The 58,568-nt window shown below is 49.0% G+C and overlaps 4 protein-coding genes across 8 annotated transcripts in view; 1 reads left to right on the top strand and 3 right to left on the bottom strand.

Moving 5' to 3' along the window:
• The window catches only part of aste1a (asteroid structure-specific endonuclease 1a), a 7,524-nt gene extending 938 nt beyond the window's left edge, over positions 1-6,586 (bottom strand). Inside the window, exons 1-5 of one of the 2 annotated variants that reach the window (XM_026186011.2) lie at positions 6,390-6,586; positions 3,194-4,005; positions 1,498-1,806; positions 1,173-1,377; positions 519-654 (exon numbers count right to left, since the gene is read on the bottom strand). In XM_026186011.2, coding sequence (XP_026041796.2) covers positions 519-654; positions 1,173-1,377; positions 1,498-1,806; positions 3,194-4,005; positions 6,390-6,516 — 1,589 coding nt within the window. In that variant the 5' untranslated portion in view covers positions 6,517-6,586. Of the gene's footprint in view, positions 1-518; positions 655-1,172; positions 1,378-1,497; positions 1,807-3,193; positions 4,151-6,389 lie in introns of those variants that run through there. The other variant, XM_080308617.1, reaches the window with a different exon arrangement.
• A 4,198-nt stretch (positions 6,587-10,784) lies between these two features.
• Positions 10,785-16,437, top strand: aldh5a1 (aldehyde dehydrogenase 5 family, member A1 (succinate-semialdehyde dehydrogenase)). Its single transcript, XM_026186030.2, has 10 exons — positions 10,785-11,246; positions 12,935-13,018; positions 13,356-13,526; positions 13,658-13,774; positions 13,880-14,023; positions 14,124-14,267; positions 14,344-14,502; positions 14,992-15,155; positions 15,272-15,330; positions 15,524-16,437. The coding sequence occupies exons 1-10, from the start codon at positions 10,956-10,958 to the stop codon at positions 15,733-15,735; spliced, it is 1,545 nt and encodes a 514-aa protein (XP_026041815.2). The 5' UTR covers positions 10,785-10,955; the 3' UTR covers positions 15,736-16,437.
• Positions 15,776-23,788, bottom strand: kiaa0319 (KIAA0319 ortholog). 3 transcript variants are annotated; one of them, XM_026186029.2, is made up of 16 exons: positions 23,323-23,788; positions 22,408-22,465; positions 21,374-22,020; positions 21,208-21,295; positions 20,943-21,044; positions 20,450-20,581; positions 20,226-20,379; positions 20,002-20,150; positions 19,746-19,897; positions 19,448-19,586; positions 19,204-19,363; positions 18,992-19,128; positions 18,780-18,902; positions 17,675-17,765; positions 17,508-17,599; positions 15,776-17,037 (listed from the first exon to the last, which is right to left on the bottom strand). In XM_026186029.2, the coding sequence occupies exons 2-16, from the start codon at positions 22,448-22,450 to the stop codon at positions 16,880-16,882; spliced, it is 2,367 nt and encodes a 788-aa protein (XP_026041814.1). In that variant the 5' UTR covers positions 22,451-22,465; positions 23,323-23,788; the 3' UTR covers positions 15,776-16,879. The 3 variants fall into 3 exon arrangements, with proteins under 3 accessions (XP_026041814.1, XP_080164744.1, XP_080164745.1); XM_080308619.1 differs by lacking the exons at positions 22,408-22,465; positions 23,323-23,788 and adding an exon at positions 17,236-17,314 and having other exon boundaries at positions 16,900-17,037; positions 21,374-22,360; XM_080308618.1 differs by lacking the exons at positions 22,408-22,465; positions 23,323-23,788 and having other exon boundaries at positions 21,374-22,355.
• Positions 23,789-24,171: 383 nt separating this feature from the next.
• Positions 24,172-48,888, bottom strand: dennd4b (DENN/MADD domain containing 4B). Of its 2 annotated transcripts, XM_026186028.2 has the most exons (30): positions 48,740-48,888; positions 38,924-39,277; positions 37,969-38,224; positions 37,810-37,879; positions 37,391-37,560; positions 37,063-37,188; positions 36,719-36,785; positions 36,279-36,313; positions 35,920-35,978; positions 35,689-35,833; positions 35,260-35,435; positions 34,866-34,966; positions 34,565-34,780; positions 34,313-34,458; positions 34,101-34,234; positions 33,690-33,804; positions 31,132-31,338; positions 30,760-30,888; positions 30,493-30,637; positions 30,222-30,377; positions 29,907-30,135; positions 29,523-29,823; positions 29,209-29,313; positions 28,951-29,126; positions 28,638-28,794; positions 28,319-28,558; positions 27,893-27,989; positions 27,642-27,807; positions 27,458-27,516; positions 24,172-26,641 (listed from the first exon to the last, which is right to left on the bottom strand). In XM_026186028.2, exons 2-30 carry the CDS (start codon positions 39,256-39,258, stop codon positions 26,496-26,498), a joined length of 4,464 nt encoding a protein of 1,487 aa, XP_026041813.1. In that variant the 5' UTR covers positions 39,259-39,277; positions 48,740-48,888; the 3' UTR covers positions 24,172-26,495. The 2 variants fall into 2 exon arrangements, with proteins under 2 accessions (XP_026041813.1, XP_026041812.1); XM_026186027.2 differs by lacking the exon at positions 36,279-36,313 and having other exon boundaries at positions 36,947-37,188.
• Between the last annotated feature and the right edge of the window lie 9,680 nt (positions 48,889-58,568).

A 58,568-nucleotide genomic window follows, 5' to 3' on the forward strand; every position in this document is an offset into this window, starting at 1 on the left:
AGATCATAAAGAGAAGATGGAGAATGTTCGCTCTGCTGGATCATTTGTCCAAACCAGCCTTTAACTAAGCTCTGCTCTCTTTCTCCTTCCAGACAAACATGTTGGTTTAAGCAGGCGAGTCCAGAGCGCTCTGAGCTCATGTGAGAACCTCCTGAAACTCTACAACACAGTCCCCGCTCTTTGCTGCCACTTTTTCATCAAACTGTGAGGGAGGGGCTCCATCCATCCATGGATCAGGAGCCAATTGAGGCTTTTCCATGCAAACACACAGCTGTGTGAGTCTGCCTGCATATGCACATTTATACTGTGAAACAGCTGCGAGTCACTGATCTTGCAGAGCGATTGTACAGAACTGTACTGATTAAAGCCTCCGCAAACACAAACGTCACATAGAAGAAGTCATGTAACGGTTTCTACAGCACGCCATAATAAAAACACGCCTATGCACGTTTGGCACACTGATCTGCCCCATGCCTACAAACGACCTCGTGAACAAGCGCTTTGAGAGAACGCCTCACCGTGCGACGTCTGGTTCAGGCAGAGGAAGGCCCAGCAGCTGGTTCAGGTGCATGCTGTCCTTCATGCACACCTGCCACTGGCTGAAGGAGTGAGCCACGCCCACATCAGGCTTCTGATGACAGCAAGCCTGGACAACTGCAAAGCACACACACACACACACACACACACACACAGAGGGACTTATTTAGAAACATTTTTAAACCAACAAGATTTCTGCAGCACCGAAAGAAGAAAAACCTTCAACTAAACATAATAATAAAAACTAAGATCAGAAGAATCAAAGTTTTAAAAGCTGATTTTATCTTCAGAATCGTAGATTTGAACCTTTCTTTGTCGTGTAATGTAAAACAGACTAACACGGTTGTTATTTCTGGACTGAACTGAGCCTGGAGATTATTTCACAGGTAATAATATCCATGATACAGTCCACACACACGTCTCTGCTGCTAATAAACCTTTAGCCTTAATCCAGTTTAAACAGGTGAGCACTGTCCAGAGAATGTCCGAGAACAGAACAGTATCAGGCTGTAAACATGTTTATTTCTGCTGTAGTTTTAACATGGGACTCTATGGGGACTGACTCACTGCTGCCTCTGCTGGACACCAGAGGAACTGCAGGCTTTGGTAACGTCTCCTCTGGTTGTGTTTCCTACCTGCGCTGAGTCGCGATGTGTCTTTGAGGTTCATTCCCAGCAGCAACGACTTCAGCAGCTTCAGGTCCGGACGAGGCCGAGCTCTGTTCCACCAGTAACAGGTCACAGCCACTAGGAGGCGCAGCTGAGGCGGCAGCTCGTTCAGAAGTTCCTCTTTCACCCCGAGAGCCTCGAGTAAGACCTCCAGACGTTCAGAGAGCTGCGCCTGGGGCCACGAGACAGCCGGACAAAGAGTCGAAACGACATTGTGACAGACATTAAAGTTAGCTTGCTGCACTGAGGATTAAAAACACAAACCGCAGTTCATTTCCACTAAAACTGTCACCTCATGCAGTGAGTTCAGCTGGAGCCGCTGAGCCACTCGACTGAAGGTTGGTTTGATTCGGATGAATTTCAGCTGGAGGTCCTCCCTGTCTCTCTCCTCCACCTTATATGACGTCTCTTTGCCCAGCAGCAGCCCATACATCACCTGGCGGAGAGGTCTGGAGGTCAAGTTAGCACTGGGCAGGTCTTTGTGGTCCACGGGGGTGCCGAGGCTCAGCCTGTGCAGCAGCAGTACGTCCAGGGTGTCCCCGGGTAGCCGGGCCTGCATCACACACAGCTGCATCCAAGCTGGGATGCGACCAATGAGCTCCTGGAGACCAGGACACGAAGGTTTTACCAGACATTTACCTCAAGTAACATTTACATTTACAAACCCTCTGAGGTGTAAATGTCCCAACTCCCTAACCCTTTGTTCAGGAGAGTAAAACTGTCATTTTGGTGGGAAAAAAGACATTTTGATGTTTTTTAAGTGTTTTTTTTCTAGTGTAATTGCCAGTAGCTAGGAGAATCCTCCAGTCCACCCATGTTCTGCAGCACATCCACATCCAGCTCACAGGCACAGCAGGCAGGACACATCCTAACCAGACGTCCTTTAGATGTAAAGGACCAGCAGCTCTATTTTCCTCCTGAGTGCCTGAACTGCTCATCCTGTCTCTGAGCCTGGACACCCTTCAGAGGAACATCCTTTCTGCTGCTCGTATCTGAAATCTTCGTAGCAATTGGTGAAAGTAGCTGTCTGTAAATTTACAGCTCTGGTTATAAAGCATCAAGATCAGAGCAGATGCTGGTAGAACAAAAACCATTCTGATATTTATGGCGTTTGAGTTTAGGATATGTCAGAAAACATATGTACTGATCGTCACGAACTAATCTGAAGGCTCGTTTGCCCGATCCCTACAGAAGCTTGCCTTAGTTCCATCAGTAACACTAACTTCTTGGACCTGACGATGGTCAGATGGACATTTAGACTGTTTCCAGTCTTGAACTTGTAGCCATGGTCCTGAGTTCTGCTCCCATTTCCAGACTCTTCCACCTGCATCTGCAGCACTGAACCCTTCCAGCACGTTATACTTAAAGACCGTCTGAGGACCTCTGTCTCTGAGAAGAAGAAATCACCCAAAGTCCTTTTTTCTAGACTTTGGGTCCGGGGAGAAAAGCCGTCCACAACTTGAACCATCCCTGAGTTCACATGTGATCTAGGTCCTCAACATATAAACCTAAAAACTTCTTAAAACAGTGTTTGACTTCAAAGGGTCAAAGACTCAGATGGTACAGAGTCTTGTTCTTCATCAGGGAACAGCCACAGGCATCAGGAAAGATGGACACAGTTTCCAGGTCTGAAAAGTGAGGCCAGTGAGGAGCTCCGTCATGTCTGCATTCTTGTCAGTAGCCAGCAGGTGGCGATAGCTGTAGGGGGAAGCGGCTTCCTGTCTTTACCTCTGTAAACACTTTCTAGATGAGTTTATGTGATCAGTAACTCGTTTTAGGTTTTTACTAAATTAAACATTATTGCACTGTGTAAATGCATTCTTGAGGCTTCAAAGCAAGACTTCAAAAACCAATGACTGCTGTCACAGCTTTGCCTCTATGAGAAAACAGAACTGACCTTCTGCACTCCAGGTTGGAAGACATTTGGTCTCCACAGTGGAACGACAGACCTCAATAAAGGACATTTTTCCTTGAATGAGAATCATTACCTCATCTAGGAACGGAGGAACAACCCCACGGACGAAGAACTCCACCAGCGAGCTGCGAGGTAGTTTGTATTCCTCCATCCCCACAGACAAACTCTGCAGCATCTTCTCCTTGTTCTGGCTCTTTCCTCCCATCAGCTCCACTGCTGCCTTCAAGGTGTCCTCTGGCTGCTCAAAGTCCTTCATCCAGCACAGCAGGCCCTCCAGGCGGCTCTGAGGCCTACTGGCGTCTGGGGCAAACCGACTCCAGATAAACTTCGGCAGCTTCACGTAGTCGTTCCCAGCCAGGGCAGCGAAGGTGGGCAGGAGCTGGGGCTGGATTTCGAAGTAGATGCAGAAGCTGGAGGTATAGTACCTCTTACAAGGGATGTAGCTCTTTGAGCCATTCCCCTTTACATCCTGCCACTGGAAGTAAGAGATGGGCAACAATCCTGCTGAGAGGTTGAAGATGTAGAAGTCGCTGTCGTTGGAAAGCACTGGGCACTGCCACTTATCAGCTAGGGCGGCTATCTCCCGGTCGGCCTCGCCAAAGCACTGGGCGACCGGGACCTTCAGCCGGGTCAGCGTCTGTCTGAACACCCACTTGGTCATAATTGGCCGGATGTCTTCCTTACCCCCGTCCTTTGCTGCTCGATGGGCTCTTTCGATCCGCTGCTCTGCCCTTTTTGTCACAGTTTCGAGCTTCTTGTTGGTGTGGTCCGAGCCTCCGTCCAGCACCATGTAAGGATCGACCTCGCAGGTTCTGAGGGCTGTGATGAACCTCTCAATCAGGCTTTCATAGGCAGCATACTCCCCGCCGTGATTCTGGTCCAGACCTGAAGAATCAGCCAAAACAAACACAACAAAGAGACTCCAAGAGTCAGTTTTGCACGTGGCGACAAACCATGCTGAACTGACATCAAGCAGAAACTGTCTGAAACAAATGCTGTCACCATGCTGTGACATCAGGAAGCTCGAGAAGATGTCAGGAAGGTCAAAGAATACTGAGGCGAGTAGTTTTACATATCCAGGACATGCGTAATGTTCAGCACGTCTGAGTGATGAAAGTGTGCATGAACTCAAACCAGTACTTCAGATACTGATCCTGTGATGTTCCCTCAGCACCTTAAAGGCTTCCATACTACACATATTTAAATGTAATGTGGTTTTTATAGATTCTGGTTCTGAACAGTGAAGCTGTAGGGACTTAGGCCTCCAGCAGGGGGCGACTCCTCAGGTTGGGAAAATGATCTCTGAGCTTAGTAATCTCCCCTGATGAGCTCAGTCTGTGGGTTCAGATCTGACTGAATCAAACGTGACTGTCTACAGTCTGAAGGTTTTTGAGTTTAGTGCACCATCAGCTGATTCTGGGTCAGTAACTCACTAAACTCTGAACTCTGTGACTTTGTGGTTGGTTAGGAGCAGTGTTGGTCAAGTTACTTGAAAAAAGTAATCAGTAACTAATTACTGATTACTTCCCCAAAAACGTAGTCAGTAAAGTAATCCTGTTACTTTACTGATTACTTATTTTCAAAAGTAATTAATTACTTAGTTACTTAGTTACTTTTTAAAAACACGATTTACACCCTGAAGAGGTGATAAAGTGATAGATCTTTCAGCCCAATTCTACTTTCTACATAATCCATCATACAAAATGTAATCAAATGGAAAAGTCTCCTTTTAAAACTTGTTTTGTTAGTTTTAATCTTTTAACTTTATGCATCAAGCAAACATTTAATTATCTGCAACATTCTCTGAGTTGAATAAATTAGTTTAACATTTAAACCTATTTTCTGCACATTCCAGCACATAAAATAAAATATTTTTGTGTGTTTACACTCAGTCTTTCAAATAGATGCAAGTAAAACACAGCAGAAAATAAATAAAGTCAAAGACTCAGCGGTCCTGTTGCTCTATTTTCACCTGTAAAGCAGGAGTGGGGCAGGCGGAGGTTTACCCTGGTGCAGGTGTGCCGCGGTCAGTGGAAGAATCCGCGAGTTTCTCTGTGAGTTTCCCATTACGTCGTAGCTACTCGGTGCTTGTTTGGAAGTTTAGGGGTTTTTTCGCTGTAAAAAGAAGTTTTCTTCCCACGCACAGCGGACACTAATGTTTTTGTCACTTTTTATGGAATCAAACTCAAAGTAAGGTCAGTACTTCCACGCTTTAAACGCTGCACGCTCATACTCTCTCTGCACTCCATATGTGATCCATTGTTGATCTGCACACAGCTGTTGTCACGAACGTTGCACTCGCTTACGTCACTGTCGTGAGACATTCTCGCAAAAAAAATCACGGTTTTAGTAACGCAGTAACGCAGCGTTCCTACGGGAAAGTAACGGTAATCTAATTACCGTTTTTGCAATAGTAATCCCTTACTTTATTACAGTAACGCATTAGTGTAAAACAGCTGAAAGCCAAACATCCAGATCACACACCAGAGCAACATCTGCAGAGCTCAACAGCAGCGGTCAGGTTTCATAATTCTGCGGTTTAATGACTCAGACACGTTTAAAATCTTATCTGTTTTAACATTCATCACACGTGCGCGCATGGGAAGACGTGCGCGCGTGCACTATGTAAGTAAAGTTTATTAAGCGCTTTTCACAGACAGGCAGTCACAAAGTGCTGTACACAAAGATTATAATAAACAGTACACTCAACAGACATTATACACAAGGTAAAAGGTTTAAATGCAAATTAAAAATGTGAAGAATATAAAACACGTAGATCAACAAAAGGCTTGTTTGAACAGAAAAGTTTTTAACTGCTTTTAAAAAGAATCCACAGAATCAACTGGTCCACAGCCGTGGTGCCACAGACTTGGAGGCTCCGCCCCCTGTTGTCTTCAGACGGGTTCGAGGAACAACCGACAGAGTCTGTGCGCGGAGACACGAGCCGCAGAGTGTTTTAGAAGAAGCTTGGATAAATAATCTGCGGCCGTTTAATGCTCTGTATGTTAGAACAAGAATTTTAAAACGAATTCTTGCTTCTATAACACAAACACACGCGCACACACACCATACACACACACATTTTTTGCCGGTCACACCTCCGTTTGTCCGGTGGTCGTCCGTTTGTATTAACAGCAGTATTAAGTAATAGTACTAATACTTCTTATCAGCAGAATCAGTGACCTTAATGACGTCAGTAAAGAGGGTGCGCATAAACCTGCAGCTCACAAACTGAACAGACTCCTGGAGTTCAGACCGGAGCTGCTCACCTGACTCAAAGTACAGCCGGTGGTACAGGTTGGATCCATCGATCACCAGCCGGCTCCTGCCGAACTGGACGTCCCGGTAAATCTTCTGGTGGTTGTCTAAGAAGGTGGTCAGACCCTGAACCCCCATCCTGGGTGTGAGTGCGCCGCGGATCTCTAACTGCGCCTCCTCCGCTCTGTGTTTCCTTAAGTTTCATTTCTTCACATCAGCTGATTATAGCTGATAGCAGCGTGCACGCGCTGAGAGGGGCTGGGTGATATTTGGGTGATCCACCAAAGTCAGCCTGCAACAGCGGAAATATCATATGCAGAGATGGGCAGTAACGCGTTACTTGTAACGCGTTGTAACGCGTCAGTGATTAGTTACTGATTACTTTTTTCGTGATTACTCTTTTTGGCCAGAGGGGCCGATGGCGCGATATGGCAGCCTGGCCTCTGTCAGTCTGCCCCAGGGCAGCTGTGGCTGCAGCTGTAGCTGCCTCCACCAGTGTGTGAATGTGAGAGTGAATGAATAGTGGCATTGTAAAGCGCTCTATAAATGCAATCCATTATTATTATTATCATTATTATTATTTTTCAAGTAACTTGACCAACACTGATCATATGTGTTCACGTGCCTGTGTCCCCCCAAATGTGTGGCCATGGAAACAACGTCCTCCTGCCCTTCGACAGAAATATAGAAAAACATTCATTACAGAGATGTACAGTAATGTCAGTGATTACATGAAATAAAGTTACACGGGACCTCGTGTTTATCAGGGCAGGCACGTGCAGAGGGGGGGGGGGGGGGGGGGCTGGAGGGGCTTGAGCACCCGCCCCTTTCCTGATGGGTGCCCAAGGTGCCCTTTTGTTGAGGCAACTTTTAAAAAAAAAAATTATTTATTTATTTTTTTTTATGTGTGTGTGCGTGCGGAGTCCTGTCTGTGCCCCTCAACAATAATATTTAACTATTAATCACAGTTTTGCTAAATAAAAGGATCTGGCTTGCATCAGTCACATGACCACATTTAACCAATGATCGCCCTTGACGGCAGAACGCGCTGGTTACGAGCCGGGAACGAGCTCACAAAGAGCACGCGCATTTTTAGCGGTCCGGAGCTGCAGGAGAAACTGAAACTGAAACAAACGAGCGTGCTGTGTGTGCAACAGCGCGACAAACATTACCTGTCCTTTTATTAACTGCACAGGTAGTGCTGGTCACAGCTGCTGGCTACCTGTGTAAGGCTGTCATGGGTCTGTAGCTCTGTCACCGTTTTAGGGAACATATTTAGTTTGAAAGTAAGTTTCCGGGCTTTTCCTGCCTTTCTGGAGGGATTATATTTCACTAAAAAACGATCTAATATGCATGTCCACATAATAATTATTATAATTATAATATATTAAAAAACACAAGCTGTATTTTAAAGAACATACATTAAGAAGCAGATTATATTAGATTTATATTTTAAATAAGACAAAATGTGGATGTTACAGCAGTAAAATGATTGTATCTCTACAGTTTAAAGATGTAATAAGCTTTGCCCTGCACAGAGTGGATAGTGAAACAAATGGAATCATCATAAATACATTATTACTTCCCCCTCCTTATTGCGTTATTATTGTAGCTCTAGTAATAAATATGTAAGGATTCTGGATCAGCACCATGATGCCCATAGTATATACAGTATTCTGAAGAAGGTCTAACATGTCACTGTGTGTGCGTGCATGTGTGTGTTTTATGTATATGGATTTAAAAAAATATATTACTCATGATATAACATTGTCCAGACATGGCTGGTAAGGACATGAGGAGGAAACAGCAGGAGCTGTGTGAGGCTACTAAAGGCAGGGCTATAACATTTTTCTGTCATCATTTTATTATAGATTAAGTGCAAGAGTTGTTAGGTGTGGATAATTAGATTATAGTTTATTGCAATAACAAGTTGTGCCTTGTTCTCAGATAGACAGCAAGTGGAGAGTGATATATGAAATGATGGGATGGAAGGAAGAAGAGAAGCAAAGAGTGATTCACAGGCAGAGCCTAAGCGCTGTCACCAATCTTTGCACTTAGTTATTATCTCATGACACTTGTTTAATCAGCTACCATCTCTCCTGTGGACTTTTTAATGTCTACAGTCTCAGTTCAACACAGCCCTGCCCTCCCATATTAGATTTTTGATGAATGTGTGTTGTTGTTATTCAGCCTGGTTCAACGTGCCCCTTTTTAACTTTGAGCACCCGCCCCTTTAAACCTCTCTGCACGGCCCTGTATCAGGGTGTTACATGGATTTTAAGAATCGCACGCTACGTGTCAGACACTGTCTCAGCTGTAAGAAGAAAAATGATGTGATGGTTTCTGATGAATCTGGATGAGGTGGCTGCAGATGCTGCAGTGTGCACTGAGCGGTAAGAAGGTGCAACACTGAGCCCAGAGTGCTTGTGTTGTTCCTACATCACCATAACCATGCAAGGGATCAATCGCATTGTTATGATGTCATACCTTTGCAATGTGGGGGGCGGGACCTTTGTTTATATCAAACACTTTTCAGGAACCAATGGGAAGTGTTATCTTTTTAACATACCTAATATCAATCTAGGTTTGCTGTCAGGCAAATTTAAGCAAGTCATGTTGGTTTAGTGGTGATGCTAATGCTAAACAAACCTGCAATGTTTGTGTATCTGGACTAAGGTTGTCATGGTGATGATCCCACCACTGAACCCACAGACATGATCACACTGGAGGGTTCCAGTACCTGTGTCTGGCAGCTTAAACGTGTTGGGTTAGGGCCCGAGCCGCTGAGGGAGGGGCAGTCATACCCCGACTGGGTGACAGCAGGCTGCTGTTACTGGGAGGCGGAGGGGGGAGGAAAGAAAGGGCCGGGACCTACAACATCACATGATCAAAAGCATCAGCATCCCAGTTCCTACATCGGGATGCTGCAGGGCGCAGGTGTATCTGGACTGGGAGGAGACCATCCTGTCCTCCTACAGAAAGGTCCCTGACACACCTGCACACCTTCTTCACCGTGGGTTCGGAGTGTGGATGAGACTCCTCTCTCAGACTGTGCCAGCTGCACTAGGCCTTGGCTCGGCTTCATAGACCACTGTGGGAGATGCTGATGGAGGCTGAAGAGAGAATATCATCAGCATAACCTCAGACCTGCTGGTAACCATCACTGAGCTTCACTCTTTTTCACCTTTATTCTGTTCCTCTGATCATGTTACGACAACGACGATGATGATGGTGATGATGGTACTGGTGTGGGTATGTGTGTTTCTACCGCCTCCAAAAACAAACTTGTCCCCGGCAGAGACAGGGAGCTCCGGCCAGTGTTGCCAACTCCTCAGTAAGGAAAATCGCTATTGGCTGTCCTAAAAGTCGCCAAATGACGTCATCGCCTAATTTGCATAATTGGTCATGCTAATGTAATTGTAACCTACGCTGTTGGAGAGAGAAACAACATCGTGGAAGAGACAAAGTGAGTAAAAAACGTCCTAAATGCATTTATAGTTTATTTAGAACTACGAATTAAATTTCTTTTAGCAATTATTGTTTTTTAATGTCACAATTCCAACCCTGCTCCTTTATGCCACTGCTCCACTTTTGCCTGGACCGGCAAAAGTGACCCGAGATAGGCGCTCTGGTGGAGTTACTGTGTGTGTTTATAAGTACTTTTAAACCTTGTGATCCCCAAAACAGCATAACAGTAAAAGAACTGACTGCGTTACAGTCAGTGCGGAGCAGCGGCTTCACTCATGCGCGATTCATTTGCCGTTTGGACGCACAGGTGTGAACATCTCCTGCCCTGGTAGCAGCGGGGGGAGGACTGTCCTCCGCCCGTGAGCGCTTTGGCACGGGTGAGGTGCCCACGGCAGCACCGCTGCTTGGTGAGAGTAAGAGCAACGCTGTTGTTGTGTATATATTTATTTATATTTAGATTTCTTCATACATTCTTATATAGTTCTATATTGTGTATTTTGTTGTACAGTTATTTTATTTTCAACTTTAATTTATATATTTTATCTTATTCTTCCCAGTTAAATTTACCCTTCATTCTAATTTGTGTTGTACAGTTATTTCATTTTTAACCTTAATTTATATTTTATTCCTTCCTAGTTAAATTTACCCTTTTTAATTTTTCATATTTATTTCCTATCTTATTCATAGCCTTTTCCTTTTTTGTTCTCTTTAGGTCAGGCATATCGTACTGTGTATGACTGTGTACGTGACAAATAAAAATTTGAATTTGAATTTGAATTTTGAATTTGAAACACGCTCTTTCACGTCAAAAAGTCGTCATAAATAAGTCTCCAATAACACCAGAAAAAGTCGCCAGATTTGTCGCTAGTCGCTTTTTAGAAAAAAAGTCGCTAAGGGGCCTGAAGACTCGCTAAATACAGCGACAAGGTCGCTAAGTTGGCAACACTGGCTCCGGACGGAAGGCTCACTGCGTTTGAACGGAGTCACGTGACTGTCGCACCGGTTGAAACCGACGGAAACCCGCGAGAGGCTCCAGCTGCAGACCTGCGCGAACGAACGGATCAAACATCCAGCATAGAGTCCGGCTCCCCGGCTGCACACCCCCCGGTATGTCCGCTGCTGTCTGCGTGCTGAAGACCCGCTGCTTCCTCCGGCAGCTCCTCCCCGGCCTGCCCGCCGCCATGCACAGAAGCTACAGCCTGGATGTCTCCGCTCCGCTCCTCCGGACGCAGGGCTACGTGGACGGCCGCTGGATCTCCGCTGCCTCGGTGTTCCCCGTCCTAGATCCGGCCACCGGGCAGGAGATAGCCCGGGTGTCGGACTGCGGCCCCGCGGAGGCCAAGCAGGCGGTGGACGCTGCGTACAAAGCGTTTCACTCCTGGAAGCAGTACACGGCCAAGGTAGGCTGCGCTCTCACAGAACTCCACTTTAAAAACCGACTATTTAAAATTAATGTCCCATTTCCGCCCTGAAAATTAAACGAAACACCCCAACGCTGGCATCTTCCCGACTGACAGAAGCCAGACATTTATTCGGATGTCATAAAATTCACCGGATACTACGATATGTGCAGGTTTCACTGTTTAAATTGGACTTTCTGCCCTCCGTAGTCACCTCAAAGCCTGGAACTCTTACGCAAATGATTGACATTGACTGACGGAGTTTATCTCAAAGATGTTATACACACACGTCAGACTTTAATACGGCTAACACAGAAACCACCTGATTTACGGATTTTCACACAAATCCAAAACTTTCTTTCATGGTCTTCTCCGCCCTCCCTACTCCACTAAAAAACTAAATTTACCTTAAATTATAAGTATTGACTGAGTATGGCGTCAAACAGCTTTCGTAACCGTTAAATGTTTGGAAATGTTTATTCGGTTAACTCATAATTCACAGAAATCCGTTTTTAGACTAAACCCAAACTTTAACAAGTGTCTTCCTGCTGCCGCGCCACTCGGAGCGGATGCGCACAAATCAAAGGTGAAGAATGACTCGCAGACAGGAGACAGACACGTGAGCCGAGATGAGCACCGCCCCTTAAACAGTCACAAAACAAAGCTGCAGTAAGGAGACGCGGTTTCCCCGCTGACAGCACAATTACGCCGTATTTGAACGGAGTTTGGTGGACAGCAGGTGTTTAATGCAGGTATCTGCCAGTGTTGGTCAAGTTACTTGAAAAAAGTAATCAGTAACTAATTACTGATTACTTCCTCCAAAAAGTAATCCCGTTACTTTACTGATTACTTATTTTCAGAAGTAATTCATTACTTAGTTAGTTACTTGGGGTGACTGTGGCTCAGGGGGTGGGAAGCACATCTGTAACTGGAAGGTTGCCGGTTTGATCCCCCGGGCTCCCTGTCCTGGTCATTGTGTCCTTGAGCAAGACACTTTACCCTACTGGTGTTGGCCAGAGGGGCCGATGGTGCGATATGGCAGCCTCGCCTCTGTCAGTCTGCCCCAGGGCAGCTGTGGCTACAACTGTAGCTGCCTCCACCAGTGTGTGAATGTGAGAGTGAATGAATAGTGGCATTGTAAAAGTGTTTTGAGGGTCTCGAAAGTGCTATATAAATGCAATCCATTATTATTGTTATTATTATTATTACTTAGTTGCTTTTTAAAAACACGATTTACAACCTGAGTAGGTGATAAAGTGATAGATCTTTCAGCCCAATTCTACTTTTTCTGCATAATCCATCATATAAAATGTAATCAGATGGAAAAGTCTCTTTTTAAAACTTGTTTTATTAGTTTTAATCTTTTAACTTTATGCATCAAGCAAACATTTAATTATCTGCAACATTCTCTGACTGGAAGAAATTAGTTTAACATTTAAACCTATTTTCTGCACATTCCAGCACATAAACTCAGGACGGGATGTTTCCTCACTCTGGTCCTTCACTCAAGTTTATATAGATTTTTTGTAAATAAGAGAATTGTTTGTGTATTGTTGATGAAACTAAAGTTCTCTCTCCGAGTCTCCATCAATGTGAAGCATGTTGGCGGGGGACAGGGGCGAACGGTTAAATGTGACGATGAAGGCGTGCAGGTGACCCGTGCTCTGCTCTGATTGGTCGTCCTGCAGGAGAGGAGCGTCCTGCTAAGGAAATGGTTTGAGCTGATGACGCTGCACAAAGATGAGCTCGCCCAGCTGATCACGTTTGAATGTGTGAGTATGACACATGAACTCACCTGTAGGACACCTGAACATGCAGTACATGTCAGCAACGAGTGAGTACTTGTACTGTAGTACTTTTCAAATAAATACTACTTTAAAATGTTTGTTTGACGAAATAAGAAAACCTCAAGAAGTTTTTGTAAAAGTGTTTATTGTAACAAACACTCATCTTTATCCTGCTGCGTGTGTGTCTGCGTCTGCGTGTCTCTGCGTCTGCGTGTGTCTGCGTCTGCGTGTGTCTGCGTCTGCGTGTGTCTGCGTCTGCGTGTCTCTGCGTCTGCGTGTCTCTGCGTCTGCGTGTCTCTGCGTCTGCGTGCGTGTGTTGCAGGGTAAACCGATGTGCGAGTCTCTCGGGGAGATCTCGTACTCCGCCTCCTTCCTCGAGTGGTTTTCTGAGGAGGCGCGGCGAGTCTACGGTGACATTGTGCCATCTCCAGCCAAAGACAGAAAGCTCCTCCTCCTGAAGCAGCCGGTGGGCGTGGCCTCCATCATCACACCGGTGAGCAGCTCGTTAATGAATTGATATCACGTTATCCAAGCTAGAATCGATTTTAATCGATAATCAAAACCCACCCCTAATGAATCCATCACATGACGTCCCGCAAAGAATTTGCTTTTGGTTGTTTCCAGTGGAACTTCCCCAGCGCCATGATCACCAGGAAGGTCGGCGCCGCGCTGGCTGCCGGCTGCACGGTGGTGGTTAAACCAGCTGAGGACACGCCACTTTCGGCTCTCGCTCTGGCAGAGGTGAGTACGTCAAACATCTGGATAGGGGCCGGCACTTTGTTTCTTCGTGGGACACACATTGTTGAGTCACTTCCTGTGTTTTGGCGTGTTTTTTTTCCCCCTCAGCTGGCGGAGCAGGCGGGGATCCCGGCAGGGGTGGTCAATGTGGTTCCATGCTCCAGAGAGTCGACGCCCTCGGTCGGGCAGGTCCTCTGCACAGACCCTCTGGTGGCTAAAATCTCCTTCACTGGATCCACGGCGACCGGGAAGGTCAGAGTGCAGCGCCGCCCGCAGCACCGCCCGCAGCGCCGCCGCCCGCAGATCCACATAAAAAGCAGAAACTCTTCTTTAAATAAAACTTCGGTTTCAGGTGTTGCTGAAAATGGCCGCTGACACCGTGAAGAAGGTATCCATGGAACTGGGTGGCCACGCCCCCTTCATTGTGTTTGACAGCGCAGACCTTGACAAAGCGGTGGGCGGAGCCATGGCATCCAAGTTCAGGAACTCAGGCCAGGTGAGGGTGTCTCCTGCTGACCTGTTCCACAGGTGAACGCCACCATTGTGCACACTAACGCTTCTTCTTCCTGCAGACATGCGTGTGCTCGAACCGGTTTCTGGTCCAGAGCGCCGTCTACGACCGCTTCGTGGAAAAGTTGGGGCGAGCTATGGATGCCGAGCTGCGTCTGGGTCACGGCTCGGAGCCCAACACCACGCAGGGGCCGCTCATCAACACCCGCGCCGCAGAGAAGGTAAACGCCGTTTCCACTATTAACCCGGATTGTTTCGTCCCCGTGACAGAGCAGAGAAAACCGACTCAGCGTTAGAACATTTATTTCTTTTATTCAATCATCTTCTGAAGAGACCCCTGCACAGCCCAGACGCCAGTTGCAGCATCTCTAACATTAGAATCATAACCTGTGCCTCATATTGGTGTTATTTTGGTACTTTACACGTCACAGTTTCAATACAAACATTGTTATATGGCAAACTTCCTCTTTTCTGTCTGGCTTCCTGTATTTATTAACATGCTGTACAGCTCTACACTTCCTGTTTTCAGCCTGGCTGAGTGCTTAGTTTGTGAGTCTACAAACCTTCATTATTAAAATACATAAAGCAATAAAATAAGGATACTAAGGATATATTAATTACATGACACCACATTACTGCCGACGATAAATGACTGAAGTTTGTTTAAAGACCGCACCAGCACGCCGCTGAACGCCGTCTCTGCCTCCCAGGTGCTACATCAGATTTCGGACGCCGTGTCCCGCGGGGCGAAGGTGGTAAAAGGCGGGAAGCGCCTCGATGGCTCCTTCATGGAGCCGACTCTGCTGTCCGACGTCACCGCCGACATGCTGTGCACGAAGGAGGAAACCTTCGGGCCGCTCGTGCCCGTCATCAGGTGAGTCCAGACAGATGATCGAGACGGGATTTGTTGATCTGCGGGTTTAATCCTGGCTAGACGCAGATTCTTGTTCATCGTGAAGCCGTCTGAGCTCGCCTGTGTCTGATCTGCAGGTTTAACACGGAGGAGGAGGCTCTGGCTATTGCTAACGCGACCAGCGTCGGGCTGGCAGGTGAGTCCACCTGCGTGCATGCAGCCGATTGGTTCCTAGACTGCAGATCGCGGGCTGTTCATGCGTCGTCGCAGACGTGTCGGTTTCCGAGAGCAGGACTCAGAGCTGTAAATTAGACTTTAACGTCTGACCCAGTAGAAGAAAGGTTCACGTGGCGGCGCCTCATAGTTCTAACCTCCTCCTTTGTTCTCAGGTTACTTTTACTCACAGGATGTGAGTCAGATCTGGCGGGTGGCGGAGGCGTTGGAGGTGGGGATGGTCAGCGTCAATGAGGGGCTGCTGTCCACGCCAGAGGCCACGTTTGGTGGGGTGAAGGAATCCGGCATGGGCCGCGAGGGCTCCAAGTACGGCGTCGACGAGTACCTGGAAGTGAAGTACATGTGCTTTGGAGGCCTCAAACCGTGAGGAGGAAGAGGAGGCGGTACAAAAGCTGTGACTCGGTGGAGGTGGTCGGATTCTTTTATTAACACGTGATAACTCCTTCAATAAAGTTTGAATTCATGCAGGATCAAAAACGTCCAACATCGGACTTTGTAAATCACATTTTGAATCAGCTGTCGCTTCTACGCTCACACACTCGGCACCAGCACGAAGCTTAAACTTATCTGAACCCGTCTCAGACTGGTTGAACTGCCCAAACTCACACCAGTAGGAGGCGCTACTCAGTCCGTTTATCTGCCCTGTCTGCTGTGATTGGCTATCAGTGTTAAGGGATTGTAAACTGAAGGGGAGGGGCTAACAAACCGCCACATTGTGATGAAACTTGTTTTTAAAAATTATTTTCTGCTTCACCCGTGGCGCAGCGAGTGTCCATAAAGCTTCCAACTCGCATGAATCCTCCTGAATCGTGAAACTTGATTCATTCCTAAAGAAATTGTGCGTGATGAGCGACGCGCCTTTGGAAACGAAGCCGACAGAGCGACAGCCGGCGCCGCATCGAGCCATGAAAACACGAACGGGTGCAAACCTGTCGACTCGGCTCGTCTACGTGTGAAATGCTCTCGTAGCAGTTTAATACCTGGATGTTTGTCTGTGACTTTAGCTGATGGGGTCAAAGTTCATGTGTGCGTTTTGTATTCTGACCACATTAAAGACGAGTTTGTGTTACTTCTGTGTTGGTGTGTTTATGTCGGAGGTGTCGGCTCACATCCTTCGTCTCTGATTCACACGCTGCTTCTCGTTAGCCAACAAACGTTGATGAAGTTTAACCCGGCGGACGGCGTCTGTGACCCGGGCTCAAACGAACCACGACCGTGTGATCGGACGCCGTCGTCAGCTGACTATGCCGTGTTTCCTGGTGAGCGCTCTGTTAGCTAACGAGCTCACAGCTGTGAATCGGGCACGTGGCGGTGGTGCGATGCCTGATGTGTCCCGCCCTCTTGCTCTTCCTCTTATGTCCGAGCAGACGCGCGTCCGTCCTCCAGGTCTCGAGTTCCTTGCGTCCTTTGAAATGGGACATGTTAGCATTCTCTTGAAAACTGGGTAATGTGGTCCCTCATACACGTCCCAGAATGCACCATTCTGCGTCTGCGAGAGGTCAGCCGCCCCGTCATCCGAAGGCGTCGCCGTTGCGGGCAGCCATGGTGCTGATGCGGTTCCTGCTGCGGACCGGCCGGTCGCGGCTGAAGATGGTGTCCTGGTCGCTGTCCAGCTCCGACTCGGACATCATGAGGCTGGAGTTGTGCTCCGTGCTGCGGTGCTTGATACCTGCACAGGGGAAAGGTCAGCGGGGGTCATGGTTTAAGTCTCAGTCATTGAATAAAGATGGAGGACGACCTCCCGCCGCTCCGGGGAAACGTCTGCTCTAAAGAACAGCGGGACATTCCCAGGAACGTGGGAACAGTCAGGTGCTTTAAAAGAAGGAAGCGGCTTCGCTTTGGTTCATGAAGACGACTCTGCTCTTACCTGAGGTCCCGAAGGTCGCTGAGCTGAGCTCAGTCACATGACCCAAGGTGGGAGTCCTTTAGGAGAACGCATGGATCACCTGGGAAAGGACAAGAGCGATGAACCACACCCTGGTCACGTGATAGCTGCAGAGTGAATCAGCGACCCCGCAGGACCGCCTCCAAGGTGACGACTAACTGAGCCGCAGTGAAACGACTTCATGAACCAACGAGAACGCCGCCGCAGACCGACCCCGACAGCCTCCGCAGGCGGACTATGGCAATGTGACTCACTGAATTTGGGGCGGAGCTCCACCCTCTCCTGCTCGTCCATGTTGTCCAAGATGGTGTATTTGGTTTTCTTCCTCGCTTTGGTCTGTCGTCTCCTGAAAGCAGCAGAGACCAGTTCACGCACGGAAGCACACCTGGGATCAGTCTATCACCTGCAGCGGCGTCCTCACCTCTTACAGCAGCAGATGAACGTCCAGCCGAGTGACAGGATGAGGACGACGAGCACGAAGCTGGTCAGGATGACGTACAGGACCCTCCACTCTGTCAGAGGAGCACAGCCGACAGGTCAGCGGCTCGTGCGGAGCTTCACCTGAATGTGTGCTGTGTGATGCGTACAGGTACATTTACAGGTGTGTGCACAGGCTTCACTGCTCGTTTGGAGGCCAGTTTGAATAAAGAGCTCTTTCTCCCTCCGTGCACTCGGAGACCAGCTTACCATCAAATCTGGTTCCTGCATTAGTCTCTGCTGCTGTCGGCCTCGTTTACTTTCTTTTATTTGGCTTTTATTGATATCTAATTTTATTCTATAGTTCCAATGTACAGCACTCAGCTGGGGTTGTTTTAAAGGGTTTTATAAATAAAGGTGATGATGGATCAGTGACGACACTAACACGCACAGTTACCAGGCAGAAAAGTCCCGCGGCGCTCATGTTTAACATCAGCATCGCTTTCACAGCGGAACAAAGAAATTCGCTGCAGTTACATTAATAATATGCGCATCTGCTGCAAAGCTGCAGCTGCGCGTGTAAGTCGACAGCCGCAATAAAGAAGTGTCGTGAAAAGTGCGAACATGTGGGCGGGTCTGTCACGCCCCAGTCCCGGGTTGCAGCACCGTGTGCGGCTGTCGCCTTACACGCGCAGCTGCAGCGTTTCGGCTACAACAACAGGACCCAGTTCTTTCTGTCTTAAGCCAGCGAGGCGTGATTGGGGACGCTGCTCACAGGCCCCGCCCCAGCTCTGCAGTCAGAAACGGGCTGACTGCAGCCAGTAAGACAGAAAAGTATGAAACTCACTACATGATGTTTCATCTCCGTTCACAAGTTTCTGGACTTTGAGACTGAACTTTGTTTCACATCCTGTTCAACTTGCTGCTGCAGACGAACGAAGCAGTCGAGGGACAAACGTCACAAGTTTGTGTGAAAGTTGTTTAAACAGAAACGACTGAAGGATTCGTTGTGAACGAGTTTGTAATGTAAATGAAGTTTTCTGTCGTTTCTCGCCGTCACGTGAGGAATGACCCGCTGCCGTGACCGAAGACTACAAATCATACTTTACCGCAGTTGCTCTCTCCATCGCCAAGGTAACGACGAATCAGGTTCTCGGTCCAGAAGGGGTCGCAGGCACACTGCTTGGTGATTGGATCGCACTGACCACGCCCCGAACAGCTGAGCAGACACACTGAGGGAAAAACGAGCGCGTTAAACACAGACAAATGCCCCGCCCCTTTCTGAGATGTCACAGGTGAGCCGTGCCCCGGCTGGACTCACAGACGGTGTCCACCCTCAGGACTCTGAACAACAGGTAGTCGCTTTTCTCGAAGAGCAGCTGGCTGCGCAGCACGCCGACCAATCGGGAGGCAGAGAGGGGCCCCGAGGTGCCGTGCACGGAGAACCGCAACACGGTGCTGCAAGCAGAGAAAACATCACAGGTTATGGCGAGCCGGCACGTGGAGGGGCAAGTCCGCGGTGCGTGCAGGTACCTAATGTGGGAGTGTCCCTGCAGTGCTCGCACGTGGAGGTCGCTGTCAAGGACGTGGATCAGAGCGGCGAGCTGTCGGACCACCGTGTCTCTCTGAGCCACGCTCACCTGAGACACCGACACCAGCATCTCCAGCTCCACCTGCTCGCCGCCGCCGGGCTCTGCAGACACGTGGGACAACACATCTATGTCGGCGCATGCCTGCGTAACACAAAACGGGACGAACGGCGAGCTTCCAGCCTCACCTGGTCGCACCTCCACAGTGGCCGTGGCGGAGCCGGAGCGCCCCTGCGCGTTGGTCACCTTCAGCTGGAACAGGTAGGTGCCTTCGACCAGGTTGGCGAGGTAGAGCGAGGGCTGAGTATCCGAGCCGTACAGTACGTCCTGGAACCAGCAAAGGTCAAAGGTCACTCCGTCACACACACACACAGTGTGAGGTCGATGAGCCGCCACTGATTTAAACTGAAGTTTAGTTTCCCGCGGGTCACCTGCGCTCGTTAATAAAGTTTGATTTGAAGCGTCACAGCGCCGGTCGGAACTCACCCCGGCAGCAGGACTCTGGCTGTCCCGGGTCCACAGGAAGTGCACCGCGGTCTGATCGGCGTTGGTCACCGAACCTCTGAGAACCAGAGAGTTGTTGGGCAGAGTGAGCGAGTGGCTGCCGCTGGCGTGGGCGACCGGAAGAAAACTACCGGCTGGAGTTTGGAGGAAGCAGACGACCTTAGATTAGCGTGTTTGTGATTTAAACGAGTCTGACAGGAAGAGCTCCGCCTTCCACAAATAACACCGAGTCGCTCACCTTCTGGGACTTTGACGGTCAGCGAGGCGCTGTCTGTCGCCCCCTCCTGGTCAGATACGGTCAGTCTGAAGGTGTAGCGCCCCGCCCGAACCCCTGAGGCTGTGGCGACGGGCTGATCTGTGTCGTCCAGCCTCAGCCCGGGAGGCCCGCTGGAAAACACGAAACCCGACTGAACAAATTTGATCTTTCAGTCACAGGAACATGAAAAAAGGCTCCAGACTTACCTGACCGCCTCCCAGCGGTAGCTGACGATGCCGCTGTCGTCACTGCTGCCGCTGCCGTTGAGCAGCAAGCTGCTCACCGGGAGAGACAGGCTCCTGTCGGGGCCCACGACGGCCACCGGACCGCGGTTTGACCCTCCAACCTGTGACGCTGAAGCTGGAAAAGCGAGAGGAGGTTTAAAGAGTCGGTGTGAAGCCACAGAAAGCATTAAACCCGTCGAGTTTACCTGCTGACTCAGTCGCAGTCGTAGGGTTAAAGCTGGCTGCTGACAAGGTCGGGGTAGTAAGGTCAGAGGTCACAGTCAGGTGGGTGGTGGAAGGTGGAGTTCCGGCTGCAGACTGAAGCATCTTCACAGCGTCTGTGCGAGAAATGAAGGTTAAATTCTTCCTTTCATTTACCTGCTTCCTCACCTGGTCTCTCTGAGGTCACCTGTTTGTCTTTAAACTGAACTTTGACCTTCACACTGTCTCAGGTGAACACCACCCACTTACTAAAATGAGTCACCTCCAACCACCACAAAGTTTCTCCTGGGCAGTAACTACACTCCTACACGTGACAGTCTCTGGTTTAACATGAACCATCTACAGTGACCAGCAGGGGGCGACTCCACTGCCTGACATGAACTCAATAACCTGTTTTTCCTTAAAAAAGACTAAATAAAAATATTAAAAAAGATCAAATGTTGATCTAAACAAACATTTTTTTAGTCATAAACTCACCTGACGTGGTAGGTTCAGGAGCAGCTGGAGTGGCGGCTGGAGTGGCGGGTTTCACTGTGGTCGCCTCTACGGGGTTTCCAAGAGACACCAGCAGGGGTGGAGCTGCATGTGGAGGACAAGTTACTGCTCCACTGGTCAGAGGGACAGGACCTGTGAGGCTCTTCAGACACGTTTGCTAAAGTTTATCTTTAAAACAATAAACTGGAGTGAACCTGCGACCTGACGGAGGTGTGCTGACCTGACCTGACCTGACGGAGGTGCTTACCTGGGTTTGCTGTGGGGCTGCTGGAGGTGTGGGCTGGCTCTGAGCTGGCCTCGGGTGTCAGGGGTGGAGAGGTGGAGCTGCTCTGCGTCTGTAGGGAGAACAATGACAGGCTGCAGACTGGTCTCCATGGAGACAGTTATCATATGAGCTCACGCTCTGAACTCACTGATTCCTGTGGCGCCACCTCCGTCGGTCTCTTGGCCCCACCCTCCTCTCCCTGGCGCACGCCCGGGGCCGCGCTGCTCTCTGTCGGCCTCCTCTCTGGACCATCCTCAGCCTCTGATTGATTGAAGCTGCCCCCCCCTTTCAAAGGTGGCTGATTGGTCTCCTGTTCTGGGCTGGCTCCACCCCTCTCCTCCTGGCTGTCCTCTGAGTACTCGACATCCAGCATCCCGGGGTCTGGGAAGCCTCGATGTGGCGTGTCGAACAGGGAGAGATCTTTCAGGGCCTCCAAGTCGCCGGGCGCCTCAGACGAGCGTGAGAGGGGCCTCCAGCGCCCGCCGTAGGGCTCCCCCCTCACCAAGGACTGAAGCACCAGTGTCTGCGGGGACGGGCGTCGCAGGAAGGCGAGGAACGAGTCGGCGCCAGGCGTCTGCCGGGGCTGGCAGTTCTCCCTCTGCTGGCAGCTCAGCACGTAGCAGCGGCCCTCGAACAGCCACGCCAAGTCGTAGCCGGGCAGGTCGCAGCACGCCGCCACGCACTGCGGCAGGGACGACACGCTGGGCACCCGCAGAATACCGCTGCTCTCGACCACGGGAGACACCACGGCCTCGGAGAAGGTCGCCCCCTGCCAGCACTGAGATGCCACTGCAGCTGCAAGAGAAACGGGTTTAATAAGATGCATGCGAAGAGAGACAGCTTTACATTTTTCCTGATGAACTGCGGGCGTCCGCTCGCTGCAGAGACACCCGCAGCCTGCAGACGTCTGAGCTTTATACTGCAAAGGGCAGTAGGACATTCATGTAGTTGTAAAAAGCATGATAAGATATTAAGTAATCCAAAGTATTCAGAATACGTTACTGTCATTGAGTAACGTAACGGAATACGTTACAGAATACATTTTGGGGCATGTAATCTGTAATCTGTAGTGGAATACATGTTAAAAGTAACCTTCCCAACACTGGTTAAACAGTCCTGGGTATGACACGTTTTAATCCATGCTGACATTTTTGACACGTCCACATTTCTGAATGGTTTTACCTTCCACCGCGTGGATCAGTAGCAGAAGCATGTTTTCCCACATGGTTGGTCCGTCAGCCTGAAACGATCGATCACAGAAGGTTAAAAAATCGTCGCTGCTCCTCACACACCTGACAGCAGCGACGTGGTCCTCCCTGCACGGTTTCAGCACCGTCACGGTGGACAGCGCCACCTGGAGCCCCGCCCAGCAGCACGAAGCAGCCACGCTGTCACTGAAAACAAAGCTTCGGCCCCGCGAGGCCAAAAAACCCAATTTGATATTAAAAAAATCTCCCCATGAAGCAAACACGTGCTTGTTTATCAGTAGCTAAAAGCGCAAAAATCCATTCCAGGCATCGCTCTGGCTGTTCCACGCTCCTCAGGGTACCATTCAGAAAATGACTAGTTTATATTTCATTATTTATAAGTAAATATTCACAAAAGATTAAGCTTCATTCATAAAAATTGAAGGGCCCAAATTAGTCATCCTTTAATTCGGCAAAGGTTTAGGCCAGTAAACCCGAAACCTTGCGCTAAAAAATCAAACTCCGTGAGGCCGTTTGAGGGAAACCTGATAAACAGGACGAGGCAGGGAAAAAGCACCACCACTTATAAACGAGCCGAATCGCAGCACGTAGTGAAAGAAAACTGAATTTACGTTAGTCATCTGATTTTTTTGTTCTGCTGAATAAAAATCTTTAATTTTGCAGATTTTTAAATGTAGTTCTGCATGATGAAGGCTAACAGCGCAGATTACGATGAGAATCCAACACCTGCCGTCGCAGGTCGCTGTTTTTAACATTTACAGCTCCAAGACAAAAGCAGACGTCTCAGTGTTCGCACGTTTCACCGATTACACCGTCCTCGCGCCGTTTGCAGGTTTTTATTATGGAACCCGCAAACGGCGCGCGGGTTATTAACCTGGATGTAACGCACCTGACTCCTGCGGCGCTCCGGGCCTCCCAGCAGGCCTCTCGGCTCCTCAGTGCTCCTCCCGGCCGGATCCCGTCAGCCCCGCGGGCCTCATACTGGACTCAGCGCTGGGGGTTCAACCACAAAGATTTACCTGCTCACACTGCGATGCTGAGAAAGCACGAGCGCCGTACGTCCGAGAAAATCACACGCATACACATCCGGTCATACCTTTCAAAATAAAGCCTACAAATCCTAGTGTTTGAAATGAAACCGTTATATCAGCACCATGTCAGGGGAAATGAACAGGGAGCGAGCATACACTGGACGTTTTTTTGTGGATATCTGGATATCATGTAACGCAATTTTAACACATTTATCTTTGTTTGAAAAGTTTTGTCCTTTACTGGAAATTTCAAAACCCAACTATGCTTTTATTTTGTCGGGAATACTGTGCGAGTTCCGTTGCGGATTAAATGAACTGCATTAATTTGCCCCTTGCCCTCCATTGTGTGCCTTTATTTTCTCTCCTGTGTGTTATTTATTCCTGCACAGTTGGCTTGGAGCAAAATGACAATAAAAATAAAATAAATTATATTCTGTTCCATTCTTAAATTGCTGAAAGGCTGAAAGTTGGCATTTGGGGCGTGGCCTCTTTGACTGACAGGCGGCGGCTCCATCCGCTAGCTTCACCTGCACTCTGAGCTTTTGACTTTTTAATAACGTCATGTGACGATGCTGTGAGGTTTCGGACGTCGGAGCTCCAGTTCAAAGAGAGATTCGCTAAAATGCTAACGTGGAAGTTTCACAGCGGTGAAGTCCAGCAGCCCGCACCAGCTGTGAAATATCACACCAAAATAATCATAAATTTAATGTATTTGCAAACTCTGCTCACTTTTATTTGTTTTCTTAAAAAACATTTACAACTGAAATCACGAGCATTTATAAATTACAACAGCAAACACAATATCAGTTTAAATGCGCCCGCCTGAGCCGGCTCTAACCACAGGCGGTCAGCTGGCTGGTTACAGACTCAAACGAGTTTAACCACAGCTTGAAGTTCACGCCTGGCTCCGGGGCGCTCGGCTGCAGCAGGAACTATTTCACTGATGACGCAATCATCAGCGTGAGCGTGCTTTAGTCTCATAACACGTTACAGTGCCCCCCCCCCCTGTAAACCAAAAACTCACATTTATTCAGCCATCTGTCCCCCGCATGCTTCTGCAAGCTGTCCAATCAGAGGAAAGCTGGCAGCTTAAGAGACAGTAGCCAAAGCAGAGGGTGACTGAGGGGCTGAGCCCTGACACAGGAGGATTATTCTGAACTGTGAATCATGCAAAGCTGCTCCATGACACTAAAAATATGAAGCTGGAAATATCAGTGAGAAGTCGCCGGTTTGATTCCTGCTGCTGCTGAGACGCCCTAGAGCAAACTGTTAGCTTTGTGGGTCAGCTGACAGACCAGACGTGAACGGGCATCAGGTCACAAACTGAGCATCTGGTTCAGGACAATCACACACGACCCAACAAAAACATCAGCCGTGCAGCAAACGTGGCCTCAAAAGGAAATATGAAGTTTTTTGTTTTTTAATATTTAAAAAAAACTAACAAAAGATCTGCAGAGGCTCCACCCACTGCTTATCTGAACAACCAATGAGCTCTCAGATCAGGTAAGGTGTGTTACCCAGAATGCCGTGGGCACAGTGATGCGGCACTCCTGACTCCTGCTGCTCAAAATAAGCAGGGGTGCTATTTTTGACAGAAACCACACCAAGCTACTCAGAGCAGAGAACAGGAAGTCAGAAACAAGCCACCTTTCAAAATAAAAGACCCCATGCAAGGCTAAATGCTCCAGGTACAACTAGAAGACCCTCAGAGACGTGACGGAGCGAGTCAGGATTCAAATCATCTGGACCTGCGGATTCCTCGGTCAGGGTAGCTGCTGGTGCTCGCAGGGCGGACCGTAAGGAGAAGGCGACGCCTTCAAGGGAAACTTGTCTGTAAATTGGATCGTTTATTTCCTCTGACCTCGCTTGTCCCAAACCAGACGCTCTGAGCTGAAACCAGCGAAGCTTCCGAGCATCAACACATGACAGCGTGCATTAAATCGTCCTCTTTCCTCTTCAGCCTTAACGCTGAGTCGCTGAGCTCCATCAAAAAGCTCTGCTCTGCATTCTGCCGCTGAAACAACCTGTTTATTACACCCTCTGCTTTATTAGAGCCATAAATATCTACACTTTGTTATAATACAGATTTCACATCACACAGCACTTCCCGAATGAGTGCGTCGGGCCTCCAGGTGAGTCTCCAGGTCCAAACAGAGGGGAACTTCCTGTACTGCCATCTGGATTCTAACAGGAAATAGTTCGAGCTTCATCGTGGAGGTCAGGCAGCGGGCGGTGGATGAGAGGATTACAGCCGTGTGTGGGGGAGGTTACTCTACTCGTTATGATCGGTGATCTTTGTCGCTGGTCGGGTTTTACAGGTGACCGCTGTTGTACTTAGCTTGCTAACTCGCTCTCCGAGACTTTCACTCCGCCTCCGTGGAAGCTCGTGTCAGGTCACCTGCTTCAGTCGTGCTTCGCTGATGTGCACCAGCACCACAAAGCTGCAGAGGGAATCCAGCGGTGACTGGAGGATGTGAGAGGTTTGGGTTTTTTGCCATTTCCTGTGTCCTAACCTTGGCCTCTGTGGTCACATGGAAAGACTCAAACTGCAGCTTCATTGTGACAGGCCGACCATCTTCTGGACGACTCCCAGCACAACGAGTCGTTCAAAAACACTAATAAAAAACGTCTGAAAGTCCTTCTCGACCACGCTTTAAAAACAAACTGTGAGGCTCGCCCGTGACCATGCAGTGCATCTTTAAATCAGGCAGCCCGGCCCGAGCTTCTAACCAGCCCTCGCCTTCGACGCTGCACCAATCACGGCTCAGAATGCTGCTGAGAGAAGTGCGTTCCTTTTGTCTCCTGCTGCCGGATCTACTTTCAGGATCGTTGATGGAGCCGTAGAGCGTCTGGATTCACACCGACGAGGCAAAAGAAGGACAGGACAGGAAGGAGTGCGGCACTCCGACCTCCACCTGGAGGCAGCAGAGAGGTGAAGAACACGAGCAGGTGAAGGCAGCGGGGATCCAAAGGCTCGCCGTTTTCCCTTCGCAGGGATGAACGAGCGCGGGGGACGTCACCAGGACCCGTTTCAGCATTCGAGAGGCGGGTGGAAGCTGCGTCTGCAGTCGATGGCCTTCGGGCTGGGAGGCTGTGCTCGCTTCTTCCGCAGCTCCTCCCGACCCAGAGTACCGCTGAGCCGAGAGTACGCCGTCTTGTACTTCTTATCGAACGCCGCTGTAAGAGAGAGAGGAGGAGGAGTTACCATCGAACAGCTGACCTCAAAGATGTCGAAGGTTAAAATCTGCGAGTCTGTGACTGAACTACAGACCACACCCATGTAAAGGAACAGCCGTCAAAGTCGTGTGCTTCCTGATTTAACACTGTTTGACCAGTTACTCTGTTCTGCTGGGAGCAGTCTCCACGCAGCATGAACACGTCTGCTGATGGTGCCGTGAGGAGCTCAGCAGTCATACTGCAGAGTGACACGACAGGAGGATGGACCTGAGCGATCTTCGAGCCCTGCAGGGCCTCACGGTTTGGCTCTTACTCCCTGAGTGTCTTAAAGACATAAAGGCCCGGACGGCCGCTAACTTTCTGCTTCTTCATTCAGATCAAACTGAGGTTATTGTACTCTTGTTGCTTTTTATATTATTGTACGATCTACTGTACAATATAAAGCGCCTTGAGGCGACTGTTGTTGTGATTTGGCGCTGTATGAATAAAGTTAAATTGATTGTGTGGCGATCATCTGAAACCAGGCTCCACCTCCTGATGACAGGTTAGGAGATTAAATGGTGGACTCCAAGAGTTCGCACCATCAATTTAGTGATGGGTGGGTGGATGCATGTATTGGTGGATGGATGAGTGGATTGGGTGGATGGACGGGCGGGCAGCCTCGACCTTTGACCTCCAAAATCTAAACATTTCTTCCTTTGGTCCATGTCTGTAATTTATTCACAGACATCAGCTTCACAGGAAACGCCCACAAACACGAATGCAGAACATACTAATAATAATAATGCTAGCTGCTAGCCTGTGGCGTGTTCTTACCGACGTGATCTTTGCCCATGGCTGCCAGCGTGAGGAAGAGGAACTCTCTGTACAGACTCCTGCCAGACAGAAAACACAAAATTCACATCTCACCGCATCAAAGTAAAACCTCAGCTGAACGTTTTTCAGGTCGTCTCGCTGCTGCCCGTCTCCGTTTCACAAACTTCTGCGCCTGCCGGCTCACCTCTGGATCCTGGGGGTTCCCGGCTGTTTGGCCAGCGTGTCCAGGAAGAGCGTGACGGCCTTGTGCACCTCATTCATGCCCACCCACCGCAGCACCTCCTCCAGGAAGGACAGGGTGAACGGGTGGTTGTGCCTCCGCCAGCTGTAGCTTCTCATCAGGACGCCACCTGTTGGAAGGAAAGAAGGATGGCGGCTTAAATGCTTAAATGTTAAAAAGTCAACAACTCAACAATAAACGTGTGTTCATCTCACTGTGGATCCTCCAGAGGACGTAGAGGGGGGGCCACTGGTCTGTGTCGGGGGTCAGGGTGTCCCACAGGAGTCTCACTCTCACTGCCGAGTTCTCCGACTGGGAAACACAAACGACGAGAGTCAGCCAGGCGTCATCTAACCGATAACATGCCTGCTGTGAGGTCACCGCGGCGTGAGCTCAGGTTTTATCGGGATGTCACTGATTAGCAGGTGTCCTGTACAGTCTGTCGATGCAGACAAAAAAGCCACGCTGCTGGTGGACGTGATGCCAAAGTGCAGGCTTCAAATTCAACATCGAACCCCAGCCGGCACACAGCACCGAGCCGACCCCACATTCACCACAGTCGACCTCATTTTGCCCTTTTTGTTTTTCTCTCCTCTTGGACACGCCCACCTGGCTGCCATAACTTCACCTAACTGTGTTACCTGTGTGAACTGGCTGACCAGCGGTGAGGCTCGGACCAGCTGCAGCAGGTTGTTGGGCAGGCCGAGGCGCTGGAAGTACCACACCAGGTTCCAGAAGATGATGGAGTGGTTGTCCAGGAACTGAGGCTGGGCCAGGACCGCCTCGCCTTCGTTCTCCAGCAGACTCTCCAGCTCCTTCCTCAGAACCAGAGGGCTCAGGTAGGCCACGGTCACCTGGGGAACGCCGCCCACTGACGAACCCTGATGGAGGGGGTGGAGTCTGTGAGTGAGACGTCCGGTGAGGATGATGTGTGAGAGAAACGGCTTTGCGGAGCATTACCGTGGTGGTCCTGCTGGTCTCGGAGTAGCTGCTGGTCTCGGAGCTGGAGTCCTCGCTCAGCCCGTTACACTGGGGTCGCACGGACGCCTCGTGACCACTGGGGGGCCTCACGGCACTCTCCACCTCGTCCTCCAGGTTCCAGTTGCAGCGGTCCGCACTGACAAGGCAAAGAAAAGTCAGCTCCGGAAAGGAAACACCTGTCAATGCGGCATAAACGATCTATGCTTCTGGAGTTTGACCACCAGCAGCCGTCCGTCCTGCAGGAACACCTCTGGTTACCTTAGGCCACAGCAACGTGCTAAACCAGCTGTACCTGCTGACGGGTCCAAGGTCACAGATCTCGGCGTTCAGGAAGGGAACAAAGGAGGAGCCGCAGAACGGGCAGGAGGAGTTCAGGTTGGAGTCGTCCGATGTCCAGCCCGCCATGATCTCCTCGTCGTAAACCAGCGAGTTGCAGCTACGACAAAGCGAGCAGCTGGACATCAACACCTGGACACACGGGGGGAGGGGCTCAGGTTAACCGACGGGACCAGTCCAGTTGCTGCAGCGTTCCTAAACACGCTCCATTTACCTCTATTCCCACCCCCTCCTGATTGGCGTCCCAGGACCGGCGTAGAGGATACGCAGGACTCGGCACATCCATCAAGTCGAGGTCGCTTCCTACAGACAGCGAGCTCTGAGAAGACAGGAAGTAGATTAGTGACAGAGAGTCTGTTAACACCTGCGAGGAGCAAAAACAAGGAACACTTTAATACTGGAATGTGTGCAGACGATGCTCACGAACCAACACAGACTTCCATCAACAGCAGCAAACAGCTGCAGGCTCACATCACACACCTCCGAGCAACGATCTGACACGAGCAAACGCGAAGACGCCGCCGTTACCTCTGATGTGGCGTTGACCAGCTTCTCCTTTGCTTTTAGGAGAGTTTCGGCCACTTGACCTTTCCTCGACGGCCTCTGGTCCGACACTCTTCGTCCAATCACTCCTCCTCCCGCTCCTCCCCCTCCTCCCGGGCGCCGGTCGCCCACGCTGGCGGCTCGTCGCACGGACACTCGGTGTTTGGTCGGCGTGAGGAGTTGCTGCAGTTTGCCCGCCAGTCCTCCTCGGCTCGGGGAGGAGACGTTGTTGTAGTTCTCATCGACAGCTTTGTTCCTGCCGGACGAGCCCTGCACATCGGCAGGTCTGAGGATCAAACACGCACACGGGTGAAGAAACGTCCAATCAGAGGCCAGAATCGATGTCAGACAGGTGAAGGTGAAACTGACCGTCTGTCTGCCTCAGCGGGCAAGTCCAGCTCCGAGTCGGCCGACTCCACGCACTCTTTGTAGAAGCTGGAGAGGCAGACCTGACTCCGCTGAACCAGAGCTCCACCGGAGGGCGCTGGAGGCGGCGTGGACGTGTCCCGCCGTCCCAGCGGGGGTTTACGGGAGACGGCGTCTGCGCAGCCATTGGCCCCCGCCTCACGGAGGACGGACTTCTTACCCGGTTTGACCTCTGTGGGGCAGAAAGGAGAATTAGTGAGACGATGATGTCACAGAGGAAGAGGAGGACGCGGCGAAGCTGAGCAGGCCGCCTCTTACTGTCGCTCGCCATCTTCATGCTGCTCAGACTGTTGCTCTTCACCAGCGGGCCAGTCAGAGACTCGTGACTCGAGCTTTCACTCAGACCGCTCCAACTGGACTGACGAATCAGAGAGGAGTGGGGGCGGGGCCTTCGGTCAAACTCCGCCGCCGTTTCTGTAACCAAACGTATAAATGAAAGGTCAGGGCTACTTCCTGCGTAATGGTGGGGTCAGCCATCAACGCTCCCCGCCGTCTGAAAATTAAAATCATAAACTTAAAGATGTCTGACCTCCACGTGAACCCACGGAGCCGCTCTTCTGCCGCCGTTTGATTGGCTGTCTGAACTGGGCCACAGCCAGCAGGACGTTCCTCAGCTTGGCCCAGCGGAGACGCCCGCCCTGATTGGTCGACGGCCACTTGCTCTCCAGCACCGCCTGAGGAGAGAGAACGGCGTCAGCGAGGACGTTCAGAGTTCACGCCGTAACATCAGGAAAACACCTGAACAGGTGACGCGCACCGTCCTCGCCACGTCACTGTGTGTCTGTGCGTGTGTGACCTTGTTGTAGTATCCGTAGGTGATGGTGTTCGGTGTGATTCCCGCCTTCTTCATCTCCAGCAGGACTCTGACGGCGAGGACTGGCTGCCCAAACTGACCACACAGCTGCATCAGGATCCGGTAACACACCTGCGCGCGCGCACACACACACACACACACACACACACACACACACACACACACACACACACACACACAGCGTAACCTGGTGCTCATATCATCATATTCGAGTCCTCCGTGTCAGCACTCGGGGCTCCAACGATCTGCGAGTTTGTCACAGCTGAAACTCGGGTGGATTTTTCTAAACGTCTCAGGTCAACAAGTCAAATAAACATGTCACAGCAGCGACCTTTGACCCCGTCTGAGCCTCACCTCATCCGGCAGCACCACCTTGCGGTTCTCCATGTGTTTGAGGACGTCGTAGGCTGTGTGCAGGGCGCGGACCTTGGCGGTCTCCGCACGGACGAAGGTGGGCAGGTAGATGAACCAGAGGCCGTAGCAGTGACCCAGCAGGCACTTGGACCACATGTCCGGCACTGCCGAGTACTTCTGGGCCCGTTTCTGAGCCAACTTGATCTCCTGGAGGGAGGAGGAGGAGGAGGAGGTGGTCAGAGCAGGTGTTCAGCGTCTGAATCATGACTTTAAAATCAACGTTTTAGATTTAAACACAGAAATGTGAATATCACAGCATCACGTCCGAGTCACGCGTTAGAGAATAAACTGAGCACTGGCTGCACGCTGCATTACAGCCTAAACAAAGTCATGCTTACACATTTAGCCCTGAGATTATTCTGGGCTGTCAAGATTATTGCAAAGTTTTTAACTTGTGTTTTAATGAAAGGCTCTGAAGCTCATCTTCAACCTCTCAGTGAACAGCGCAGAGTCTCCTCCAGTTTGGATCGTTTCGCTGTAAAAAACTGAGGAAGGATCAAGTTTCTACACCCAACACACAGCAAGCCGTCTAACAGCCACTTCTAGGAAGCTAAATATTAGGGGTGCAACGATATTCGTATCGATATTGAACCGTTCGATACAGTGCTTTCGGTTCGGTACGCATATGTATCGAACAATACAACATTTGTAATTTATTTTATCAACTTTCCTTCTGACGATGCGCTCGACAGTGCAGCCTAGGCGGAGTAGTCGAATGCAGATTCACTGAGCGCAGCGCAAGCTAGCAGACAGAAGCTAAGCTTGTTGCAACATGGCAAACTGAACCTCCCGCACCCTCATTCAGATCTGGCGTTTGGAATTATTTTGGTTTTCATGTGACGTATGACCCTGAAGGTAAGCGCGTCATGGACTAAAGTAAAACAGTATGTTGGATGTGCCATGCAATGCTCAATTACATGGGTGGGAGCTAGTGTGTTAGCGCAGTTAGCTCGTTAACGTGTTGGCCGTCCAGCCCCACGCACGGGGCGATCGGCGGTAGCTCGTTAACGGAGATTTGCCGTGTTGTGCCGTTAACGACATTTCAGATTAACGCTGACAGCACTAGTGGGAACACAACGAATATGACTGCACATTTACTCCGACATCATCCTAGTGCAAAGACAAAGACAACAAGCACCATGCTACAAACTTTACCCGAGTCATTTAGACAGCCGTTAGCACAGGATTCTCCTTATGGGGACCTGATATGTTTAATATGCTGCTGAGAATATAGCCCAGAAGAAGCAGATAGTAGAGCTTTTATTTTGAAAGAGCCATTTCTCTGTAATAAACTCTCTTTTCCAAAGATGAGTGATTCCTCCATCAGATATTTATTTTTTTATCCCTTTGTTGTTTCAGCAACATTACATTTAAAAACTGTACTTTTGAGTTAAAATATATATTTATAATTTTAATAAATGACAAATTAAAAAGGCATGAACATTTTTTTGTATTGAAAAAATATCGAACCGTGAATTTTGTGTATCGTTGCAGCCCTAGTAAATACAGCTGTAAATGTTGGTGATCGACCTGCAGAGAGCACGTGCAAAGAAAACAGGACGGGGTCCCGAGACAGAACCCTGTGGAGCTCCAGATCAGAACACGGTCCCGAGTCTGTTGCAGGGTTTACAGAGTGGAAGCCTGCACTGGTCTCCGACCAGCAGAATCAGGATCCCTTCCTCTGCTCCCAGCACCGACGCCAGCCTACAAACCTGTGACAGTTTGACCTGAGTCATAATCTCAGACTTTAAACTCACAGCACTCAGAGTCCAGCTGAGGATCGGACGCATTATTGAATGTTAGCGGTCTAACAGCTGACCGGCGTCGCAGCAGCACGCTGCTCTTATGCAGCTCTTTGCGCACAGAGTGTCAGCACTTCCAGGAGCATCGCTCACAGGAACCAATCACAGCTCTGATATTATGACTATTAGTTTAATCAGGATGCCTGTCGTCTGTGTTTGCAGAGCGTCCAGTGAGTTAGCTCGACGACAGCAGAGAGCGGGCTGAGGCTAGGCGTGGAGCCTCAAGTGGACATGGGAGGAATTGCAGGCTGTGACGGTTTTCAGCGAGCAGTAGAAATGAGATTCACTCCCACTGATGAAACTGCAGCTCTCCTGCAGGAGGAGCTTTAACAGCACTGCTGCGATGTGTACTTGACTAAATCCTCCCAGCATGCTCTCCTCCTGCTCAGATCAGAAAACACCGTCTGTGCCGCTCTCAGTCACGCCGTCTGTGGCCTCTGCATGTTTAATGAGTGCTGAAATATTGATACCAGTTCATTAAATTACAATGATGAATGGACGCCTGTTAAAGCTCCTCCTCTCGCCTCCACTCTGAGGGAAACTGGGTCACAGCTAGCTTCAGCTCAGAGGACGGGAGGAAACCTCCACGCGCGGCGCTCCCCTGAACGCATCGCTGCTCCCGTCGGAGCGTGCTCTGTACACACGAATGAACACAACACGGGACCAGATCATTTCTGCTCAGTATCTTTGTCTTACCTGTTTGGTGCGGCGGGGGGCGGGGCTACTGGGAGCGCTGCCCTTGGCTGGGACGCGGAGTTGGTCCTGGGGCTGGTCGAAGAGCTCTAGTTTGAGGGTGGGGAAGGTCTCGTAACTGGACAGGTGAGAGGGAAACAAGTGTGAGCAGGTGGTACGGCTGACGTGGCTCCTCCTCCCCGAGAGGACGCCATTCAGTCTGTTTGCACGCAGCAAATAAAAACGTGTTTAATGAAAAGTGTTGAAACGGTCTGTTCACATCGAGACGCTACGTGATGGCAGAAGGATGGAAGCTCATTGGCTAACATACAGAAGGAAACGGGTCACCTGGGTTAACATCCTGACCATCCTCCCACCTCCACAGCAAACAAGCCACCCCACCCATTTCAATGGCCCCTGAGGGCGGAGCTGTACCTGTAGAGGGCGGGGCACTCAGACCCATCAGGTTCCTGCGGTTCCTCGGGAGGCATGATGAAGACGGTGTGCTCGCCGCTGTGCGTCTCGTCCAGATCGATCAGCCTCACCTCCTCCGGTTTCTCCACGTCCACCTGCTTAGCAAGAGAACACCAATCAAAACCTTAGCTGGGCGCTAGCCGAGCAACGCGAGAAAGCATCGCCGCTCTGACCTTCTGCACGCACTCGTCGAAGAACTCGAGGCAGGCGTGGCGGTCGCTGACGAACGAGCACTCCTCGATGAACTGGGTGAACATCTGCGTCTTGGTCAGCTGGGTGTAAAACTTCTGCTGCGTTCGATCGCGAGACTTCAGGAAACCTGCGGCACAAAGAGGAAGAGGCGCAGCTTCACTCACAGCGTGTGCATCACACGCCCCGATTCACAGCTCTGCACACAAAAGCCGCCAACGTTACGAAGGGCGCACCCTGCAGGTTGAACAGGGAGCTGCAGTCGGTGGTGGTGTCGGACGGCGCCTGCGTGATGGGCAGCAGGAAGGCTCTGTAGCCTCGCAGCAGGCAGCTCATGAAGCGCAGGAAGGCCTCCTGGATCTCCAGCTCCAGCTGCTTCTGACGCCTGTAGATTTGGTCGTAGTCGGTCAGCAGGAACTCCAGCGTCGCCTCCTCCTGGCCGGGAGTGCAAACTGCAGCCACAAGAAGTGAGAGTCACTAAATGACGCAACCCTGTTTACACACTGGTTCATGTGTTCAGCCGTTGCAGTCGCTCACTCTTCTCCAGCGTCTTGTGGAGGTTGGTGAGGACGTTGAACAGCATCTTGCCGTGTTTCCTGGGTAACGAACGCCATGACAGTGGCTTCTTGTCATCTGACCTGAAACGAGGAAGAGGAAAGTTTTCTCCAATGAAGATAATGCTGAAACATCAAATGCTGCAGTTCCTCTGACGTCCAGCAGAGGCAGCAGAGAGGCAGCCCCATAGACTCCCGTGTTAAAACTATTCAGCAGAAATAAACATGTTTACAGCCGGATACACAAACTGTTTGGTTCCTGTGGATAATCAAAGATTATCAGAGCAGATGCAGGAAGAAGACTGCTGAAGATACGAATAAAGGGAGCTTTTTAACCATCTATCCTGGGCTCGGTGCACAGGTGGCGTCAGACTCACTGGAAGATGGTGTTGGCGTCCAGGTCAACACACACCACATCGGTGGGGGGGTCGTGCAGGTCGAAGTAGCTGGAGTGGACGCCCACGATGAAGGGCATCGGTGCCAGCAACACGTCTGCCATCTGCAGCGGGCACAGAGGGATGTAGGGACAGAGCCAGCGGAGCGGGAACGTCATCTGGACACAGAAACCGGAGTTACAAACTTCCAGGACAGATTCAGGCCTGTCTGCAAACCATGAACCTGCTGACGGGATCACAAGGAAAGATTTATCCTCCCGCCCGGAACAAACTCTAGATTTGCTTTGGATTCAGTGTTTTCAATCCGTGGCTCAGGGGCCAGCGGGGGCCCTCATTTTAATTGGCCCACGAGAATAAAGATGAAGCATTGGGACTTTTGTCATTTGGAATGAGGGCGTGTGCGCGTCTTACGGAGACGAGGGCCTCGCTGACAGAGGTGAGGACGTCAGGTCGGAGCGAGTGCAGCAGCAGCTTGTGTTCAGTGAGGACGGCGAGCAGCAGCGTGCAGGCGTTTTCTGGGCCGAGGTTCTGCAGCAGCTTCAGGAAGCTCGCGCCGCTATCGTAAACACACAGGGGTCAAAGGTCAAACACAGGCGTGACGGTAAAGGTACTGTGGTTCGTCTGGATAAAGCTGGCACTCACCTGAGCGGGAGCGGCGAGGAGACAGGCTGGCAGAGCAGCAGGTTGTCGTACGGCGAGAGCTGCGAACACACACAGCTGGCATCAGTACACACACACACACACACACACCATCTTCTCAAGAACTAAAAGGATCTTTGAACCGAGTACCAGACAAAGAAGGATTATTCTGAACTGTGACTCATGCAAAGCCGCACTGGTAAAGTCCAGGAATAAACGAGCGACTGTGACGTGATTAATCCAAATCAAGTAAAATCACACGTGAAGCCCTCACTGATCATCACCCAGGTTTGTTTCTTGTTAAAAATCATGATTTCAGGATGAGAGTGATTCATGGAGAGGCTCTGAGTGGGCGCCGTTACCCGGTTTGTTCTGCAAACAGATCGCCTCCTACGTCCTGTCAGGAGGGAGCAAAGAATAAAGTCACAGCGTTTTCGTCCATCTACGCGTTTCATCAGAAAAACACGATCCGATCTACAAAGTGAGGATAATTACACAACGTCAGTCACGTTTGATCTCAGTTTTATTGACACCGTCCATCAGAGGGAAAACTTGGCAACTGTGGGGAGGAAGAGCTGCCACAGGAAGCAGTCACACAAACAACACATTTGTCCACCGTGCAGCGTCGAGGCGCTCTGCAGGAAGAAATCTAATGCAAATGCAATGACCTGGAGGACAAACACTTCCTGCTCCAGCTCACACAAACCTGCGTCAGGTTTGTTGTATCAGTGCGGAACAACATGACAGCGCTGTGAACTTTCAGAAGGCGAAACATTTGCACGGTCGGTTCGTTGGGTCTTACCTGAACGAGGATTCGAGGACGCTGCGGGGAAGGAAACGGGACGTTGTGCATGAAGCTGGAGATGTGTCTGCAGGAGGGGAACAAAAAAAACCAGGAAACGGACATCAGCACACATCGCTTCTGTGCACAGATCATACGTGATAACGTGTTTTTAATCAGCTGGCAGGCGTTTATCGGTCAGAGGCCGGTGTGAAGGCCTCTGACCGAGAGAGAAGACGGTTCACGGACTTCTCGATCGGCAGCACGTGGGGCCCGGAGATGGAGTATCTGTAGACGAAGGTGAGGAACTTCTGGAAGACGGTGAAGAAGGGCCAGTGAGAGAGGACGCAGATGCTCTTCTTCACCTGCAGGCTGCGGTTGGTGATGGGCCGCCGGTCGACGACGCTCAGCAGACCGAGGCGGATGCTCTGCCGCTCCGACAGCAGCTCTCTGCAGAACGACTCGTAAAACTGGATGGCGGCGCCGTAAACCTGCAGGGACGAAGCAAAGATGGAGACGTAACAGCGGTTCATGCTCGAGTTAGGAGCTAGTTTACGGTTCAGAGGTCGGACTGAAAGACGACCTCGCTGCTCTGTGTAACAATGGTTTAAAGCATCAAAGTTGTAACTGCACAGTAAACAACACAACGGATCACCTCCACCCGCTGATCATCTGTGGTTCCAGCTAACCCACCTTGTCCCCGGAGGCGGAGGTGAGGACGAAGGTGGAGAAGACGGGCAGCTGGTACTTGGTGTTCTGAGGCCAGCTCTCCACGGTGACGCCCATCGGCAGGCAGAAGACCGGCACCGACTCGGGCAGAGGAAACGAGTCCAGGTCCTCCTCCGGGTAGCGGCTGATCAGATCTGCGGGCAGCGATACTCTGATTACTCCAGCACAGATCCTGACTTTTCCTGTTGGATTTATTGCGACCCTTAGTTCTGGTTTTCCACTGGGAGCGTACTGGGAGCTCCATATGATGAAAACCATCACCCATGTGAGCAGCTGGGAGCTGTGCTGCACAGACTGGGGGAACCTCCCCGTGTCTCTGCAGCGTTTCTAACTCTCGCCTCCTGCAGGAGGCTGAAAACACACGGGGTCACGCGGGTACTCACCGGCCTCGAACACCAGGGCGTTGGCTGTAGCCACGGCTCTCTTGTAGCACACGTGCAGTGCTGGGCCCCACTGCAGACACACAAACAGCGACAGGGTCAGTGACGCAGCACTCACAGGGGGCTCAAACCCCTGAAACACCCCCGCCTCCCCGCACTCACCATGCCCGTGTTCAGGTTCTTGTCGACTCTGCAGAAGGTGTGCGGCGCCACCTCGCCCTTGCTGGGCAGCAGCAGGGCGATGTCGGTGACGCCCAGCGTGTGGAGGCCCTGCGAGTCCGGAGCCCGGCGGTACGTCAGGAAGACCCGATGAGCCGTGGGGGCGCCGCCCGCGCTCAGGCTCGCCGAGCGGCTGTACGGCGTGGTTTCAATAACGTACCAGCCCTGCTTCAGCTGCTCCTTCCCCTCGTACAGAACCCTGCAGACAGGGCAGTGCATCAGAGCGCCTCCATCGGTCGCACCATCAGTGCGATGATCGCTAACCACAGCCTGAACCGCCGCAGGGAGGAACGCTGCTCACACCTTTTCTCACCCTCTCCCTCCCTCACCCCAACCAGGCCCTCAGACGACTGTCCTTCCTGTTTAAACACAGTTCTTCCTCCCCACTGTCACCTATCCTGCTAACAGGAGGCGGACAAGGCTGGGTTCCCTCCGAGGTTGGAGGTCTGTCCAAACCTGCAGCTCCACCTAATCTGAAAGGACTAAGCTCGTTATTTCCCAACACTGAGTGTAAACTAACGAGGCGAGCACGACGGCCTGCCCACTGCGTTACATAATCCTGTGGATGACATAACCTCGGCTTTAATAAGCACCGCACGAGCCAGAGACCCTGCAGCTGCATCAGAGCCTCGCACGCTCCAGCTGTTACTGACAGACACCACGAAACGAGCGCTGGATGAAAAAGAATAACGAGGATTTCTTATTGATATACAGCTGACGCAAAATAAAACACGTCGAATGTTTTTAACGTTAAATTCTCACGAAGAAAACGTTTTTTCATTCAGCTTCAACTCTGAATCGACAAAATCAGTCGGCTCTCAGGTGGAAATCGTGCCGGCACCAGTCTGAGGATTTAAACACATCACAGCTCATAACCACAAACGTGTGTGCGTCTCACCCCAGGTCCAGGATGGGCGGCTTGTCCCGCCCTCGGCGGTAACACAGGTACAGGTGCGGGTTGTTGATGAGGCCGGCGCTCAGCTCGGCCGAGTGTCCGCCCAGCGTCTTCTCGATGCAGGTGAAGCCCTCGGGAACGTCCTCCCCGAGCCCCCGGGCGATCACCACCAGGTCCGTCACGGGCTCTGCCGCCCGGCCCGTCGAGGAAGAAGACGAGGACGTCGTCGAGGAGGCGGCGGCCTTCCCATCCTCGTCCAGGGGCCTCCACGGCCCCGCGGGGTCCAGGCCAGCCACTACAAAGTAGTCCACCAGCTGGGGACATTTCTCCTCGGTCATGCCTCCTGTCGATCCTCCACTGCAGGACAGAGAGCACAGGTCACCACAGCAGGCGGGCTGCAAAGCAGCTTGCAGATGAACAGCAGCAGAAAATACAGTCAGTCACACCAAATACATTACTGCAAACGTGACATCACCAGCAGGCGTGGCCCAACGCCGGTATTTACACCAACTCTGATACGCTCCAGGGTAATAGATTACTTTTTCAAATAGTTAGATTATTACTGGACCTTGAATCTGACACACACTGGAGGTCGGGACGATGACTCGCAGCCCCGAATCAACCAATCAGAGAGCAGCAGAGAGGCTGCTGTGTGGATCCGCCCTGACGGAGCGTGACGGTAAACACCGACGCTGATTCTGCTACGACGTGCGATTAAACTGAAGAGTGTGTGTGTGTGTGTGTGTGTGTGTGTGTGTGTGTGTGTGTGTGTGTGTGTGTGTGTGTTTCAAATCAGTCTTCTCTAACTGTAAACTCTCCTCTGATTGGCTGAGGAGCCTCTCACTGATGTTTTCACGCCATCACGTGACGTCACAGCGAAGAACCCGATTTAAAAACTCGACACATCACTGCTCATTCAGATCAGACAGGAAGTGAACGGACAGGAAGTGAACAGACCATCAAATCCAAATAAACAATAATCAGAAAATTAATCTGCTAAAAAGAAAAAACAAACAATTGACAGGAAAACGTGAAATAAAAACTTTTTACTGATTCTGCTGATGTCCCTAATGTTCACGTTACACTGCTGTGATTAGCTGGTTGCTAGGCAACCTGAAGACATCTCCATCAGCGGGCACAGCCGTGTGCCGAGTTTGGTTAGTATCGATTTAAAAGGCACATGATCACATGACCGCCGTGCGAAGGTAAACAATCATTTGATATTAACATCAAACATGAATTACAGACCAGCTGAGCGCTGCGTTCGGGAAACCCGGGAAACTCCAGCGTGAGCGACGGCGTTTGGACAAACTCCGATCACAGCTTTAAGTTTAAAACGAGCGTTTTTCAGTCGCGCTCCACCTCAGCATAAACGCTCAGCGTCTCCATTTCACCTGAGAATATCAGAGCGACTCTTCTTCATGGTTTATTGATGACACGGCCGCTTCCTCAGCTCAGACGCGATTTAAACTTTTACAGCTGATGTCAGCAGACGTCCAAACAGCTGCTTTCCTTCCTGTTCTGTGAGGAGGAGATATTCAGTCGCGCAGGGCGGCGCCGCGCTCGTCGCTGTCATCGCAAGGTGAAAGTGAGAGGGACCAGTTGAAGAGGAAGTTCAGCAATCGGAGGGTCAGAGGTCAGCTGGCAAACAGGAAGCGGACAGGCGACCTGCTTCCTGTTCATCAATGACGTCACGCAGCGAGGTGATAAAACACGGCGTTATCTCTTTAACACAAACCTGCTGTCCGTCGTCACCGAGCACACCTCCACCCCCTCAGCAGTTTGCACATCCACACACGACACCACCCACCGAGGAGTTTCCATCCCAGCATCAGAGACGGACCCGCCTACAGGAGCTCGCCAGACCAGTTTAAACCGGCCTGAAACTGGTCCAAAACCAAGGTCCAAGATGAATCAGACCCCAAATGAGCCCATCCCAACCCAGAGTAAAACCAAACCAGCCTCTATGAGCACAATCCCAGTTTGTCACCAGGTTCTGTGTAAGAGTCAGAAAAGCCTCAGCTGGACCTGAGCTGATCTAAAAGCAGAATAAGAAAAGGAGAAACTGAGCTGTAGTGAGTCACAGTCAGCTGCTGTGGTAAACACTAAAATACTTCATCCTGTGCAGATACGACACAACTTCCCCCGGTGACAAAATAACCGTTTAGTAGGAAAGGAAAACCCCCGAACACCGTTACCTGACACCTTCAGACCAAGACCAGGCCCGGCCCACGCGGTGAGCCTGAAACACGAGTTTAACATCAAACATGAAACAAACCCACTCAGCTCCGTGACACAGGAACGTGCATGGGCTGAAAGTCCAAACCAACACTGAGCCAGTCTGCACCAGTTCATAAACCCAGTCTGCACCAGGTGAACACGGGCTCGGGTGCGGAGCTCGAGCAGCAGCTGATTCACAGGTAGAATCTGCTCGTGTCGCCTGCTGTCTGCACACACCTGAGGGGTCCGACCTGGTTAAATAAAATGTGACATCAGACGGCGCGCCCTGGTCTTGAAATCAAACGCACCAGCCTGTGTTTGCTGAGTTATCACAGACATTTCAGCTGAAACAGCTGCTTTCATCAGTCAGTTCCCTTTTTAATATGCAACAGTGGAAACGCACACACACACACACACACACACACACACACACACGCACACACACAGACACACACACACAGACACACACGCACACACACACGCACACAGACACACACACAGACACACACACACACACACACACACACACACACACACACACACACACACACACACACACACTGGAAATCCCAGAGACGGGTTAGATTTCCTCACAGACCAGCATCAAACACTCAAACCTTTAAAACCCCGCCCTTGCCAAGCGTGAGGGGCAACCACACACTCTGACCTCTGACCTCCAGAACACAGACATCACCCGCTGGTTTAAGTCACTCCTGAGGTCCTGCTTTTTACATTTGAGCTTTTCGTCTCCAGCAGTTTGGACAAAAGGGTGGAGCAAACTCCTCTCATCAAACCAGAGCTCCGCCTCTCTGGGCTCGCCTAGCCCGTTGTCATTAAAACGCACCAAACGGCACAAACACGGTGGGGCTGTCGGTGTCGGGCCTCCCTCTGCAGCAGTCTGACCTCTGACCCTTTAAACAGTTTCAACAAACTGTTCGAGCGCAGCAGGAAGTGAAGCACCTAAGAGGAAGTGAAACGGTTAATAATAATCCCGATCGCAGCTGAAACCGGAACCTCTCCTCCGCTGCGAGCGGCGGTTTGTCTCGCACACCTGAAGAAGCGCCTGGTTTTCTCACGCTCCCTGACGCTGGTTAGAGGTCAGCGCTGCGATGATACGGCGTGAGGGAAAGTAACACAGGTGTGTAACGAGGTCACCAAAGTACATGAAACTATGTACTACAAACGTGGAACCATGAGCAGGAGGTCACCTGACCTACAGGTACAGCCAATCACCTGCCTCCATCTGCTCCTATCCCAGCATCGTCCTGCGCCGCACAGACATCTGCACCTGTGCAAACCAAACATCAGCTGATCACCTGTCACACCTGACTCAGGTGATGTGAGCCACATGTCAGGTGTGTTGTTTGGGCCAAACGCCTGAGCTGTCGATGCCTGACTCCGCCCAGGTGAGGCTCAGGTGTGCTGTTCTGTTCGAACCCAGAGGTTACCCTCACTGCATGTGTGTGAGCGTGAGTGTGTGAGAGGAGTGTCTGAGCTCTGCTCGGGTCTCTAGCTTCCACAGACTGCACGCTTCACTTCCTGCTGAGCGACGCATCGATCACCAAACCGACCAATCTGGCAGCTCCGGCGGGACCGTGCCGAGGTGCCGAGCTAAGAAGACGGCGAGGTTTTACTGACCACGAGCGCGACGAAGCCTAACACACGAACAAACACAAACGGGCTCTTACTGCGATCGTGGATCGGTCCGTGCGTCCAGGCTGACGAGCTGTCAGTCACACGCCTCGCTCGCTGCAGCGCGTTAGAGCGAGCGGCTGCCACAGGAAGTGAGCGGTGCAGCGAGGGAGAAAAATAGAGCTTTCATTTCCAGTGTGAGCGTGAGCGGCGAGGCAGGAAGGTGTGAAAGCAGCGCTGTTTCCCCCGAAGTAGAGGTGACAGCAAACAGGAAGTGGGTGTGTCTGTGTGTGTGTGTGCGTGTGCGTGTGTGCGTGCGCCCGGTCCTCACACGTTTGAAGACATTTTCGAGGCTCAAAATGTGGTTTTAGTGTCAGGGTGACCATTAGGTTTACGTTCAGGGTCAGGCGTTCATTCATGGTTAGGGTTCGCAGCTAGGAAACCATTATGTCAATGAAGGTCCTCACTAAGATAGCTGAACGGGGTTGTGTGTGTGTGTGTTAACTGGTAACTGGTACTAGCCACTGGGGGCGGGGTTTGTTGAATCACAGCGCCTCTGTGTCTCCCGGGGCGTCACGCTGCAGTCACTCACTGGCATCAGCAGCCTCAGTGACGTCACTGTCACATGACTGCCTGCGGCTGCGGTCACTCGCTCACATTTTCCCATCAGGCTCTGGGTGTTACGAAGGTGCTTCACTTCTTACCAGGTACATCACCATGGTAACCAATGCCGCACACCTTCGAGATTAGAGATCGACAGGTAAGAAACCATCACCTGCTGACCAATCAGATCTCAGGAAAAGGGCGTGAGCCCAGGAAGAGTCGTGTGTTTGCGTGAGCGTCGGTGACGAGAACACTATTGTTATTGGTCTGTTAGGACGAGCATGTGACCCTGTGTCCAATCAGGAAGCGTCCAGTCCCAGTCTGGCATTTTATTTTTTATTTCCTGTCAGACCATTAAACTTCCCCCCGTCCACCGCTCCGAGGCCGCGGCGCCCGTTACCTAACGTTAGTCATACCGAACGCCGCAGAGAGCAGACCGAGGGAACCGTACGAGCATGCTCAGTAGTTCACCTCCACACCGTAAACACATTTAACCCGGATAAAACCCCGACCTTTAACCCTGACCGTCGGTGATCAGCTGGGCTGATGTGCACCTGAACCACGCCCACTCAAGTTTTACTTGGATGCTTTCTGCACCCTCGAAAAATGTCAGGTGATTACTCAGCGGCGCGCAGTTCGCTGAGGGACCAGAACAAAACCACAGAGCGTGCATCAGAGGTTAGCGAGCACGCTGCCTGAGCAGCTTACTGGGACCGCCCTCAGAACCACCCAGAACCTCTGATGTGTGCGTGAGATTCGCTGAGGCACAGGTGAGGTCATCGGGTCATCAGGTGGTTTCACGGGGACACAGTGAAGGACGCACTTCTGATCCTGCTCCACACTTCTGGAGCTTCAGGGATGTGCAGCTTTCTGAAGAACAACCTCAGTGAAGCCGACCGGCATCATCATCATCGTGATGTCACTGAGTGCCTGTCACTCCAACTGCACCGGCCTTCTTCTTCTGTGGTCTCTTTAAAACAAACACTAAAACTCTTCATTACGGCCGCCTGAGCTCAGCAGCTCTCAGCTCCTTCAGAGCCCCACAGCGCAGCCGCCGTCGCGCAGCCGCCGTCGCGCAGCCGCCGTCGCTCAGAATCCACAGCAGCAAAGTTATTCAGTCCATAATTAAATGAATTCTTCGATCTGATGACAGCAGGGAGCTGAAATTTCCCAGAACTCTGTCTGTTACTCTGAGTCGCCTTCACTCCGTGTGACTGAAGCTGCTCTCGTATCCCAACCCGTCCTCGGCCCTCGGAGCTTAGAATCCCCCAGCAAGCCGAGCTATTTAAAGCATCGTGACAAAGGCCGGGGACGGTCAGCGACGCTCCGGCTGCTCCTTAAACTCTGACCGGCATCCAGAATATTCCTCACACAGACAGCACGGAAGGAGGTCCAGATACACGAGGCTAAATTTAGTCTGTCCACAGAGCGCCGGAGCTCCGAGGACACACTGCCAGCTTCCAAAATTAAGTCACATGATGATGATGCAGCAACCGTGACGAAGAAGAACAACCGAGACACACAAACAGGCAGCAGGACGAAGCTTCGGCGTCTGCTTCAGTCACACCTCAGACCACAGCTCCTGGTCCCATATAGGACGATGATGTCATCACGGATAACAGTGATGACATCAGGAAACACCAATGACAGCACAGGAAATAAAACGCTATTCATCACAGTGTCTGCTGCTTACAAACAGTCATCAGATCATGTTGTTATTGTTAGTGTCATATTTGTCAGGTGAGTCCAGGTGAGCACCTGAACCGGAGGATAAACATGGAGGACACGAGAGAGCAGCAGGAGACAGGAATGGATTACAGAGGACATCCTGAAACAGGATCTGTGTGTGTGTCTGTGTGTGTCTGTGTGTGTGTTTTAGTGTTGAAGGTTTGGAGGCTCAGCAATAAACTGAAGGACAAACAGAGCAGCTGACGCACCTGTGCACAGGTGAGCCGCTAGAATAAAAACTGAAGAGCACGAAACTAACAGCTGACCGTCACCAAGCAGCAAACCTGCGCTTCCTCCGAGCCAGCAGTCAGACTTCCTGTCTGCCCTAAAACAGGAAGTTATACCAGCCCAAAACAAATATGCTACCCTTTCAAAATAAAACCACAGATTCAAAACACGACAGCTGCAGGCAAACACCGAGTGTGCGGTGTGATCGTCCTGACTGAGCGACTCCTGCATGGTTCAACAGACTAAAAATGACCTTTGACCTCTGTTTGGTGATGCTGTAGGTCGTTGGTTCGATCCCGTCTACTCCACATATGGGGCAGCAAGCTAATCCACGGGAGCGTGCAGCGTGCGCGTTGGGCAGGAACTGCGCCTTGTAGAGCAACACAAGAATCAGACCAATCAGGCGTTTTCCTCAACAACACGCACGCTGTGTCTTCTGCATGTTGTTGTTCCAACATGGCTGACACCCACCTCCCCACCGAGGTCAGAGGTCATTTCTCAGACTCTGCTCTAAAAGGCCACACTAAATCGATCTCAAGTTCACTCGTGTTATTCTAAAGGAAAAAGGAAAAAACTCTGGACGTCGGCCAACATGGCAGAGCACGCTCAGACCGCTGAATCCATGACAACACGCACAGCTAACGGGTCAGAGGTCAAAGTTCAGCTTCCCCCTTCTGAGTCCACTTCAGTCACAGGAAGTCATCTTGCACTGACTGTGGATCAATCCACTGCTGAAAATAGTCCCTGCAGACTTCAGCTTCAGGAAACCTCCGAGGCCTTTTTAAAAACGCGGACGTGTGGCGACCGTTCAAAAACACTTCCATCACAGGAGGACAGAGGTCAGAGGTCAGCCCGACCAGTCCCGTTACATAACTGTCAGCTCACGCCCCGCAGCAACGTTCGGGACATGAAACCGTCCAAATGGAGGCTGAGTCGTTGCGTAATGTCCTGGAAACAGAGTCGCTCACGCGTCCCAGTTCAGCGCGGAGGCAGTGAACGCATCACAGGAAGAATGCTGAGCCCCAAGTCTGCAGACACGGCGTTCCAGTTTATGCTCCAGTCGGCTCGTAACGCTCCCATCCCACCACATTCTGCACCCCTAAAACCACCCAGTGCTAAAACCAGCACTAACCAGTCCTCATGCACAAACCACTAAAACTAAACCAGCTCCTGACCGGGTCTCAGAGTCGACCCACAAATTCAGTCCATCACTATTTACAGTTAGTCAGGTCAAAGGTCATCCAGGTGGTACACCGAAGGTCAGATTATGAAGATGAATGTGATGAATGTGACCACGCCCCCTTTATGGTTGCAATGGTAATAACCTGCTCATGTGTAACCAGCTCCGTTTCAGCTCAGAGTAAAGGTTAAAGGTCACCTTCATGTATCAAAGGTCTGAGCAGCAGGTCTCATTTCTAACACGAGACAGGAGCGTGTCAGCAAAAAAACCACAGACGTCCAATCAGGAGCAGGGATAGCTCAGTAGGTAAAGTGGTCGCCCCATGATCGGAAGGTCGGCGGTTCGAATCCACTTAACGGCTACCCTGAGGTACCCCTGAGCAAGGTACCGTCCCTACACACTGCTCCCCGGGCGCCTGCTTAGTGGGCTGCCCACTGCTTCACTGAGTGAATGGGTCAAATGCAGAGAAAAACAAGTAATTTCCCCATGGGGATCAATAAAGTATCCATTATTATTATTATTATTATTGTTATTATTATTTAAATAACTGCTACGAGGCCACGCCCTCTGATGACATCACACAGTCTGGGCGGTTTTCAGCCTTCAGGTGTGCAGCAGGTATGTTATCAGCGTCTGACACGCTCCTGTTCTTTGTGATCCGTCACATGACCGCGGCTTCGCTCTGCAGCTACAAATTCTTTGCAAGAAGCGACACGTCCTGCGGGCGTCTCAGGTTTCCTCGCCGCCACAGCTTTGCTGCGTTTACCTGTTCTAGTCACACGGACCAATCACATCCAAGCCAGGCCTCAGGAAGGAAGTCATGTGACTTGCATGAAGCTGGTTTCACATCAGAATTATTAACATTTCATTTTCAGTTCGAGTTATTTTGAGTTCTTTTTTATATTTTATTGAATTTTAAATACATTTATTTTTTATTTCCTCGATTGTTGCTGCTCGTGTTCACTTTTCCTCCTTTGTTAATCGCTGACCTGCCGTACAATGAAAATATGAATCTATTGATTGCTGTTTGTATCAGCAGCAAACTGATCGATCGGTATTGATCAGTTTTAATAATAATAATAAATAATAATGGATTGCATTTATATAGCGCTGTACAATCCCACTGTTCACTCACTCTCACATTCATACACTGGTGGAGGCAGCTACAGCTGCAGCCACAGCTGCCCTGGGGCAGACTGACAGAGGCCAGGCTGCCATATCGCGCCATCGGCCCCTCTGACCACCACCAGTAGGCGGCAGGTGAAGTGTGTTGCCCAAGGACGCAACGACCGAGACTGTCCGAGCCGGGGCTCGAACCGGCAACCAGATGATCAGATGATCGAGCTCACCGTGCTGATTTCTGATTTGTCCGTTTTAATAATCTGATGATTTCGTTCTCCATGAAAGCAAACCTACAACACAGACAGGGACAAATTAAAGGAAAAAGAACGGGAAGGTGAGCTTGGCTCTGACTGAGGAGGAAGGAGCCTCCGTGGATTTCACCTGAGCTCAGGCTTTGTGGTTGCAGGTTAGAGGGCCCTGTCTACCTTCAGGAGTTTGAGGATGATGGTGGAGCTCAGTGCTGGAGGAGTGATGCAGAAGAGAAAGCAGCAGCAGCTTCCTTCATGCAGGCTTTTCCTTTAATTTGTCCCCCGCTGAACATGCCTCGTAGGTGCAACAAGGAGACAGACAGGTGTGCAGACAGGTGCTGGTGCTGGGGGGACATCAGCTGCGGGACATCCAAAACCTCCTCCACAACATCCCAACGGGGTTCCATTATCGGACAGGGCTCTGCACGCGTCATTTCCACGCTTCAATAAACAGGTTCGAGACTGAAGAACGGTGAAAACCACCACATAGCTCCGGGTTAGGCCTTCTCTGAGCCCGCGGACCGACGCTGGCCGCCGCCGGAGCGCCGAGCGGCCCCAGCTGGACGCGGGTTCCATTATCGGACGGAGAATGGCCGCCTGGGTGCGCTCGTTTTTGAGTCCCGTTCTGCGCGTTTACCGCAACGCGACCCGCTTTCGCGAACAGCGGGAACACGGCGAGCCCACCGAGGCCCGCTGGAGCACGGTTCCGTTCCTCCCGGTTCGCACACCGGGCAGCTGTAGATGTTGACATTAAACGCGGTTCCGTTAAGCTAGTCCCACCCGCAGCTAGCGCGGCGGTCGCTCCGAGTCGCGCGTGAAACACGGCCCGTTCTCCTCGGCCCCTCCGGTCCCCGGTACCTGTGTGTCGGTGCTGGTTGTTCCCGCGGCGGGCTCTACGGTCCATGATCAGGTCATTCTCTCACATGTGACGTCCATGTTTGTCCGTCTGCTCCGACGAGCCGCAGCAGGCAAGCAGCCAATTGGCGTCAACAGCGCCGACAGCTTCCGGTAAACCCCTTCAAAATAAAATCATTTTAAACGGCCCTCAACCACAACAACAAAATTCCACAGTCTCGTTATTTCGCCATATTAATTAACACAATCGTTACATTTGATATGGTCTAATGTTATTATATATTAAAGCTAACACAGCGAGACAACCAGTCACTCTCACACCTGTGGGCGAGAACCCACGCAGACTCGACACAGACTTCCTGTGAGACACCCCCCACCCGAGTAACCAGGTAAACATATCTCTCTCAAGGGTTCATAAATATACTTATATAATAATACTCTGAAAATTCAAAAGGTATGTTCTGAATAAAATAACATCAGAATATATTTCCGTTTTTCATATTCAAGTAAACAAAATGGTGTTTTGATCCTTATTAATACAAAATTAAGCTTCGTGTTGCTGAAAAATATAATGATAAAGAAGCTTTAATCAGTGGGGTCCGAGTGGCTTTGTGTGATTTCTATGCACCTAATAAAGAAGAGCCAGATTTTTTTCACAGAATTAACAAGATGTGTGATCGTGAGGGGCAGGTAATACTGGCCGGAGATAATCAATAAGAACAAACCCAGGGACAGAGAGGCTACTCGATTACTGATGGAGGGTCTTTGCCTAGTGGACATTTGGAGGTTAGTTAATCCTAGTTCAAGGGAATATACATTTTACTCCAATTGTCATAAAAAGTATTCAAGGTTAGATTTCGCCATAATATCAAAGTCTTTGGTCGATTCAGTTGTCGACTGTGAGATTGGTGCCATTGCCGTTAGTGATCATAGAGGTGCAAATGGATTTAAACACAGACAGAACAAAGACGGGTCTCTGGAGGCTGAACACGATGTTGTTGCAGAACAACAGTTAGTGAGGAGTTAACAAACGAGCTTAAAATTTTCTTTGAAATCAACATGGGCTCCACAGATAAAGTAGCCACAGTTTGGGAAGCGTCCGAAGCATATATAAGAGGAAAGATAATTGCATATGCGACAAAAGAAACGTGATCTAGAACGGGAAAAAACTTTACATAAAGAAATAGGCGAATTGGAGAAGGATTTAGCGAGACAATACTCAAATGATAAATACCAGCTGAATGACATTTATAACAAAAAGGCGGAATATGCCTTATTTAGGCTTAAAACAAAGAATGATAGACTATTAGCGAGGCAACCGAAGCAGCAAGAAAATTTAAATAATATATCTTTGATTAAGAAAGACAGCCAAGTGGTTACTCATCAAAAGAAATAAATTCAATTTTCAAATCATTTTATCAGATTTGTACACCTCTGCTGGTGCACTTCATGAGGAGGAGGTGAGGACATTTTTTCAGCTCTACAGTGACTCTTTCTGAGGAACAGAAAACAAGACTATAACTGAAGAAGAGGTCAGAGCTGCGATCTCATCCATGAAAAACGGGAAATCGCCAGGCTTGGATGGCTTCCCGATTGAGTATTATAAGAAATATATTGATATTTTAGCTCCAGTCTTGATAAAGTTTATCTTGATGCACTAGAAATAGGCTCCTTGCCGAGTACATTTAACGACCCGGCAAATTACCGGCAATAAGACTCGTAGGAGTCGATTGCAAAATTTTGACGAAGGTTTTGGCCTTCCGCTTAGATCACATATTACCAGATATCATCAATGGTGATCAGGTTGGTTTTATTAAGAATAGGTCTTCAGCTGATAACATTAAACTTCTTCATCTCATGCACAGAAGCAAATCTAGCCCCAGTTGTGGTCTTGATGCCGAGAAGGCTTCCTTATGACAACCCTTGCAAGGTTCGGGCCTGGGTTTTGTAACTGGGTCAAAACTGTATATGCAAGTCCAAGGGCAGCAGTTTTGACAAATGGATTGGTGTCAGAGTTTTTCCATCTCACTCGCGGGACCCGGCAGGGGTGTTCTTCGTCCCCGCTGCTCTTCACAATATTTCTGGAACCACTGGCCTTGGCTATTCGAGCTAACAGGGATGTCAGAGGTGTTCATGCAGGGGTATGGAGCACACGTTATTTCTATATGCTGACGACATCTTAGCAGTACTAACGGATCCCATGCAGTCTCTGCCAGCGCTACTCACATGTGTTGAGTCATTTTCAAGGTTGTCAGGTTATAAGATAAATGGCATCTCATTTAAGACAACCTTATATCGCTATGGAACAACACTGCTGTACAGACACGGTGTTCTGGAAGGAATTGGCTTGTCAAAGGCATACACAGGATGAGTCATCTTTACTCAGGAGGAGGGTTTACGTCATTCACTGAAATAACCCAAAAATGTGGTTTGATAAGAGAAACTTTTTTGGAAATATTTACAAATAAGGGTAAAGGAAATTTTACTCAAAGCTCAAATACGGTGGTGGAGTTTTTAGAATTGTCCAGTTCAGCACACAGAGCAGCTGTTCTCTGTTTAACAATCGGATGGGTAGAGCACCAGTGGACTTTTTTAAAAAATGGATACCAGAAGTCCTGGGCCTTCAACAGGGTGCCATTACAGTCGACAGAGCCCATCGCACTGGACCACCTATGAGGCTTACCGGCACGGAGGGACCGCGTGCAGTACTGGTCCGGCTTCATTACTACACCGATACACAGAGGATTCTCCAGGCTGCCAGGGCTAAAGGTACCGTAAACACAGAGGCAGGAAAAGTATCCTTCTATCAGGATTTCTCCGCCGAGGTGGCTCGAAAGAGAAAGGAGTCGGCGAATGCGCGTAAAGCTCTCCGAGAGGCGGGGATCAAATATTCCTTCCTTTATCCAGCCATCATTAAAATATTTAACCCCGATGGCACCAGCATCTCCCTCGCGACCACCCAGGACGTCAAGGACTATGTGAGCAAATTGCCAAGACCTAAATAAACTGTTGGTGCACGACAGCGTCATTGTAACGTAAGTTACAAACTCGAGGCTTACAGCATTAAAGTATTGATAATGAGCTAAGGTATAGAGACTTTGATTTTTGACATAGACTCCAGTGCAGGGATGTTACGCGTTTGTGGCCTCCCACAGCTGTACTTTAGAGTAGGGTACATCTAGATGTGTAATTTATTTTTTGTTATTTTGTGTTATTTGTGTTGGGGAGGGTTGAGGTTTCCAGGCTTTGTGTTCAGGTTTTTCTGGGAACCAGTGTTCTTGTTTTATGCTCAATTATTTTGGTTAATAGGCTCAGACTGGTCAAATGTAGATTTGGTTAAATATGTAAACAGCACAATATATACATTACTTTTCCTATATGTCAGTTAAGATAAGTACTTGGAATGTTAAAGGGTCCAACAATGTGGTGAAAAAAAAGTCCATTTTAAATTCTCTGAAGAAAGATTTGACTCACATTGCTTTTTTGCAAGAAACCCATTTGACAGATGATGAACACAGAAAATACTGTAGAGAATGGGTTGGTCAAATTTTTTTCTCATCCTACTCCACAAATAAAAGGGGGGTTATTACCCTTATACACAAAAATCTTCCCTTCAACGTTATAGCCACTCACAAGGACAATGAAGGAAGATATATATTGGTTAAAGGGATGTTGCATGGGGAAACTGTTCTCCTAGGTAATATATATGCGCCGAATGCACAGGATGGCGAATTTTATACGGTATTATTTAGTCAATTAGTGGACATGGACTGTGCTAATATAATATTAGCGGGTGACTTTAACTGTGCTTTATGCCCTAAAATGGATAAATTTCCCCCACAATCTATCTTGACCAAAAACTCCAAAGCCCTTTGGCAAATTATAAATGAGCTTGACCTTATAGATGTCTGGCGACACTATAATCCACTATCTAAGGAGTACACTTTCCATTCTAACCCTCACTTGTCAGCATCTCGTATAGATTATATTTTTATGTCCAAGTGTATCAGTCAGTTAGTTCAGCAGGTAAATATTGGTCATATAGGTCTCTCTGACCACGCTCCTGTTGTCTTAACCATTCAACCCATGAGACATATTGAGCGCTCTAGGTCTTGGAAGATGAGCACACTGTCTCTTTTGGATGAGAAATTTATACATTTCATAACAGAGCAAACAACAGTATTCCTAGAAATAAATGATAAAGAGGAGATAGACACGAGAACTTTATGGGATAGCTATAAGGCTTACATGAGAGGGATGATTATTTCATACACAAGTCATAAAAGGAAGCAACGATTAACAAGGCAGTTAGAGATCGAGAATAATATCAAAAAGCTGGAGAAACAATACTATGTAACAAAATCAGCTGAAACATTAAGTGAGCTTAATATTGCCAGGATATCTTTGCGTAATTTGATAATGCGAAAGGCTGAAAGAGATGTCCTTCTTGCCAGACAACGGCTTTTTGAATCAGCTAGTAAGCCTAACCGCTTTCTGGCTCGTCTTGCAAGGAATACTCCATCAAGTTCCTTTATCACAGCTATTGTGGATGTGAATGGTGAAAGACAAGTAGGAAACCGTCAGATTAATGAGTGCTTCAGAGAATTCTATACAAACCTATATCGATCTGAGATGGACATAACAAGGCTTAACTCAGGCTTCTTCCTAAACGACTTAGTATTCCCTCAGCTTTCTGAAGATCAGGTAAGCCTGCTGGAGTCACCCATAACAATGATAGAGGTGGATAAAGCTATATCTGCACTCCAGTCAGGGAAATGTCCTGGGGCAGATGGTTTCCCAGTAGAATTTTTTAAGGTAATGAAAATGAAGTTAAATAGTTTATTATTAAGGGTTTTTAATAAAGCATTTGAAGAATCGAAACTCCCAGAATCTATGTACCAGGCTAATATAACATTGATAGCTAAAAAAGATAAAAATCCAGAGTCATGCTCATCTTACAGGCCTATTAGCCTTCTTGGTGCTGATAATAAGATACTTTCAAAGATACTGGCTCTTAGGCTAGAAAAAGTAATGTGCTCTATCGTGCATGCTGATCAGACAGGTTTTATTAAGGGGAGGAATTCTTATAATAATACTCGACGCCTATTTAATATTATTCATTTTTTAAATTTTCATCAGATCCCTGGGGTTGTTGTTTCTATGGATGCCGAAAAGGCATTCGATAGAATTGAATGGGAATATATGTTTGAAATAATGAGAAGATTTGGGTTTGGAAAAAACTTTCTGGGGTGGATCAAAATCATATACAAATCGCCAATAGCATCTGTGTTAACTAACGGCTTGTTATCTTCCCCATTTTCACTGAGCAGAGGTACAGCACAAGGTAGCCCATTGTCACCACTATTATTTGCTTTGGCCATCGAGCCCTTGGCCATGGCCATTAGACAAAATCCAAGTGTTCTTGGAGTTAAAATTGGGGATAGACAACATAAAATTCTGCTTTATGCAGACGATATTCTTCTGACACTGACTGACCCGGTTAACTCTTTACCCGTTCTTATTAGGTGCATCAAGGACTTTGGTCTTATATCTGGATACAAAGTAAATTTTGATAAATCTGTTATAATGACTTTGTGTAGTGGAGGGGATAATGAACCTTTATATGTTAAACCCTTTCATTGGGCACCATCAGGTTTTGTATATTTGGGAGTTAAAGTTACACCAAATGTTGGACACTTATATAGAGAAAATATTAATGGAATGGTTCAAGATCTTCGGGAGATGCTGACAAGATGGAGATCACTTCCGATATCATTTTTGGGAAGAATAAATCTCATTAAAATGGTAATCCTACCGAAAATATTATATCCCACAGGCATGTTGTTTGCAATCTTGAAATCAGAAGATATTAAAGTAATTAACAAGGCTATGGTGGATTTCATTTGGGCAGGAAGAAAACCCAAAATTAAATTGGAGACACTACAGTTACCGAAAGATCTGGGTGGGTGGGGAGTGCCAAACATAGAAAATTATGTCCTCTCAATACAAGCGAGGATTCTTTCTTCCTGGATACATGAACATTCTGATGTGCCATGGCTAAATATTGAGGAAGTATTATGTAAACCATCCTCACCTGTTAACTTCTTAGGGAAACGTCTAAATGACTTACCTCACGTAATAAAGCATAACCCACTGATATATAATGCTATGTGGACGTGGGGAAAACTGAGAAAAATTTTTAACAGTAGTCTTCCGTTTAATATCTTGTCAACGTTTATAAATAATCCAGACCTTCTGCCACAAAACATAGGGTCAAGCTTTGTGGGATGGCATAAAGTAGGTGTAAAGAGGTTTTATGACCTCTTTAAACATGGTGAGTTTAAATCATTTGAATCCTTGAAGTCCCAGTATTCTATGTCAAAGACTGAGTTTTATAAGTATTTGCAATTGAGAAATTATGTGTTAAAAAATGCTAAAACATTACGAATCTCAACTGCCTCTTTTCGGTTGGAGAATTTTTTTTTGGATAATAGGGAGCATAAACATTTTGTATCAAAGTTTTATTCCGAGATTTATGCCCTAATCGAGGATAAACTGGCATGGTTGAGAAAATCTTGGGGGACGCTGCTTAAATGTGAAATAGATATACAGGCATGGGACAAAATCTTGCTCCTTCCATCCAAAATCTCTGTTTGTAACCGATTTAAAGAATTGCAGTACAAAATTTTGCACAATGTGTATATTTCTCCATATATTTATAGTAAGTATAATATGGGAATATCTCCAAACTGTCTCAAGTGTAAGGTCAGAGTGGGCACTAGATTCCACTGCTTGTGGGAATGTGCTATTATTCAGTCATTTTGGAAAGAGGTCTGCGCCAATATTAGTACAGCCATTGGTCATCAGGTGACAGAAAACCCATTAATGTGTATATTGGGATATATTCCTGTCTCACTGGTACAACATGAGCATGTAATTCAGTCACTGTTAATGTTGGCCAGGAAAAGCATTATGTTGAGATGGGTGGGGGCTGAGCCTCCCTCCATTTCTCTATGGAAGTCGCTCATCATTGAAGTTATGACTCTGATCAGGCTGGGACATTATATTGATGGGAGCTCCCGAATTTTTGTTTACAAATGGAAGAGACCACTGGAAGCACTGGGAGTAACCTATAAACTGGATCCTAGAGGACAACAGTTATGGACATAATGTTGTAATATTCTAGTGCTGTGTAGTGTTATTATTTTGGATGTGAACCAGTCTTATATTTGTTGGGGAAAAAAAGTTAAATAAAAGTTTAAAAAAAAAAAAAAAAAAAAAAGAATTGTCCAGTTCAGCACACAGAGCAGCTGTTCTCTGTTTAACAATCCAAAAAAAGGGATCTGTGAGAACTTGAGGATTATATGGCAACGAGATCTGAGTTGTGTAATTTCTAAAGAAGACTGGTGCAGAATTTTGTCATTCTCTGATAAATATATAAGAGAGGTCAGGGGTACATTTACTCAGTACAAATTAATACACAGGTGGTACTTCACTCCGTCCAAACTTTATAGAATGGGAATCAGTCCCAGTAATATATGCTGGAAATGTAGTTCAGATCCTGGGACATTTATGCATGCTATTGGGAATGTGGGAAAGTTTGTCCCTTTTGGCAAGAAGTATTGGACAGAATAGGAAGGTGGATTGGTTTGATGATACCCCCGTCACCAAGACTGTGCTTATTAGGGGATCGGTCGGTGTTACCTGGGGTTTCAAAATATGATTTTGTGGTTATAAAGGTGGGGGCGATCGCAGCGGCCCGAGTTATTCTCAGTGTGTGGGAGGAACCATTTCTATAATAGGGGGGAAGAAAATATGCTGAAATGGTGTCGTACGAAAAATTCTTGGCTAAGATTAATGATGACAGGGAGGGTTTTGACAAATCATGGGGACGTGTTTTAGGCTGAGATGGTTGGATTTTATTTTGTCAGGGCAATTATCTTTAGGCAAACTTTATGCTTGCTGTGTTGTATGTTTGTTCAGGCACTCAGGAAGGGAATAACTTAAGAATTTGATTTTATTGTCCTTTTTGTGTGTACCGATAGTAAGTATTGAAAATAGACCCAAAATGCAAAGGTGACTTAACCATGGGACTGGAAGCTGTCTTTTTTGTTGTTGTTGTTTGTTGGTTTGTTTTTGTTTGGTTAATGTTAAAAACAAATAAAGACTTCAATGACAAAAAAAAAGAAGAAGATATTTCAGCTCGTTATCAGCAGAAAGTCTGAGACGGGTGATGACAGACAGGTGGGGACGGACAGATGGGGACACCTCCCAGTATGTTCACTGGTTCCCAGAGTAAGCAGCATCACACCTCTGTGATACTTAAACTTTTCACAGAAACAGAGAGTCAGCGTTTCAGTTTCAGCTTTATTTCTTTATTTTCTGTAAAACACGGTGAACCTCCAGCCGCTGCGCTTTAAAAACACCTCTGGGTTCAAAACGTTTTCATATGTACAACACTCAACGTTCCCTGGTTATGACAATAAAAATCTCAATAGAAACAAACTTTATTATTCAAATATGAAGCAACAGACGCAGAGCGCTCAGCTGTTCTCGTTTTGTTTTTTAACTCTGGAGTCTAAAAAAAACATGAAAAAAACTATAAACATTAATGACAGAAATTAATATCAATAAAAAATATGAAAAATATGAAATATGGCCTTTAACTGATCCCTAATCCACACACAGGTCAGCAGCGCCCTCCACTGGCAGAGACTGGAACTGCAGGCTTACTCTGCACAGTTATTGCATAACAAGAAAACAGTCTCACACGCACGCACACGCGCGCACACACGCACGCACACACACGCGCGCACACGCACGCACGCACACATGAATTCTGGGATTTCTTCCTCAGTTTTGAACTTTTTGACCTACTGAACGTCGTATGAAAGGAAAAAACAAACAAAACATTAAACAGGAAGTAAAACACGATTTTGTTCCAGGATCGCCGCACGAAGCTTCTCCGTCCGTTTGATCGAACGCGTTTTGGTTTTATTCTAACAGAAGAAGAAAAAAGAAACGCTGCTGCTGAACACGAAGGCGTCTCCGATTCCACCAAAGAAACTTTTAATAAAATATTTCATATTTTTATTTGTATTCATGGTGTGAACATGATCAAAGCTTCATCTATAAACACTAAAGTCACCTCTGAGCTTTTCTTTAAAAAAAAATTTCTGCCTCTGTGACGGCTGACATCCTTATATGGTCATCTGCTCCTCTGCAGGCTTCCAAAAGCTGACCAATCAGGCCTTAGCGTTTGGAGTGAGAGTGGAGGTCAGATTATGCAGAACTTTACAGCCTGGAACAGGAAGTGCTTTTCAAAATGAGTCATTTATTATTGTTAAATGAAAACTAGAAGAAGAAATATTTAAGATTTAACCCTGTGAAACGTGTCCGATTATATTTGTAATATTCTCTCAGATTCAAAAAGTAGAAAAAAGCATTTTAATAAAATTACGGCTTTAATCTCAGAAAATATTCGAGCTTTTTAATCTTTCTGTACCTGCGGTGGTCCTGACACAGGCGCCGCCGCGGCCCGAGGGCGCCGCCGCGCCTCCTCCAGGAGGAGGTGCAAAGATCACACGTCCAGACCCGAGTGCAGCACTTTGACTTCTTGGGATTTTCATGACGTGACCTGATTGGCTGACGCCTGTGATGACGCGAAGTGCGGTGCATTTTTATTGGCTGCTCTACGGCAGCCTGTCAGTGTGAACATATTGGTCAGATCAGGTGGCGATCAATGAGCTGATCAGGTATTGATCGACGGAGCGAAAGCTGACCTCTCGCCTCGGGTCACTGAGACTGAAGGACGAGGTCAATCGATCAATGA

This window comes from Astatotilapia calliptera, chromosome 11, assembly GCF_964374335.1.
Source record: "Astatotilapia calliptera chromosome 11, fAstCal68.1, whole genome shotgun sequence".
Taxonomy (NCBI): domain Eukaryota; kingdom Metazoa; phylum Chordata; class Actinopteri; order Cichliformes; family Cichlidae; genus Astatotilapia; species Astatotilapia calliptera.

Coding starts and splice junctions, on each gene's coding strand:
- aldh5a1 (XM_026186030.2), top strand. CDS start 10,956: ATGTCCGCTGCTGTCTGCGTGCTGAAGACCCGCTGCTTCCTCCGGCAG. Junction 13,019..13,355: donor AGCTGATCACGTTTGAATGT/GTGAGTATGACA, acceptor CGTGTGTTGCAG/GGTAAACCGATGTGCGAGTC. Junction 15,331..15,523: donor GACCAGCGTCGGGCTGGCAG/GTGAGTCCACCT, acceptor CTTTGTTCTCAG/GTTACTTTTACTCACAGGAT.
- kiaa0319 (XM_080308618.1), bottom strand. CDS start 22,165: ATGTCCTACTGCCCTTTGCAGTATAAAGCTCAGACGTCTGCAGGCTGC. Junction 20,582..20,942: donor TCCTGAACCTACCACGTCAG/GTGAGTTTATGA, acceptor TTTCTCGCACAG/ACGCTGTGAAGATGCTTCAG. Junction 17,038..17,507: donor GGAGCTCCGCCCCAAATTCA/GTGAGTCACATT, acceptor TCCCCTGTGCAG/GTATCAAGCACCGCAGCACG.
- dennd4b (XM_026186027.2), bottom strand. CDS start 39,258: ATGACCGAGGAGAAATGTCCCCAGCTGGTGGACTACTTTGTAGTGGCT. Junction 31,339..33,689: donor CCCCCCGCCGCACCAAACAG/GTAAGACAAAGA, acceptor TCCTCCCTCCAG/GAGATCAAGTTGGCTCAGAA. Junction 30,638..30,759: donor CCTACGGATACTACAACAAG/GTCACACACGCA, acceptor CTCTCTCCTCAG/GCGGTGCTGGAGAGCAAGTG.